Source organism: Anguilla rostrata, chromosome 6 (assembly GCF_018555375.3).
Source record: "Anguilla rostrata isolate EN2019 chromosome 6, ASM1855537v3, whole genome shotgun sequence".
Lineage (NCBI taxonomy): Eukaryota > Metazoa > Chordata > Actinopteri > Anguilliformes > Anguillidae > Anguilla > Anguilla rostrata.
This window is the reverse complement of record NC_057938.1, coordinates 41,961,209-42,032,123: the sequence shown is the minus strand read 5'-3', so window position 1 is coordinate 42,032,123 and position 70,915 is coordinate 41,961,209. Positions and strand designations below refer to the sequence as shown.

The following is a 70,915-nucleotide window of genomic DNA, read 5'->3' as shown; positions in this document are numbered from 1 at the left end:
AAGCGATTTCTGTGCGAATCTTTCCCCGGGCCCCTCCTAGCCCGCTCTCCCTCTTCGCTGTCCCAAATTCTGAGCGATCTGGGGCCTCGAAAACCGGCTGACATTTTGAAGGCCGTCAGACGAGGCTCTAATTCAGCGGGGAGTGCTGTTAGGCAGGTGCAAGCTGCAGGCGATGGAGGTGGTGATTAGGGAAGAGTGGGTCCTATGTGAGAAGAGGGCAACATCTGTGCCTATTAGGCTTCATACAAAGGCAGGGGGAGAGCAGTGGGGCTGGGGTGGGGTGGGGTGGGGGGGTGTCCTGTGTCTGCTCAGGATAGAAAAGGGCCTCACTAAACAACCAGGCTTGAATTGTGCACCCCTAATTTAAGCCTTTCAACGGCACATTTCTTTTTTAATTTAAAAAGAAGTGCCTATTGAAGGGTAGGAGGGTGGGAGGCAGGGAGGGAGAGGAAGAAAATGAGAAAAGTGGACTGGAAATTTGGCTGAAAGACATTTGCTTATTTGGCACACATTGCAAACCAAATATTCATTATTATAAGTCATTCCCCAATCCCTAGATCACCACTGCAAATGTAATAAAGAGGATGTTAATATTTTCTGAACACAATGTTGAAATTTACAACTACTGAATGTGACCCATCCACTGAATCGCACAAAAGCCTAGTAAAAACCAAATCATTTGAATATGGAATTGGCTTGGAACGATTTCTAATGAACAATGAAAGACAGACAGATATATACAGCTATACACAAATGTACAGAAGATACAATTTTTTTTACAAACTTGACAATAATTTATGTTACTGCCATGACCACATAGCATATGTGTTGAATATATTCCTTTTTCCTGAAGTAAAAACATGTTTCATCACATTGCACAAATCTGTCCAACTAGTAACTGTTGTACTAAAAAAGGAAACATTGAGGAAATCAAAGGGAAGAAGCACATGGATATTTATTACAAGGGAGATGAGATAATCCTTTGGAATACACAGACTTCAGTTGTCTTTTCTTTCAAATGTGATTTGCAAAAATTAATTCTATGGGGATGTTTGTTTTTAAAAAAATGGTGTTTCCAAAAAAATACACATGGAGTATTTAAACAGATGGCATTTCAATCAGGTCCTGCTTTCAAAAGACCACTTTGGCCTCCTATATCATTATATATTACACTTGCATTACACGCAGCAGGTTGGATTCGGTCTCAAAAAACCCCAACTGGCAATAGCCACTTCATTTCTGATTGACAGATGTAACCATACTTGCATTGATTCTGAGCTCCTAGATTTATATATTGCATAAATACTATGTCCTAGCACGTTAGCTAAGCATGCTATGCTCACCCTCAGTCTAATGTTATTTTAATGGCATATCCAGAATGGCTATTAAACTTAAAGTAAATAAAACAAATACATTAGTGTGGCACATGCTGAGGTAACATCCCAAATGGTATGGCTCTATAAAGCACTCTCAAAGCTCTGTTATCAAAGCATTGCTGTTCCATTATAGCAATGAGCCACTCAATTTCTGGTTTTGAATGGAAATTTCTATCAGCTAAGGGTAAAGCACTAAAACAGAATTAAAAAAAGAGGCACTTACCACCATGAGAGATTCTGTCTCGTATTCATAAAGACATACACTATGCATGCTGCTACCGTAAATGACAATAATACAATTTTAGGTAAATGGTTTACATACTGTAGGTCTCAATCCAAGGCCAAATGAAATGCTTTTTAATTGATTGAATCATATTTGAGGATTTTTCCCTCTGTTTTGTTTTTCAGTTAATTCCTTCATTCTCTCTATGACCTGGGGCTGCCACACAGCTGACAGGTGTTCAATACAGTGGGTCGATATTGATCATTAACATTGCACGCTGATCTGAAGACTATGCTTTAATCAATGGCCCAAAAATGTCGCACTCCCGCTTGACACTAAATCGAACAGCAATGCCATGATGGAAACCATGTAGAGGCCATTTTAATGATGGCTTATCTATCAAAGTATTGCTCTCTGACATTTGGATATTAATCATATGATCCATAGGAGATTTCATTAATTTAGTTTGTTTCTTGGAAGGGCATTTTTGCCACCATTTCAACAAAAGTCAAATATGCGGTCACATTGCAATCTATGGCTGTCAGTGAGGGTTACCGGCACTAATTGATGAATGGCCAGGACTTGATACCCTTTCTCATAAGTATATCCCAGAAAAGGAAGAGGAATGGGAGAATTCAGGAAACTGGTGAGACTGCAGTCAATGTCCCTCACACTCTGTTGTGGATCCAGAAAAATATGGGGCTCTGGGGTCGTGAATGTCAACAGAAAAACTTTACACGTTTTGCGATATTACACCAAGAAATATATTGCGTGATGGAGATATTGTTTGTGATTGTGTGTAATGTGAAGGGGTGTGCATGTAGGAGGGAAGTGCAGTAGGAATATAAAAAGCTAGAATAATGGAGCGGAAGCATGCTTAACATGTCTGCTAGAACGTACGTGCGATTTTGTGAAAACTAAGCTCACAACGTTAAATGGGAGAAATGTGAAACTTTACACTGACCATGTGTCTGTGACAGTTTTGAATTCCAGATGCAGTAACGGCCATCACAGTTCAGCAGTATGGCCGGAAATATTGATACAGATGGGCCTGTGTAGAACTTAGGTGGGCCAAAACTACTAAGGTGGGCATTTGCAATTGGGTGTGGAGGTTCAGCCAAGGTAAATGGGTGGGCCAGGATACTACTTTGGTGGCCGTGGGCTACTCTAGCACTCTGTGCCTACACGATTCTTACGGTTTCCAGACACAGTGACAGCTGTAGCTGTGAGAGTTTTGCTTATGCCCATAGGCCAGAAAGAACGTATAGCAGCAAATGGCGTTTGGCCCCTTTAACTAATAAACAAATGCAAAGGTCACCTTTGGCTTTACCTGTTTGCCAACAGTGAGGGAGAACAAAAAGGAGAGATGAGGGATGGCTGTTGCAGAGGTCTGTTTTGGAAGCGGAGATTAGAAGCCATAACTTGTGCAAAGACTAGATGTTTAGGATTAGCTTTATCATTTCCAAGGTGGCAGCGTGCACTCTTTTACTTTTGTTTGTTTACGTAGTATTTTTGTTACCCTCAACCAAAAACCTACATGTAACCTACAGGGAGTAAGCTCGAACAAGCTCATGCTCACCAAACCAAATCTGCGTGGAACTCCAGAGTTCTGGCGAGGATCCAAGATGCTGTTGCAGGTGCTGGATCCAGGGAAGCAATGGGTGAGTCACCCGTTTCCCGTGAATGCAAGTTGGAAGCAGTGCAGTGCATACTTATTTAGTATGCTTATTGAACATTTCTTGTCTTATGTTTTCGTGTTAAACACCCAAGACTTTCTGAACCGACCCAATAGTTTCCTGATACTAAAATAACACAGTGAAGTGGTCGTAACAAGAGAAATTACTGAAGTTTGGCGGAACCTTTCAAAAGAACAAGACTCACTTAAGCCACACTCTGCTTGTCAGTGTACAAGCACCAGGCTGGGGATTCTATTTCAATTCTGTGAATTCAGGAAATTAAATTAATTCACTTAATGACTGGGCCTTCTTCATTTCATACATTATATTTCATTTAATTGAATGGAATTGACCTCAACCTTTGAAAGCACAGGGTTTGAGCAAAAGGCTACCATCAGTGCTAAACTGAAGCTAAAATATAAAATCATATTTAGTTTAGGAATATCAGGAAGCATAAAAGATAGAAGTATACTTTACAGAAGCAAAACATGGCTGAAAAGAATTAAAATTTAACATTGGCAGTTTTAGAATCCCCAGATACAGGCATAGGATGGTGCAGTCAAACTGCTACTGAGCATATCAAGTGCCATATGATATATAAATTATGCGCATTTTCAAATGAAACATAAGAAAGTCCTCTCAATACTTTGGGAGGAAAACCACAGATAAATCAGTTCATTCAAAGAATGAGGGATGAGAACGGATCGATACTGACTGAGGACTGTCTCAAGTGTGTGCTATAGTACAAAATATCATGCAGATACTGCGTTTACGATATCTGACTCAGATCAAGTCATGTTCAGGCAGGGCAGTGTTGAAGTTCAGAGCTGTTTTGAAAAAAAAACATCAATATTCTGAAGACCGATTGGTCAATGTATCCATGAATTATTGCATAAGACTTTAACACTCTCGAGCTATGGATGTGGTTCAATTTGTGGAAAGCGGTTGTTGAAATACCGTCACATTTAGCTTGTGATCAAGGAATAGACACAGAAATACTCCTTAATGTTTAAAATTCCTGTAATTGGGGATATTGACTACAACACACAGTTCTGTGGCATTGTTGATGAATGTAAATTTTCTCTGTCCATCCTATTAGTATCAATTTGATTGTTTGACTTCCATTAAAGGTGAAAGAGATAGCTGGATTTTTAATTTGAAAAAAGGTCACCCATGACTAATTGTTTTATGATTTGATGAGAAAATTATATTGGCATTTTTCCTCACCAGGTAATTTTGACCTGGTGACTTGCAAATAGTATTGTATTGTATAATCCAACTGCCCCCCCACCTCAACCTCAGTGCCTCTCTACACTCCTCTATTTTCTTTTCCCTTTATTTTCTTATTTTCTGTCTTCTATGAACATGTGAAGTACAAATACAAATAAGGTCCCGGGTGCTTAAAGGCAGTGAAGACCATGACTGCAGACTGGGCCTCACCCATGGTCCTGGAGGGCATTGAGTCTGTTCACTGTTAATCAGTAACTAACTGAATACTTAAAGCAGTTGATTATGCAGTTAACACACCTCACCTGGTTCACTGGGTCTAAACTTGTCACTGATTTTAAGGCTTGAGTGTGGCCCTCCACGATGGCCAGTCCTGGTTTCGAAATTGTAGTTTCAAGCCTGGGTTGTGTCATTATCCTATGATGACAAGGAGTTTTCTTTGCATAGAAAGCGCAATACACACAATAACATGCATTTTGTTCATGTAGAAGCCTTGCAATTTAGCATAACAGACAATGTGGCATGCCATGTGCTGAAAAGATTAATTGCTTTCATTATGAGACCTGGAATCTGAAAGGCTGTCAATGAAGTGTAGAACCAGTTCTGACCTGTTTCTATGGTCAGCTCTGGTTTATATATTAAAAAAAGACATGAACATCCTATCGTATGGGTGGGTGAGTTTGTATGGATCACCAGGGATTGTGCAGATACAGTTTTGGATGAAAATGGCTTTTTAATGTCATGTCCTGCATCTCCACTGAATAGAATTGAGAACTGTAATAATATATAGGTTCAAGAGAATAAGTGTATCTGTAGGGATATAAATTAATGAAAAGCTAGTGAAGGCATTCTTGAGAGAGGCTTAGCAAATTAAACTTTAATAAACCCTTTAGCAAACAATTAGTCCATTGGATAATGTCTTTCCTTCCTTTGAATTAGTTATACATCACGAAATACCCAAGGAAAAGGCTTCTAGGGAACATATGGTAAAACTCAATAAAAAGGTGCAATAGCTCTCCCACTGAGGTCGTTATGGTGAAAGGTAGAGAGGGTCCTGATGCGCAAAGATTTGGTAACTGCTTTACTGCTAACATCACTGAGCATGTGTAGGGTCACACTTGATGCAGGGTGCCGCTCACTGGTCCATACATTTGACTGGAAATCAATGAGACACATTTTTAAAACTCCCCCGGTGGCTGTTTACGCTAAAGCAATCCCTGAGCTTAAGGTCACGTTTTTAAGAAAATCCAACTGAATTAATGGTCCGTCGCATTAGCTCCTTAAATTAAATATACTCCTCAACCAGTCTCACCTCATACTGAAAGAGCAGTGGCCTTTGAACCCTGATACGTGACCAAGACTAGACATGCTCTGAATACCGCCGGATTCATTTCAGCGGATTGCACACAGCAAATGTGTCATCTTTATCACCATGCAAGCCCCCTCCATAATAGTGTATCTATTACTGCAGCCCCTTGGATCAATGTGGATTTTTTTTTTTTTTTTTGCGCCTTCCCCTCCTCTCATCAATGCAGACATATTGGATATTGGGAAACCAAATTGCTCTGTCTGGATTCCCAAGTAAGCTCATGGGAAAGTTGATTTGCCGCAACATCCCCTTATTCCTCAGCTGCGCCCAGATGCGTGTGGACAGGCAGGACGGAGAGTTGGCGTCACTCACGCCACTGAGCTGTCCAGAGGGACAGCAGGGAAGGAAACAATCAGGCCCCTAAATCCGAGAGAATGCGGTAGGTTTGCATGGATTCAGGGGACACGTCGGAGGGCTAGCGGGACAGCTGGAGAAAGCAAATACAATCATAGCGTCGCTCCCACCCCACTTATCTACTGACATTACACCCATTTGTCAGTCTGTAAACAAAAACTGTCACCCCCATTACACCCCCACCTTCCCAGACCCCAATCAGAGGCGGCTAAAGGCACTTAAAACCATTCAGGCTAAAGGTCAAAGAGGACATGCATTAAAACACTGTATGTTGCCTAACTGAAGCTCGCTCGGTGTTCGGCATGGCTGAGTGCTCATCAATGGTTCAGAAGAGCTCCATTACGCAGCTTTACTTGGATTAATAGCTGAAGCCAGTCTGGGGGCGGGGGGGGTGTGCGAGATGAGGGTTGGCCAGAGGCCTTTCTGTGAGAGAAAGGGAATCCGCGGTAAAATGTTTACCCTGGAATGTGGTCTTTATTAAAGGGTAACTGCCACCAAAAATTTAATGCACTTTTCCTCTCCTCCACTATTGCACTGTCATATTAAAAACCTCTTCAATAACTAAAGAACCTGAGCTAATGAGAAATAATTCTGTGGTTTTTCTAAAATTCTGAAGGCTATCCAATCATCATACCAAGTCCAAATTGAATAAATTGACATGCAGTATTATGCATAAATCAAGTAAGCATTAATTTGTCATTTGAGAGGGTTGGAACTCCAGGCACTGGCATCAGAACATGATCAATTTAAGTAAATGTAGAGTGGTTACAACTATATTAAACAGTAGTCTAGCTGTTCTACTGTACTTGTATTACACTGCACCTCACTGTTTTGACTCGTGGTAAAACCTTAGATGATGTCACTAGCCGTGGTTAAACAGTATGGACCCTGAATATCATATGATATTGGGAGAACTTGGTGCTTGTCACTCATCACAAATGCCCCTTTGCGGTTCTGGCAGGGGGTGCATATGAAATAACAAAGGTTTTCCGATCATTTCGCCAGCAGTTTTACGTGATGCACTCAGGAACAATGAGCTGCGACAATCTCCCTATCAGGGGCACTATACCAAATGAAATTTGATTGATTAATTTATCGATTGACCGATTGATCGAACCGAGAAGCTCACTCCACTGTTCCCTCTCGTCCTGAATAACATCACTTATCTTGGACAAAAAAAGGAACCGTATGGATTTGTCTGCCTCATTAGATTAGGTCTCCCCTCACCCCAGGTGATGTGGAAAAACACCATTACTGTCTATGTACCTTCGGCTTTCTTCGGCTTCTCTTCCCCTCCATTCAAACTAAATAATGTTTGATTTTTCTGCCCTGGAAAATCGAGTTCATTGTGGAATTAACCTCGGTGGAGAGCAGGCTGAACCCGGAATCTGTAGTATTGATCTCCTCACGTGGATTTCCAGCTGGGGGTCACAGGAATCCTTTAGATTCCCTGCAAAAAAAAGGGTCAATAGTGTCAAAAGAGTTAATGAGGTCATTTTACTGGAAAACATTTTCATGATCTTTATATGCATGCCTCAGACAGATTCAGCCTTGGGACCATTTTCACACTTGGTGAACAGGACATTTAATTTATTCAGTTCATTAAAATAAGAAGTAAAAACATGAAAGCTTTTTCCATTAACGGTGGAGCCCTTAACCAGAAACCTCAACTGTGATAAGGTCAAAGTGTTGCAGGATTTCCACTAGTCCTGTCGGCCATTAAGGGAAGGGAATAAGTCATCTTTAACCTTTAAAGCACATGTTCCCTTGGGTGTATGTGCAAACAGGTCCCAGCGTGTATGTTAATGAGCCCACGGTGACAGGCAATGTCCCACAGTTGGTACAAGACTCATAGTGATATAAACACTAGGCCCTTGTCTAGTGTGTATGATAGACTGAGGTTCCATGGGTCTGCCATAGAGCTTTTCTGGTACTCAGACAGATATATATTTTGCTTTCCAAGTTTCAACCAGTAATAGAATGAGATTGCACTGGAAGATTTTTTTTTTTTTTTAATTGGCAACATAATTGGAAAATAAGTAGGCAAAGAATATCAAATAAGTTATTACCATTTGTAAAAAACGTTTGTACAAAGTATTCCTTTTTATTGTGTTTTTCAACACTCTGTGGTTATCCATTTAGAATAATATATAAAGAAAAAGGAAGTGAGTTGGGCATGTTGCCCACTGGCTACTAATACAATTATTTTGGTATAATGCCGGGAACATATGTCAGTTTTAATATATTTTTTTGCACAAACACGATTATTTCAATGTCATCAAAAAGTAAGCTAGTGATCCAGATGCGGAGAAACCAGTCAAAAAATATTTAATGTGAGTGATAAAATCAATGTGATGTGTATTGCCTCATCATAAAATGCTGAACATGTCCATATCACCACAATGCAGACTTCTTTGTTGCCATTGGCTAAGTGAAACCAATTCAACTGCCCCAAGCATGTGGTGCAAATTTGTTTTGAAATGTGAGTGAGATCCTCTGCATATTGAGTAAAGACTTCATATGTTAAGGCCAGAGGCAACAGATTTACTTTTCTTTGTAATCTTAGTACTTTAAGCAGTGGTGTGGTGGGTGTGAGTGGCAGGCACATCTCTGAAATTAGAATACACGTAGAAAGCTAGGTAGATACTTTTTGCATGCAAATGTATGGTGTGCATGTCTAGGTTTGAAAGTTCTCCTCTCCTCCCACCCCCCAGAAGAACCCATTTTCCCTTTTCAGTGCTGTGTCCAAAAACTGAAGTCCTATCCATTCTTTACCTGATCTATATAGCATTAATTGGGAAAACAATAGGGCATAAACCTGAACTAGTCAATCAGTAGTCATTTCAGATCAGTGAATTGATGAAAGGAGGACAGAAAGGTGAAATCTACTTCAGAGTATACCCAGGTATCCACCTATCCAAAACACACCCTCACCTTTATGAAATTACAAAATATTTTCAGGACATGTATTGCAGGTAATGATGTTTCTCCCCCTCTCCATCGCTACTGGAGCAGCTCCTGGATCCCTGGACAGGCTGGAGCTACAGGCAAGCATGCTGGCACCCCACACAAATGCTACTGGCCCTGCGGCACAGTCCCGTCCAATCAATCCACAGCACACTCAATTTTCCACGCTGACTACACCAGAACTGAATTGGAACACCAAACACAACAGTCTTACCACCAATACCACAATACTGCTGTGCACTAGAGGAGAAAACTCACAAATGGGCACCACATACTATTCCCAGACGCACAACAACAGAAGAATTAAGTGTGGATGTAGAGAGCCGGTCTGTGTGTCTATCGCAGTGCATCCTCACATCAAATGAGTCAAAACCCTAAGCAGTCTTCAGTTTCGTTCCCCAAAATGTTCACATGTTCCCACTTTGCTTCAGCTATGAAACCAAAGACAATACATAATTTTAATAAGAATTATTTGTTTGTAGCTATGTCATATCATATAGGCCAATGTGTGTGTGTGTGTGTTGGTTTACGATATAAACATCAGCATGTGGTGATATTACAAAATATATATTGCATGCCTGAGGTGGTTCGCCAGTCTGAGGCGAAAGCTGGTTGTCAGCAATCTCAGAGGTTCCATATATTCTTGCCATGTTTATATTTATATTTTGTACAAGAGAGTACCCAACGTTTGTATTCGAAAGCTACAGAAACAATGACAAGTCTGTTCTCCTGTGAACGATTTCAGCTAAAACATGCTACAGCTTATTGTGCAATTGGCATCAGTGCCAAGTTACTTGAACTAATTTATGGCCCAGCATCATTTAGCAGCAGTACTCTGGAATACGGCTTGCTTAATTTGGGTCAGCTAAGATAGCCAATATTGTTTATTGGCCTAATTTTGATATCAGTACTTTTAATGGCATGCCTAGTTTTAGCAAGTTATAATTACTTATAGACAGTGCTTTGTATGTGTGAGTAACTTGGCATTTTTGTACGTTTCTTTTTTTCAGATATGACGCTGACCAAACCATATTCAAGGGAATATTACGTGAAATTCAATGTAAATGGTTTGAAGTGTGGTCCCTCTGTTTAAAATAGATATATTTTTGTATAAAATACATGTGTTGACTATCTGCATGTATAGTTTTGTTTTAGGCGAGTACATCTGGGAGTTCAGTGCACATTAACTGTTTCCTCTTGAGCCATCTGCCATTTAAGTGTCTCGGTTTTCAGTGTTTGCCTTTGGGCTATGCTGTAGCAATAGATAGATGAAAATGTATTGAAAACTGGGGTATGTGTCGACCTGCTGACCCATCCATGTTCAAACTTGGCTTCCAGTCCTGTCCCGTCAGCTAACCGGGTGATTCAATTTATATGCAAAGTAGTTCAGCCCTATGACAGAACAAATTTTCCTTAAAGTTCATGGCCAAACTGCTCTTCATTTGGTGTGAATGACCCCTTCTGTGTTTAATTCTCAAACCTTTGGACAAGGGACAATTATTTCTCCACAGTGTTCACTGTAGCGGCATAGCTGATCCCAATTTGGACTTTTAGTAAAGTCAGCAAAATAAAAGCAACGGGCCTCATTCACGCAACATGTGTACGCTCACATTTGATTGTAAACTGTGTGTAAGAATGTTTCCAAGAAAATTTCAGCATTCACCTTTTTTTTCTTACCTGTATTTGTTCTTGGCTATTTCCATATGCTAATCACATGAACTGCATTGCATATAAAATGTACACACAGTCAAACATTCATCATCACATACACCGGGGATATGCACAGAAACAATGGTCTGCACACGTGTCATGAATCCCATATTGGTTTTTCGTAGGAACATTGCTAAGAACAAAAGCAAGAATAATTTTAGGGAAGTTTTGTGAATGAGGCCCAATGTCTTGAAGCCAATTACTTGTATTTGCACTTGTAGGAACCAACACGAATCTCAGCAAGTAGATGTCTTAATTGTATTGCAGAAATACCGCATTGCATTATGTTGTTGAATGAACAAGTACGAAAGTGACTAAAGATATGTTGGTGACCAAAACCATAACAGGCTATACAATGGCCTCCTGGATGGTTTTTAGAGTGTTCCTTCAACCGCTGCGTATAGTGCGAAGACCATACAGCTCAGCTGGAAAAAAAGGTGACATTCTTGGAGAGCACACATGCTAGTATGTGCTCTCCCACATTGATGGAGGATGTTGAAGTGATGACATGGGCCAGAAATTGGTCCAAAATTGCAGGCCCCATGCCAAAAAAGGACAGAGAATTATGATGGCTAATATTTCTATTTCCAAGAATAACAACAGTCACATGCGTATTTGTACAATAGTCATGTGTGATTTTCCTAAATGTGTTGGGTACAATGGCTACAATTCAGAAGATACTCTCTTGGTGTATTATGTGTCATCAGCACAAATGATTTTGGGTCTCTGGGTGAGCTACAATTGGAGTGTAGTCAACAGTCCTTTTTAAATGTCATGTGCTTATGTGAGCAGATGACACGAGGCTATTTGAATGTTCTTTTTTTTTGCAAGATGAAAAAAAGAAAACTGTCTCAATGTCTCCACTTGACAGGGGTGACCTTCCAAGTACACTACCTGTCTAAGAAAGCTAATTAACCATAAGCTTCTGTCACGTGTTCTCCTTTACGGCAGGACCTCACAGATCCACCATACTGAAATTAAATATCAGAATAAATATCACAGCCCTGATAGTTACATGAAATGAGTTTGTGGTGTGCGGAAAGCTAGGGTTTATCAAATACAATATCAACTGGTTCTGTATAAATAGCAGTGATATCCATCCATTCAACCATCTTTGGGGGGGTGTAGGGGTTGGACCCATCCAAGCATGCAATGGGCTAGAGGCTGGGATACAGAATATGCCCTGGACCAGTCACCAATCCATTGCAGAGCCCACACACCATTCACTTACACATTCATACCCATAAGCAATTTAGAGATTCCAAATACCCTACTGTATGTCTTTGGACTGTGGGCAGAAACTGACCTGCAAAGGCCTTTGGTTGGTGGTTGGGGTTCAAACTCAGTACATTCGTGCTGTGAGGCAAGAATTTCAATTTACTGCACCACCATACTGCCCTATAAGTTAAATATGGCAACAGTAATAAATAAAGAAACACTTTCACTGGCCTATATGTTTTGCTCATGATAATATAAAACTCTCTCTCTCACACACACACACACTATATATATATATATATATATATATATATATATATATATATATATATATATATATATATGTATTTATTTTGTGATCATTTGTCAATGACTAGTTGCCAATGACAGACAGGCTTTCCTGTTCTCATAACTGACCCCTGTTCCCTGCTTCCCTCATATATAGCTGGATTCATCGCAGAATGTGAGAGATGCTGACTCCGAAATCCTCCTGTTGTCACATAAGGTAGACTTCAGAACATCTGCTTTTGGGAATAATGCCTGCTTTATGCATTCCCTGCTTATGAAAAATTTAACTGACATTGCCATGCTCAAAAATTTCCACCCCTAACTTTCCTCCTGTAGCTAAGATAACAAATTGCCTCCCCAAACACATGGTTCTCATATTTATGAAATGAGTGGCTCTCTCATGTACAACACATGTCAGCAGACATGTATGCTCCGTAGACATTTGGCACCACAGATACTGAATCCATAGATTTGATATATTCCATTAAAAACAAGAGCCAAATGAGTTGTGAGTGTCATTGTTTGGATCAGATTGACATGTAATTTGTGTCTTATGGTAGAGTATATACACACTAAAAGCTGTTGCCAATCAAGAATTTCAAGTAGCAAGTCCCTGTGTACCAATCCATTCAGGAAACAATATTTAATAAGGTAGATCAACTAAGCAAAAATGTCCTGTCATTTTTATGCATGTTTGGCACAATGGTCTCCTTCTACTGGAAGAACAGGAACACTTTACCTGTTATAACCACACATGACAGCTTAATACTGTACATTCTAGGACATAAAAGTTAACATTGTCAAAATGTGTTCAGTGATAACACTGACATACATTTACATAATAGCATTCAGTGCATACATTAAACAAACAGTGGCAAATACAATAATGCAGCTCTTGGTTGTTCTGTGGGAGGTACTAGGATTCTCTTAACAAAAATACAAAACCTAATATTCACGAATGTGCACTATGTGCTGTTCACACTATGTGGTTGCATTGTTTCACTGTGAAGACTGTGAATTCATCATTGTCATTATGTCATTAAATCAAATTTACGCATTCTGAAATAACCATATACAAACATTCAGGATTCCTTTTTCCATTTGCTGAGTTAAAAAAAGAAATTAAATTCTGAAGTCAGGCTTTGGATCCTATTACACGCACAGGCTGTGTTTATCGTAATCATTCTATGCTGCTAGCCGTAAACCTATTTTCTCAAAATACATCCTCCCCGTGGAGTTACCAGTTGTATCATTATCCAGTCTTACGGGCATGGAAACCAGCTACTTGAACTGACCGTGAGTTTAGCATGGTGCACTAATCTCAAATCACTCAACCATAGAATATGAAGGGGGGCGGGGGGGGGTGGTGGAATTACCCCTGGAAAAAGGTACAGTATGTAAAATACATTCACAATCTCATCCAGACAACTGGGAGGCCTGATAATCATTGTTCTTGTCCTTATCTTCATTGTTTTTGTCGTCAGGGAAGACTAATCGTACCTGAGGGCTGTGGAATTGGTTCATAAGATAATAGATTTTTTGATCTATAATTTGACTAGAAAAGCAGATAGCACAACAATTTGAATACTTCACTTGCAGGGCCCACCATAATGATTTCAGCTTATATTACACTATGCCGATTAGGTTTCCATGGGGCACGAACACCCATTTTACCAAATTTCTCCTGTGAGGGTAATTGAAATTCAGTTTTGAAACTCCCCAGGGAAATATCAGCCATCACCTGAGCCATACATGCCAGGAGAAGACAATGACCCCCCTGCCCCAAACCCACTCCCCCTCCCCCAACCTCCCTCCTGCGAGGCTAAGCCGTTTCTGGCTTTATCAAATCATGCAGATTCATCAACACGCCCAATTAAGAAGAATGGTGTCATTACTGCCACTGGCAGTCCAGGCCAGTCAAAGGTCAAAAACCTTATTTGCTCATTGGGTTCTGTCAAAGACTGATTGTTGCCAACAGCATGCCCCTCAAATTGCTACCAGAATATTCCGAGTTAAAACAGCCAGCAGCACATTTGTGTGGAGGCACTTGTGATGCACTTGAACAGTAAATGCTTTGCAGTAAAGTCAATGGCAGGTAGAGCTACAAGACAGTAGACTAAATGGCCTTGTTGAGGACAGAGAAAGAAATAATTTTTTTGACAGGAACTACACCTGCTACAGGAGGAAAAGATGATATTTCACATGATGAAAACTGGAGACCAGTGTCAGTGTAAATAAAAACAAAATACATCTATCTGTGGGTAGGTATGGTGAAACAGTTATGGTTAAGGTTGGGTGTTCCATCAAAGACTCAAACCTTGCAATGCACAACATGTTGTACCAAAACAAACTTTAAAGAAATAAAAATGGACACAAGGTAACTGTATTTCCTTATTTTACTAGGCTAATGCAATTTGAGCATGCTCTGTTTCTAACAACGTTCTGTTAAATTAAAGGTAAAAAATCATTTTCTTTCTTTCTGTGAAGGATCCAATTAATCAAGTAAATGCACCAGCCTGTCAACGTACTGTATTTTACTCATAGACTATTTGTTCCTAGCACCCAGCAACTGCCTGTTTATTTTTTTTTTTGAAACCTCAAGAACTTGTAATCGTTGCTCTTTATTTCAATAATTCCCCACTGCTGCACATGACATTTATTCATTAATTCTTTTTAAAATTGTGATTTCCTACACTTTTTTCAGTTTTCTGTGATTTTCAACAACTTTTCTGTGACTGCTCCATGACTTCAGCCAATATTCTCTGTAAGAAACACCCAGTCTTAGTTATGGCAAAAGCAAAGAGGAACAGCTGTCAGACCTGCAGGATGATAATGGGGAGGGCTTGCAGATAAAAACAGTGTTTGAGTTTTGACTATAAACATACAAACTGCTGTTCTCTAAACAAGAAAAAAACATGCTTTACTTTCTCTCATTATCAGTGTCTAATGAGAGATAGATGAGACTAAAAGATCTCTTGAATATTATTTTAAAAAATCAATTCTTGGAAAATGGTTTGCCTGGTGTTTGTCATGTGTAACAGATGGCCCTCACAAGGTAGATTTATAAATGCTTCTTAGCTACGCAAAACACTTCGCCATAACAATCTTAGCATCCATATAATTGTAATAGGGCTTTAATTTTGCTTTCATTTGCATATAATATTTTATGATGGTGTTGTCTTGCTCTGCCTCCCCACTGCCCTCTTGTGGTTTCCTTGGAGCTCCAAATGGACGATTCTGTATACCTGTATACAGTATTGCAGACCCAACAGAACCTTTCCACCCCCACTGAGTTGTTGCACTCTCTAAAATGATTTTTCCCTCAGTTGTACCTGCAAGGAAATGTAGTCCAGGATGCTTTATAACAGTCACTTATTCAGACCAGCGGCACCTCTCAGAACTTGGAAGTGAAGCTTTGGAAACTCACTTCATTGCACCAACTGCCCGCGTTTAGACGCTTCATTTAAATCCAGTTCCCTCTTCGTTCATAAGAGCGATTCCAGGACCCGGATAAAATGGCACGTCATGAGGGTCAACGGACCTGTAATTTGAGTGTTTGATCTGATCGCGGGTCAAAGAGTACAAAGTGATGGATATGATCTCATTACAATAGGGAAGTGAGCGTTTAATTTCCTGCACATGTTCAATCTTTATTCATGTCAGGAACAGCAGGTAGTCAATTACATTAGGGCTTCATTCACTAGTTATGTAGGCCAAATGAGGAACACAAGGCCTGCACTGTCCACACTGATGACTAAAAATGCCTTCCTCTAAATAAAGTATGCAGTCCTTTACAAAACTAATGCAGAGACATTACATTAAAAATATTTATCAAAAGCTGAAAATTGCTACAGTTTTTGTTGATTCCATAGCAAATAAGTAAAAGCCATGTTTTCCATCTCTCTGTTTTTTTAGCACCCTGGGTAATTTAAGAATTTGGCTCCATCTTGATGTGACTCATTGAACTCTGCTCCAATCATATGATCAGATCAGATGTGGGAATCACAGCACTGTATTATATGCGCCAAATGGGCTTGGTCCATAGTGGCTAACTCTAGCTGTTATCTTTTAATGATGCACATGTGGATGTCATGCATACCCTATAACTGATTGCTAGATGAAGCTAGCAGCGAGAGTTCTGCCTTTGGCATATAATTACCATGCATCGCTGTGTAAGGCCAGACTCCACATTAACTTCCTACCTGCCTCTGGTTCTCCTCACGGTTTCCGCACATTGAGCATATCTGCTTTCAACATGTAGCTAAGGGCGGTGAGAGAGTTCCACGCGCAGTATATGCTAATTGTCACACCTCATCTGTATTAATTGAGGTAGTATGGGGGAGAAACTCAAGTTAATCCCAGGGGATTGTCATAATAGATTGCCTCTGGCGGTCTGGACTACATCTGCGATAAATTTGCAAAAGGATTGGCAGCTACACCTTTTCAATTCGCCTTTCCCCGGCAGTGAAGATTTGGTGTCATTCCATACTCTACAATGGCACAGCGTCAAAAATGTGAAGTTTTTGAAGTCCAGGTAAGTTTATGGAAGGAAGTGAGCTCCAACCTGACAGCTCTTTGTGCCTGTAGGAGGACTACTGTCACCACGCACACGCATGTGCACCAACGTACATCAGCCAAATCTGCGGCAGGCCCAGGGCAGGACGGCTGAGGCTTCTGAGGCTTGCTTCAAGGCCTCTGATATAGTGTGTCCCCCGCTCACATTCTCACTGACAACTGCCGATGTGCTATCGTATGTGCCGTGAAAATAATGCACATTATATCAGACACATTATATACACAACATGTTCTGTCTTTGTCGGTTCAAAACTGGTTGATTAATTCATGGGTCCTCATACAGGAGCATTTATTCATCTCATGGATTTGTCATTTTCTGGAACCAGCAACACAAGTTTTCCTCAATGTTTCCAATGTTCATAAACCGCCCCGTGACCTCTGCCCCCTGCCCCTTTTGTGACACATCTCACGACACCCTGGAGTAAATAAACAAGCCTTTTAAAACACAAAGTGTAATTGCTAGAATTATTATCCCTTTGGTAGGTAGGTAAGGTGTCCAATCGACATTAGATTGCACGATGGTGATTGACTAATTGTCCTTTGACTCTTGTTAAACATCTAGACTCGGGAAGCATATGCAGTCACAAGCATCTCTGCCTTTTATGGAACTTGTAAAATTTGGCAAAAACAGATGAAAACCAATAATAGTCCAAACAGCCCGAATGACCTCTGACCTTTCATTTACCGCATTTCATTGCCAATGCTATTACCTCTCTTCACAACAGACAAAAACATGAAAAAGGTCATGTTTTAATCAATAACGCATTTAAGGCAATAGCTCATCTCATGAGAACTTTGCAGGACTGGGGGTAGGGAGGAGTGATTTCAGTTCAACCTGATAATGAAGAGACCATAAAATGATTTTGTTGTTTTCTCAGATTAACAAATAACAGGAGAAAGGAGCCTACATGGAGAGCTGCTTCTAGAGGGTGACTGCATCTCTCTGAGCACATCCATTTGAGGAAAGGGGGCACGTAAATGCTCTGCAAAGCCATCATAAATATGCAATAGATAGGCTAATAGCTTGAACAAAAAAAAACCCTTCATTATATCTGCCTCCAGTGGGAGATTTTCCACAGAAAAGAAAACTGCACAATTTCCACAACACTCCAGGAAACATGATTTGATGCAGCGTTCCAGTAATTGAGAAACTCATCATGGGTTAAATGCAAATTATATTGCATGTGTGTGAGTCACTCATCTCAAACAGTATATGAAATGCTGATTATGACACACACACACGCACACTGTTGAAATGAGATGAACACTTCATGTTCACTTCCTGTACATTACATTTATATTTATTTGGCAGCTGCTTTTATCCAAAGCAACGTACAATTGTGTTCCTGTAGAGAACACTTAGATTTGATGTCCAGTTCCCCAAAGATGTTTTGGTTAAATTTTTAATTAGGAAGGTGAAGTCGAAATGTTATAAACGGATTGTATGGAGCATGTGATATTTTCACAGAAAAAGGTCAAAATGACAAAAAATTAAAACTAAAAATAAAAACTTTTAAAGTTTTAATTAAGGAGGCTGAGAATAAATGGCAAATGTACTGAACATCCATTAGGGAATGCACTTTCTATAGAGGTGAAAAACTATGCCAAAAAAACTGTCAACATTAGCAAAATGTTCACACAGTATGATAAACATAGCTAAAACAACATTACCGTTGAAGGCTTTCGGTGATCTTTGTGCATTTGCTTTCGTGACTTGGAGTATCGGAAAGCTTCAAGTGCAAGCTGAAATAAATGCTTTCTTGGTCAAGGTGAGAAAACATGGCCACCCAGGAAAAGTGATTGGTGCAATTTTACCATGATTAAAGCACGGTAACCACTGGAGCACCACCTGGTAGCCTGACACATGGCCTCCTGGGTGCTGATGTTGGGCAGCTGGCTCAGAGTTGAAGCCAAAGGTCAGGGATGAGACAAGGGCTTTGACTGGCCGACCGGGGTCAGGGTTCCAGCTTGCACAGCTGCCCAATAAGGCGCGCAGAAATAAAATATGCGGCGTCCAGACGTTAATTATTCATTTATTGACTCTGACCCCAGGTGTGCGCTTATTACACGGACACAATATCGCAAATTTAAGGGTACCTCCCGGGCAGCCGTGAGGTCTAGTTCAGATGAAATCAGAGCACTGTTTAGTATGTAAATTGCAGATTAAACACAGATGGATTCTCTTCTCTTTTTTGGTCCCCTCCCGTTCCCCTACCCAGAAGTGCGCGCCTCCGAGCGTTCGTGTTTCTCCGCGCTCCCCGGCCGCCTCCCCGGCAGGCTCGCGGAAAACGAAGGGGAGAGGGGCAGAAGAGCTCCACTCGTGGATGGAAAGCTCATCAGTCAGGCTGTCAGAGGTTGGGTGGGGGGGCAGGGGAGGGTGGATGTTCATCCAGGTCCGGTCGTCATGAGACGTAGCATTTTGCTGAAAAACCGCACCGAGCTTTGACCTTGCCCCTGGCCAGTGTCGTGCGTGCGAAGCCCAGATATGGGATTGCGCCTGTGTAAACAGTTCATTTCTGGCTCATTTTTGCCACCTCTCAGTTTTCCAGGGCTTTCTCCAGTAGTGTTTCTGTTGGGTCTGCCGTCAGAAATATTTACCTTTTCTTTCAGTGCTTTTTGTGTTGTGTCTATTCCTCAGCTTGTTTTTCTCTCTTATTTATAATTTAGCACTGAATGTGAAGTATGCTTTGTTGGGTGATATGAATTTTAGCATTCCTCTAAAAGTGATAATACAAGGTGAAAGACTAATCAGATTTGTCTGATTTGGGTAGAAGGGTAGCCACAAAGGATGTGTAGCAAGTGCTCAAATATGGATGGAAACTATGCAACTAGGGGACAGTTGATATTTCTACTGTGGGGATTTTTGTTTGACCTTGTTTTGTATTCTAGAGACATACAGAGAGACATGGAGACAGGCAGAACTTTGGCTTAGCTCAGCAACTAGTTGGTTAGATAACCTGTTCTTTTCAGCTGGCTGTCAGAATGCCACTATGACAACCTGGAGGTTCACTGCATGTCTGCAAACTTTAGAAAATGTCTGAACTGCATTTGTTATGTTCCCAAAGGTAACAGAATGTTAAGGAAGGAATGTAAAATACTTCTGAAATAACAGGATAACCTTTTTTTGTTGGGGGGGGGGGGGGGTGTATTCCAGAAATACACTTGATTCACAGTCCAGTTAATTCTTTTTTTTTAGCCCTCCAGGTGAGAGTTTAATTGGCTCTGCTAATTGCATAATGAAGCCAATTAAATATGCAAGCACTCAGGTGAAAATGAGAAGTACCACAGTGCACGGTGCCAGTCTGACTGACATTCCAAGCCAGGATGTCAGCACAGGTCTAATCCTGACTCTGCAGTCTGATAGCTCAGACAACTAATTTTGGTACAGTATGGGTATAGCTGAAAGAATACCCCCACCCACCTGTCAAAATAATATAGCTATATTCAATATAGAATTTTATCATATTATCATAACCTTTGACATACATCATGGGAAAATTAATTTAACTAATACTTCCAATCAATATAAATAATAATAGCCAATACAATTAAGTGTATTACTTTTATTGATGACCATCATAATTAAAATGACTTTACTTTTTTTCCATAAGGGGACACAATTAAGACAACAGTTTCCATTTTTTTTACCCTTACAAACTTCATTAGTTTGATTAAATTATCCTAAATGAATTTGAGGAAAAAAATATGAGTTTGCTTAGTCCGGGCTTTTGCACACTGCGAAAAAAAAAGAGCTGAATATATATTGAACAGAGGCCACTGTTAGTCAAATGAACAGAATTCACAAACACTATTTGTAATGGAGAGCTGGACAGTGATTGGAGGCCAGCAAGTTGGTGATATTTATGAACGTGAGTAGTTGAAGAGATAATGGATTGCCATATCCACACAGAATTAAATTTTCCTAAGTAATGGAATATTTTTGTGCATTAAGGACAAAACGCACAATTTAGATATTGCTAAAATGCCTTTGAACTGGGGTTTTTCAAAACAAATGTTTTCTGTACATCGCTGCTTTAAAGAAAACTTCATAAATAAGGCAATAGGAGTACTGGAAAATTCCCCAGAAACCTTGTGAGAATGTTGCGGTTCTGATATATTTCTGGCTCAAATATCGAACAGGGGTGTGTAAAAGAGGGAAACATATGTTGCAGTAAAAGAAGGGGGCAATAAAACTTCATCACAGCCATGAAATTAAACGCATCCCTCATGAATATATGGTTTGCCATTAAGCTAAATGGAAATCAATCCAATGTGATATTTGGAAGGAATAAACCACAGTAATTGCCTTTGAGGTAAAACTCTAATTTGTGAAGACACGGAAGGACAAGAAGAAAGGTGGGAGTCCGGAATCACAGAACATTAAACATGGCCTTTTTATCATAATTATGCCTTTACAAAATCTATGGATTAGTCATTGTTATTTACTACATAAATTATATGGTATCACAGCAAGGCTTAAAGCTGTAGATGACAACTGCATTACACTTGGCACATCAAGCAGGAAATTCTATATTCTGTCAAATATAAATTATTAATTAAACTATAATAATGCTTATAACTGTGAGCATGTTAAAAAGCTATGTAATTGATATTTCTAGTTCTGTAAAAGAACATAGACGAAAAAAGGAGTTGGCAGGCTAAGTCTATCCCATTTTGCTGGTGAAAAAAAAACTGTCAAAAAAGGAAGATAAAGCTCTGTTCTCTTTAGGAGAAAGCTCCATTGAGGGAGTGACAATACAGAGCAGGAGGTCTTCTGTTTCCCTGTCAGGGCTGATGCACTTAGGGCCCTGCAGGCTGCCAGAGAGGAGGGCCGAGGGGCTCGGTGTGTTTAGACACCTGTTTGCGTTCGGAATCCCCAAAATACCAGAGCGGTGGTGGCTGACCACCCACATGGATAATCATGGGATCTCGCTAAGTGCAGCCTCAGCCAATCACAGAGGGTCCTTCACCCCCTGTCATGGCTCAGGGGAGCTAGTCCACTCGGAATGAAGCGCTCCAGGGAGAGAGAATTTCTGAAAAAAAGAAAGATGTAAAAAAGAAGTTAAAAAAAGTTCCAGTTTTTCCAACTACAAACTTTTCCTTCTGTCTGAGGAACAATGATTGCTGAACATTTTCCGTGTTACTGTTATGGTTATTATTGTTATTGTTGTAATAAGTGATACACCATGTACAGGAAGCTTATTTCCTCAGTTCCTCCTACTTCCAAATTAATATTTAATATGCATTTGAACAAATTATTTTAAATCTGGAACAGGATCCTGACTGTGCCAGTGCTGACCATGGCCGTCAGTCCGATGAGGTAATGCGGCCGTCAGTCCGATGAGGTTATGCCTTTATTCACGAGAGTATCACCCAGGCAGGTTGCAGTCAGCAGGTTATCCCCTACCTCACTGTGCATTAGCGACAGCGCTCACAAGCCGTCTGCCTACTACACAGGAAGCAGCTTGGGTGGTGGACTACAGTGTGAAGAGAAGTGGCGACTGGCTGCACAATCATATTAGTTTGTGCTTTTATATTACATCGCATTGTGTTACATTCGTTTAGCAGGCGCTCTTGTCCAGAGTGACTCACAACGTAGCAGCTTTCTCACGTCTATGAAATACATTGCAGTGATGCAATACTTGGCTATTCTGAATGGGAAGAAAAATAAAATAAGGGAATCAAATTTGTTTTAAAAGTAATGAAATCAGTTCTTGGGGGGAAAATAAAGAGCATTCTATAACTCTCCATAATGTTTTTAATTGCTTTCTCAAGCTGGATGCCAGCTACGTATCCCGTTTTCCATCCAGTTTTAAATTGAGCATGTCAGTTCAGCCTAGTCACACCCACACCCTCATCATATAGGGCTGGCAGAGAGGAAACAGACCCAAGGGACACTGTTATGGGAAAATAATGGCGTCTGGTCTGTTTCATGTCTGACAGCCATGATCAGACCCTCCTGGATTGAGAAAGAGAGAGAGCGAGAGAGAGAGAGAGAGAGCAAGATTCTTTAAAGTGATTGGATTATCGTAATGAAATTCTGTCTAAGGGTTTACCAACATCTAGCTACTTAAATTCCAGATAATTTAATGTGCAGAGAATCTGCATCATAGGGCACCTCACGATGAGCAGTGCTATACAAAACAGGTCAGAGCAATCAAAAAAAAAGCCTATGAATGTTTGTCAGTCTGCAGAGATTGGTTGTCAGTCTGTGGTGAATATTTATCAGTCTGTGGTGAATGTTTGTCAGTCTGTGGTGAATGTTTGACAGTCTGCAGTGAATATTTGTTAGTTTGCGGTAAATGTTTGTCACTTGTTTTGGGGGGAAGGTTGTTGGTTATGGTGCAGTCTCTAGAGCCACTTCAGGGTCCAGTACCCAGCCTTTGCTCACTGGCCTGACCTCACCAGGGGTGACATCATCCAGGACCTTTCCCACGTGCCTCCGGCGCAGCATCACCAGCACTTAAGCCCCCGGCGACGCAGACGTTCTCTGACTCATGCCTTATCGACTGTTGGGGCTGCTTAGCGGAGGCTTCCGGGCAGCTGTTGAAAAAAATAAAAAAAGAACCTCTCCTGGATGATGTCACAGCCACTGCAGCGCTGCCTTGCGCCACAGCTCCAGTGTCACCGTAATGCAGGCTACGTGCTGCGGCACCACTGCTGTTTCTGAACCCATGAGCCATACGTATTCAGTCTATAGGTCAAAGGTCAATAGGGAACAGTGGTGGAAGAACTTGTAACCGCCAGTGAGCCAAGGGTTTGTGTCCTTTGTATAGTCACTCATCACCACCAGATCCCTTCTTCATATCCAAAAGAAATATAAAGGAGTGCTGGTGTTTCATGCTTTTTGAATTTGAGGTATTGTTGACTGTATTCAGTTCTTATTTGGAGCTCTGTGGTGGAACTGAAGGCTTTCAGGAATTAAAAACACAAGGAAGTATATAACTCCATATGCTAAATTAAATAAGTGTTTGGAATTTTGCATAATACCGAGCCAGATTTTATCATTTGAATATATCTACATATTTCCCTTTAAAAGCATTTGTCTGTGAGTTTATCTTCTCCTCATGCCCTCATTCCATAGGCCTGTAGTCATAATATGTTACAACTGATTCAGCAGTGAATGAATAACGCTCATCTAAGCTGACCAATAATGAGTCAGAGCTGCAGTCAGAGATTTGGTCAGCTTCTGAACTGCAAGACCCTTTTTTTTAGCATTTAAGTCGCTTTGGATAAGAGCATTTGCTAAATGCCAGTAAAGTCGAATTAAGGGTAATGCTTTGCATATCTGGCCCAATTTGTTTTCTAATTTGAGAATAACTGTCATTTTCATGTTTTTTCAAGGCTCATACAGTCATCTTTTTCTCCCCACATTTTTTCACTTAACCCCCCCCCCCCCTTCTGTGATACTCCTCCATTGTGTGCAACCCATATATGGTGCACAGTAAAATGTCCAGTGTTAATTATTCTACTCTTAACAGACAACATTTGGTCCCACAATCCACAGTGTTACTGTTAGAGTTTAAGTAGCACTGGACATTTTACTGTGCAGGAGGCCTAGCCTTAGCCTAGCCTGCTCACAGATAAGCGCCATAACTCCTCCGCGCTGGTAGAATCCCCCCTGAACGCAGCTCGATCCAGAGGTGAACCGACACTGTCCTTACATCGCCCGGCGAATTTACGGCCCGCGCCCCGCTCCCCTCCGCTCTAAATCCCCCGAGCGGTGCTGTCAGCGGGAAGATGAGGCCGAAAATTAGCGAACGTGACGCGCAAGCGCCGCTCCGGGACGCCGGCTCGCCTCCGCATAAAACTGTCATAAGCGCCGTCGCTCGGGAGCGTCGCTTCCGACCGACGCCAGCCCATTGGTCCGTTGGAAGGAGCGCGTTCTGCAGAGGCCTGTCTGTTCCAGCAGAGTGGCCGGGTCAAAGGCAGAACAGATCGTCTTCCGGCTGTCTGTGTACAGTAAATTTAGGGGCATTATCCTTTGTGGAAATGCAATATTATTTTTTTATTTAATTCAGAGGACACCTAGAGCATTATAGCGAACAGTGCTATGACTGCATTGAGGACAAGAGCAGAGCCCTTTCTGCATAACTGTATACTACTTATTGATGTAGCGACGTCCTTGTCTGGGGCACCTTACAGTGCTTATTTAAAAGGCATCCTACATGTTCTGTTTCCCGTGCAAAGTGGCGATGTCGAAGTGGAGCAATTTATATAAAAGACCTTGCGCAAGGATAGAACAGTGATGTGCCACACGGGACGTGACCCAGTCAAGTGCCAACTCCACGTGAACAATTTAAAATATATGCCAGCGCTGGGGATTCTTTAGCATTGACTTTATGGAACACAAAGTCATTGACCCGCCCCTGACAGATGAGGGAAAGGTACCACAAAGGAGAGATTCTGATTGGATGACCTGCTGACACTCAGAAGGATGGTGTCTCTTGATAAATCAGTCTCCCTAAAGAGAACCTTCCTTATGCTTCATTACAGGTGTGGGAAACTCTATACGAATGTGATTTGGAATGTAAATTATTATTAAGTTCATACTAAATTGCATGCTTTCCCATGTATGGTCTGCAACATTTGGGTTGGAAAGGCAGTAGAATATGTGTTTGTCACATAATAAGCGTTGTTAATAATGCACCTTAGAACAGCACGGCTTTTCTCGGGTGACACTAGCGTGTGGAACTGTTTAACCCCTCCACCCCCCTCCTCCCCGGCAAAACACAGAACTCTGGAAATCCCCATCTGCCTTGCCCCGACTGATGTAGGTCAGCTCCTCTGGCCTCTCATTCAGACAAATACAATTTTAAGTCGATTTCATTGAGCTGAAATAACTGCAAGTCTGCATTTGCTAATGAGCTCTTGACAGCTCAAACAAAAGAGGAATGGATTGCTGACCATTAGAAGACCTTGGCAATTATAGGTCTGACTAAAAGGAAAATATCCTTGGGACACATTTTGCACAATACAATTTACTATCATATGTTTTTCTGAAATAAATAAATAATTCAATTTTCTACAGTGTCCCTATATATAATCCCACTGAGACGAAAAAGTGTCTGTGAGTATGCTATGTATTAACACACCAGGTTTATAACTTAGTTTAGATTCATCTTTGGTGATCTTAGAAAAAAATATTAAGTAAAATAAGTCACACACAGAGTGACACTGAGTTCCACATATCTGCCTTCTGCTCCCCTGTTTTGGAGAGTGCCCATCAATATGGCCACTTCATATTGTGTGTTTATGCACGTTGTTGATTTGTTTCAATGTCAGATCTAACAATTCGTTGACATTTCAGCTAGGGTACAGCACAGTCTGAAAACGTGTGTGAGAACACATCTGATAGCTACAGCGCTGTCTGTAGGAAATACGTGTCTAATTTACATCATCTCAAATTTGATTTTGCTCAAGGAATGAATCCCAAACAGATGTGTAAATCAGCAACTCCGTGTAATTAATCTCCTTAAATGATACTTTTTCTCAAGTATGTTATGCTAATATGCCTTTCTGCATTAGGCAGAAAGCACCAAATAATAAATCAGAAAATTACAAAAAGAACCCAATCAGGACCTCTGACACCCAGAAATTAAAACCGCTGCAATTAACCAGCATACAATCCAAACTCGTGCTATATTCATGAGACAATTATGCAAAATATTCATGAAATAATCATTCAAAAAAGATTGTGATTAAATGTGGGGCTGCCACGTTGCGGACAATTTTATTTGATTTATTACTTTTACCCACGTTGGGTGTGAGACTCGTATCTTCCATACTGTATGTTGTACACAGGGCAGTTATGATTTTGTTAGAAAAGGGAAAAATGACGCACTGACATGACACACACTGACGTGAACCTAAAATCTAAAGAAATAGATCCAATTCAGAATGACTTTGTGCTGGTATGAAAGTACAAAAACTTCTGTAAAATAATTGCTAGAAATTTTACAAAAGTAGAAAGCTTCAATTTAAAGCAAATCAGATATCGTCTGTCTGAAATGTATGGTTCAATAAGTTGTGTTACTCTTTCTGTATAATGTTCCTGTGCCTTCTGACGCTTGCCTGAGGCAAACGGGCAATCTGTAGCCATTTTGAAAGCACTTTTCATTTTTCATCTTGCAGTTGAATGCACATCTGCAAACAGATAAAACTAAAGATCAGGGCTGATGTGTGACTGGTCTGAGCTTGACCAAACACAACAGGCTAATCGCCTGATTGGCTCTCCCTTTCATTGCATCACAATGGTTGGAACTGTGGTGACATTTGGAATACAAGAAACACCTTGACCTAACAGGAAAACAAAAGTTGTACTTGTACGAGTAGTTGGTATGTCCCTGACATCCTCTAGAACACAAGTATTCATAATGGAACACATGCCTTGATAACACAATAATTACCTTAAATATCTTCTGATTGAAAGTGAGCTCTCAAATGCGACACAATCAAACTCACTTTTGGACATTTTCATTTGAGCAATGTCATTCGTATTTTTTTACTTCTATATTTGCAGCTTAAAAGTTTATGAGTTGGTTTTCAGACACAGATTAAGCTTAGTCCTAGACTAAACTGAGTTTTGTATGGAGAACCTCCATTCAAAATTCAATTTAGTCTTGGTCTAGGCTTAACCTGTATCCATAAAACCGGCTCTTAGTGTAATATACTAATGTAAAGGGAGAATAGTTTTTTTCACAAAGTGAAAAAATGAAACAAAATAAAAGCTTTTTATTCTCAAATGGCAACAAGAAATGGAGAGGCAAGAGCCCAACAAAATCACAGGCCCAATATGTCTTAGTTGCACATTAGTGCATATGACAAAGGCAATCCCACAGTGCGCCGCCTTCGAAAAATAAAGCGCGCGGGAACAGATAAAGAGCGGTCCTTTTCATCAATGTCACATTCGCGTCCGTGATTTACGCAGGAAGTAAAATTCAAATCGGCGTAAAGGTCGTCATTCGGAAAGCGACACTCCCGGCAGCGCGTTTGATATACAGTGCATTAAAGCCCGCACGTGGAATAATCTAACCGTGACACGACAGGGCCGCCCGACCGAGCGCCGGCCACCTGCGCGCGGAGGGGCGATATACCACCGTGACAGAGCGCACCTTTCGTCTCCCATCAATCACGATGCTTTACCGCCGGTGTCGGCGGACCCCGGCACCCGCCGTAAATCACCGGGCCGCTCTTCCTGTTGCCAAGAACTTTTGAAGGAGAGTCGCCGAACATCGGCTGCCTCCGATCAGCCGAACAGGAAACAGAATGATCGTCTTTAAGGAAGAAGGATTCAATAGTAATAATAAAAACCCCGCCAAAAAAGGCCGGGAATGAAAGAGCTTTGATGGTAAGTCGTGTTGTGCCGGACGCCATTGTGTGTCTCTTGTTTCCACCCAGGGAGAGGCGTGCTATTAGTAACTGGTGGTTGTTGTTTACATTATAAAGCAGGGCCTTCCAAACTTTTTTTTTTTTGTGATGTGACCCCAAATGTATGCTCACAAATGTATACGACCCTGAACACTCCACCCTCACACACACCTTGTGTCCAACAACACCGTTTAGTCATGACTATATTGGTAATGTACCACAACCTCTCGTACAACGCTTTATTATAGTTTTGTCGTTGTGATGTTCAATATGTATTATAGTAGCCTACATTTGAATATTTTAAAGAGACAAAAAATGACCCCCATCTTCAAATCAGGTGACCGCACACAGTTTGAAAACTCCTGTTATAATGCAAACCAGGTATAGCCATCTAGAACTATAGCTTTGGAGATACAGTAACTCAATTTCACTTTATGTATTTTGAGAGAGAGAGTTCTTCTGAGGAATCAAAGTGAGTCAATAGAGTAAGTAAAGTGGCAACTGAGCCCTAGCCACTTTTTCTCGTTATACTCAAAACAATTTGGAAACTGCTATTTTCAGTTTGCTATATATATATACTATATTTTTCACACTTCTGTTGCAGTACAAGAGAAGAAAAGCTACATTCAAATGTTGGTTAACTGAATCCCAATGATCTGTAAACAACAAGTAAAGTGTTTTTAGCCTTTAATGTAGTTAGCAAAGTAATATATCTACAGTCTCACTCTTGAGAGGAACATGGCGTACAAAAAAGAAGTTCAAGTTGAGGGCTGGCACAAACATATTCCTGGGTTTCTGCATTGCCAGCTGGCAATTCTACTATCAGGCCACTCTCTGGTATACGCTCATGTAACTTCATTGTACTTGACAGTATGCATACACAAAGAAGTAATGAGGTAGCTGGCTAATGTATCTCAAGGGCTTCAACACTTAAACATTTCTCAATTTATCTTCCTGATCTAAATAAACGTACCCTTAAATCTGAGAACATTATACATAAGCCCCAAACTCATTGACCTCAAGTATAAGATATAACTCTCAAGCATTGAGAACCTACCTCATGTTCGAATTTCAGTGAAAGTGGAGATGTGAGATCATCAGCACCTTGAATGAATTTGGTAAATTTTAAAATGGGAAGTAGGTAAAATTTATTTTATTCAGTTGCAATTTGGATTGTACACATTAGAATTTAAAATTCATTTTCAGAACCAAATGAGGAAATGCTGTTGACAATAAATGCAGGCTTCACTCTGTGGCTTACATATAGGGCCATAAAGTAAATTAGTAGAGGTGACCTCACCAAGGGTAGACCCACTCCATGACTCTGTTAATAACTAAATTTGAAATGAACAAAGGTTACTTGTGAACTGCCAAATTCACTCATAAAACTGGACGGCTGTTTGATTTATGTTTTGAGGCAAACAGGGATGTGGAATTAATGGGTTGGTCCTTCGTTCCAAGCCAACACTCTGAGGTTTGCGAGTGTGCATGCATTTGTTTGCCTAGGTGTGAGTGATAAAGTTAAATACACGACATTGAATCTAAGCTGTAAAAATAAATATTTCAAATGTGGGAAAATTGCATGTAGTTACAGAATGACTGGGTCCAAGTTGACACAGAAGGAGAAAACATTCAGAAACAAAGTGGGAAAATGGTCTTTTGCTGAACTTCTTAATCTGTCTAAATTGCAATTCTGTCAGGTCATTGCAAACCTACAACTTTTACTGTCAGGTTAAAAAGAAAAAAACAGTTAAAATGAGGGGCAGACTCAAGGGGATAACCGCTGGAGTCTATATTTGACCTTGTGACCCTCACGATTGGGTGCAGTGCCCCAGCCTCCACCCCCCCCCCCAAAAAAAAAACTACCCCAAAATGAAGTGATGGACTTTAAATACTGGATTGTTCATCAGTAACTCATCTTTATCTCCATTTTTTCAGCTCCATTGTCATCACACAAATAGAAAACCCTTTCAAGAAATTCTCATTTTATTTGATTTCTTTCAAATATATTGAGCTTATCAAACAATATGATTTGACATGCTATTTCATGCATGCAACAATGTATTTATGTTATAACTTTTAAAAAATTCCCACTGGAGTTTTGTCAGTTGTGAGTAGACACATATCCTCCTGAGATTCAGAAAAAAGGGCATTTTTACATAATATGAGAGTCTTGGATGACAAAAAACTTGTTACAGTGAAAATATATATTTTTTAAAAGTATTTATTTTATTGTCCCTTGTAGTGTATGGTTCAGCAGAGTAGAATATATGGTTCTTGAGATTACTGTAAGAACTGAGACGGGGGACAAAAATGAATAGCTGGGTCTTATGAGGACAAACAAAGAACATTGAGTTTGGATTAATTTGTTTAGAATGACTTTGTTCAGAGAACACTTGCACTCACTCGAGTCTGGTAGATATGAAACTTTTTTTTCCCACTTACTGTAGTGGTGCTTTTTCCAGACTGCTTGAGATCACAGATATGCCATAAGAAGAAAAACCCGAACGTTCTGTTCTAACTTGCCAGCCAGCACATACCACGCTTGATTCAATGTGGTGTTTATATGATTTTACAATCACCTGCATGCACATGTACCTCGGGGCGGTGCTGGGGCCAATGTCAATGAGTCCAAAGCAATCCGGCGTGAAATATATAGTAACGCAATAAACAATGTCTGAAAACCAGCCACTTTAAATGATGAGCACGTGCGTTCTTGGAGCTAAGCTTTTGTACGGGGCCGAGGTGTGGCCCTGCATGCTACGTCCCGGCCTAAGTTACGGCTGTCTGCTTGTCTTGCACCGGGCTAACGCTGTAATGCAGTCGCGCCGAAAGCCCGGAGGAACGCGCGGCCGGGTCCCGCGGCAGACCATTCAGGGAGCCGGTGACAGCGTCTGAGCTTGATTAAAGATGACCTTGACTGGGCGGAGAGCTCTGAGAACAGCTAATCTACGCTGGGGGAAGAGTCACCTGAAAAAAAAAAAAGAAAAAAAACAGCGGGAGATGAATGAAGAGAAACTGCAGTGGAAAAGAAAAAGGAAATCAATGTGGCGGATCCATGACTTCGATTTTTATCACACAATGCTGTAGGAGAAGAAGACAATTGATCAAGCATCCCCTAGTTGTATTGGCATATCTAACAATATTAATTGAGAAGAAACGCCTAGCTGACGGGCTGATAGATCAGCCAATATCATTAAATTGAAATAAACGGGTGTGATGAAGAGAAAATTATACAGCCTCATACAGTTAACCTTGGCTTGTCCTTAATGTAAAAGTATAGGGAAAATAAACAATTGAGAATTCAATGGCCCTATAAGGATGACTCTTATGTCTGGACTAATAAACTTGATATATTCTCAACAAATGGATTAAACTTATCATATATCTTTAAAAGTGACCATTTTATGGTTTGGCACCAATGTGGTGTAATGAGCTGTACTTTTGGTTGGCGCTGCTGTTGCACCATATACAATGTTCCTATTTTCCCAGTAAACAACGGTATAAATTTAAAACTACATATGACATTAAGCTGTGTAAGAAAGCTGGATGTTCTCTGCTAAACAAATTATGATGCGCAAGAAAGCTGGGTGTTCTCTGCCAAACAAATAAATTCTCTTTAAATTAAGTTACATTTTTAGCGTGACAAAAGTTATGTGTGACAACATGTCTAAAGAAATGCAAAAAAAGATCATTTATTTGCCTGCCCTGTACACAAGGCTGCAGGGGTTCAACAGGCTTAGTTGTACCCCAGCACTCCCCTAGTTTCCTCCCTCTGCTCTCTGGCTTTGAACACAGTGCCCCCTAAGAAAAGCGATTAATCACAATTACTCCTCCTGCTGACAGACTGTCAGTTACTTGAACGTATTGTGGTATCTTTTCCTCTGTTTATTTCTTCAACTTTGAAGGTAATCGATGAGTCTGTCCATCATGTTTTTGAAAAATGCCCACAGAGACCTAATGCGATTATCTGCCAAGACTTTTCCAGTAAGTTTAACTTTGGACTCTTCCAGTTGGGGAAAAAAAGGGATGTCTGCAGACTTTTCAGAGTGCTTTAACTGTATTTGTGCAGAGCCAGCATTCCTCACCTCCCTCTACCCTGAAAGCGTGCTTGTAAAATTTAAATGCCACATGATTTCATCAGGAAAACAGTTTAAGGTGCACTCCAGGTAAGTACCAATGTGTTCTCTGCTTGAGTTCAGTCCCAGATCAGATCATTCCCTGACTGAATTTAGAGAAAAGCACACCAGGCCATTCTCTATTAGTGGTGTAATTATTTTGATTCAAACTGAAATCACAGCATGCATTGTGTACTGTATATATATATATATATATATTTAAGCACAGGACATTTTATTGGAAAATGATGAAAAGTTTGCTTCAGCCTGCAAATCTTTTGTTATTGCTCAAGATATCAGGAGAAAAAAAAAGAAAAAGAGTTGCTTTGGCACAGTTCAGCGAAACCCAGAGTTTGAAAACTCTATCCCCAACATTGATTCAGTAAAATAAGTTAGAAGAGTTTATTGCTTTCGGGTGTTGATGGCAGAGGAGGACTGGGAAAGATACAGCATTGAATGGATGGCCTGGCTACATTTTCCATATGATAGGGAGACACAGGAAGGGGCACAAGGGAGGGGTGACTCACCAGCAAGGGAAGGGAGGGATCGGAGCCACGTAGAATGACATTCTCTGAGGTCAAAGCCTGATTAAAGCAGAGCTCTCTGACACTCTGCACTCGGCATGCACCGTGTGTCCAGCTGATTTTGTTACGTTTGGCTAAAGGGATTTAGAACAGGTGAGGGATAACAGGGGACATAATGGGCTCTATTTTCTGGAATCGATGTTGCAGGGCCCATGGGCACAGTCAAAGGCATGGCGCATGGTTGCACTGGGCGTGGCTACTGAATGGTGCTATTTTTTGCTACTAGAGGCAAGGAGTGCTCAGCTGAATGCATGCGGCGCAGGTAGCAAATGGGCTGGATTATGATGACTATAGTATCAGAGGGTGTGTTGCAGCTGAATTCACTCATAGCCAATCAAATGACCTCTTTTCATTCTCTTTAAGAGATGCTAATTTCCGTGGTCTACTACTACTATTGATTTTGTATTGCTATTGATAAAAATGTATACTGTCACTCTAACAATGCATTTGTTTGACAAGGTAATGTCTAAAATCACGATCTACTCTTGTGCCAATGGTTAACCAGTTCACACTGGCCTATACCTAATAATATTGCATGCAATCACTGTCCGTAAATTTAAAAAGTAAATCCTACAATTAAATGTTTTGAGTGTGTTGAAGGATATTAGAATGAAACTAAGTCCACCATATACTGCTGTAGCTGATACAGAAACTAGTTTATTTGTGTAGTTAAAAGACGAAGTAGACAACCACTAACGAATACCTTACCTAGTGACATTACGCAATGATATTATACATTTTGAGTAATCAAGCATTCAAACGTGCATTTGGGGAAATGTATTTGTTATTAAACAAAAAATCACAAACACAAGTTAATCCATTTACCAAGGGTGTCTTTATTCATAAACACCATTATTGATAATAATAATAATGAGAACTGTGCAAAGCATAGCCTAGCCTACTATTTACAGTTTAGTAGCCTACAGTGAGTAATTTACATCTTTTCATGAGGAGAAAGAAGCTTCAATTTCCTTCCTTAAGTTACTTCAGAGTAATAAATGATTCTCGTTTTAACATTTGTTTGCAGCGAGATTTGAGTAATAAATATATATTTTGAAATAAGCCTCCGATAGTTCTATAATTCTATAATAGCATATTTTACTCCCAAAAAGGTGATACATGTCATAATCTTTGATGACAAGTAGGTCAAGTGGAGAATTAGCTATCAGATTTTCCAAAGGCACTGAAGTATTGATATGAGATTACAGCATTATAACTTGTTTCTGTCCCAATAGCTATGTTACGCCATCAAAAATTAACTAGCTAACTTGTACAATAAGAGTGAATGCCAGACCAACATGGTACAATATGAAGCCAACTCGAGCAAAATATAACAGATTGTCCAAAAGAAAAGTAGCCAATTCAGCTTTTAGTCAACACACGTCCTTCATTTGCCGTATATAAATCAATTACAGCAACTTTAATATTAGCCCTGATGCTGATACTTATTATGTACTTTTTCATTTCTTGAATCTACAGTTTAATTCATTATTAATCATAGTACAGTGTAAAAGTATGCACATTAGTAATATTGGAACGTTGTTGGTATTCAAATGCGGTTTATTAAAAATTCTATTTCTGTCCTCCCCTTATTCCACACCCACCAGCCACCACTGGTCTGTACTGAATTACTCTATGCTTCGTATATTCTTTGTTGCATTTAGAGCAGTGTTGAGCATAACACTCTAGCCATAGGACCTGAATTCCTTCTTGTACAGCAAATACTTTTCCCTAACATCAATAATCTTTAAATAAGTTCACCCATCTAATACACACACAAACAACTGCATGCATCACATATCATCACGTCTACCCATACTGTTTTTCATACACTATAACTCTCTGTGTTTAAAATGGAGACGTATTGTGCACATTACTGTGGGTGTGCTTTCTGGAAAACAAAAATGAGCAAGCACCTATAGCAGAGAATAGCTGTTGCTTGGCCCCAGAGAAAGGGGCGGGTCTGGAATCTGCCAGCTACTGAAGACACCACACACCTAACTCTTTCAGTACACAGACGTATTCAGAAGAATTACTGTATTTAACACTCAATCTTCCAATCCAAACCTCCAGCCACTGAGAAAGAGTTTGCTCACAGACTTTCTACTTTAATTGTAATAATCAAACCAAATTATGAGATAATTTAAATCATATTTGAATTAACCAAACTGTACATGTTGGTAACAGAATGAATGCAAGTACAATGAATGAAACCATCTTCTTATTATTCAGATAAATCAAACATTCAAAACTTAATCAAATGTAATCACTGTGGACACAATACAAAACTTGTAAGATTTCCAGTGTAATAATGTAAGCACTCTAAAAACATGTGGATTCTTATGAATTTTCAGAAGGGCTCATACTGTACTGTGTTGCCTGGCTCACACATCAATGGACCTGACCAATCTCTTGTTCACTGTAATATTTTTGAAGTCGTTTTTTTACATTTAAACCATACCTTCTTTAAAAGAACTATAAAATTGATTAAAAAAATATCAGTGATGTCATGGAAAAAAGTGGCATCTCACTTTATAAACAGCACAGCTCCAGGCTGAATGGTGAAGCTGCCTCGGCTGTTCTGGAGCCCAATATAAAAACACTGCCTCAAGCTAAGGACCTACCTGTACTAGTGCTGTTGTTCCAATGTAAAAAAAAAATGCAAACTTGTATTCCTTCCTTTCTTTTTTTTTTTACGATTGCCCTCAATTGTTCATGAGCTGCTAAGCTATGCCGCTCCCCAGTGGCTCCCACTGCATGGAATTAATCTGGCCCCGATGCGCCCCTTACACAGTCTATCAATCACCAGAGAGTACAGAAACTAATCATTTATTGATGAAACGGGCCAGCCCCGAACTACAAACAGCATTCGTCTTATTTATCAAAACGGCATCAAAAGGAGAGAATCCAAACATGCCTGAAAGGGGGGGGGGGGAAGAAAGGCCAGGGAATATCTTAAGTTTTTGGAAGAAAATAGGTGGTTGTTGATGAAAAACAGCTTGGGAGTGAGAGATTGAAGAAGAGAGAAGGTAGAAGTTAAGGGGGTGAGAGGGGGATATGAAGGATGAGAAACAGTCACGGTAGAAAACGTTGGGAAAGTTGTCGGAGGATGGCTCCTGTGAATGAATCGTTCCACTGAAGGGGGCTGTGTTTTCACAGGAGCAGCATGTCTGCTGTAGGCAGTGAGGTGAGATATTTCTCTTCCTTTGGAGGATGGAAAAACCAGACATTTATTTTCCTTTTTTTTCTCTCCATTGTGGTGATTTTTGATGACGAGAACAAGAGGCTAGCTTGGGGAAAGTTAACTAATCTCTTTGTGTCCTCCACAACTCTACACTTCAGGCAGAGGTTTTGCTAGTCCTGTAATGTAGGCCTCTGGGAAAAGCCGACTGTTTGTAAAGCTAGACTCTTTCATGCGAAAAAGAAAAGTTTTTAATATTTATTTGAATTCCGAGAACCCTCAGTGGTGAATTTTAGACTGAAGACATTCGGACCCTGAGCCAAAACTGGCGAATGATAATTATACACTTGGCGGTATTGAATTTGTCTCCATATAATAGAATTTCTTGTTCTATTGCCTGAGCTGCCAGATAATTTAAATTCATGGGTCTTTGTATACAACAAACCTTCTTTTAGCCTCTCATTTATTTAGACTTCAGCAAATCCCATGGACATTGTGAAGCAGTTTGGAAATCTTTGCTACGTTTCCCCGCCCTGTTTGAAATTCTCCCTACAAATGCGGACGCTCTGCAGAATAATAAAAAAAACAGAAAGCAACAACGTCGAACTGTCAAAATTTTTGCCAAGCAGAAATCATCATAATCACCACAAATGCGAACCCAATTTGGGAGAGTGCTGTTGCAAAAGATAAACAACCAAAACAAAGACCAGAGGCAGAGTTCTTACGGGCTGGAACTGAAAGTGCTGCTTTTGGACAAAGAGGCTGCAAGAGAATGAGGGTTCTCAGGGAAAAGTGAGAGGATGAGGAGGGCTTGGATCTTCAGCCACTGGAGTCACAGCTTAGAGGATCAGTGATCAGAGCCCTGTCCTTCATGACCCATGTTTTCCAGAATTGACCCCTGCAACAACAGCTTCTTCTGCCGCTCAGCCTTATAGCCTGGCCCACAAAGAAACAAACTGCCCATTTTCACGTCTCTCTACTAACAAACAGTGGTGAGGGCCACACACTTGATTCTGCTAATTCACCATGCTGGGCCTGGGAGCAAACATTTATTAGAGATATGACTATGCCTTTAGAATTTCCATAAGCAGAACAACCCTTTGTGGGAGCAATTATGGAACTGAGCTAGTAACAAAAACTTAGTAGGTTAAATGAGGCAATGGATTTGTATTATTGAAATAAACTTTTTAATTACTTCAGTAAATACCCAGCTACATGAATTATTTATGTGCCAATTGTGGTTATTCTTATTTTCTTTGCATAAGAGTATGTTAACACGACTATCTCTGTGCATTGTACTTAAGATGGGCTCGAGTAATAATTCTGTGAAAGACTGTCTGGTTCAGAGGGGATATATTTACATGTCAAGGTGCTTCACCCCAAAGAAACTACCACTACTAAATTGGAAATAATGGATGTTGGAAGTCAACAGATAAGACCGATATGTTCCACAAAGGGCAAGTCTATCATGAACAAGGGCCCGAATTAAGTTGATATTTATTCTTAACTTACAAATACAAGTGTTGCTGTTTGTCTTCACATGCAATGTCCGGTAAATTAACAAAGGTGATTGTGGAGCTCAAAAAAAGAAAAACTAAAATTCACAAATAGTTGTGAGTCAAAGTTAAGGACAGGTGCTGATTGAATCATGGCAAACATATGTGAATGTAAATAAAGCAGGGACAGGCAGTATTGCAGACACAAAGGCACAGTTGGGCAAACCAGGATGATTGTGAGGCAAGCAACACTGTGTGAAATCGAGGGTAAAATAGCCGTCACTGTCTCCTCCTTCTGGTCAAGACTGGAAATGGCAAACTGAGCTCAGTACTGCAGTACTAAAAAATAAATAAAAAAAAACTCAATTACTATACAGTGATGTAACCTATAACAGTCCAGGTAGGAGATAAGCTACAATATATAGGTGGGAAATCATTTTATTTTTAATACAGCAATTATAAAAAGGCTCAAAATAGAAACAGAATCCAAGCAAACTATCCTGAGCATTTTTATGTCACATTTCAGTTCCCAGCTCAATTAAATTGTCATCCATGAATAATAATGACTGTAATCTTGTCTAACATGAATAGAAAAACATGTAGCCCTAAATATTTATGGCAAGGATAAAATTCAGTTTTAAGAGGCCAGCAAAACAAAAGAATTTCTGTAAAGTGGCATTTTGTGAATTGCAGGTTTGGCTATAAAGTAGCACAAAATCTAATAAACATAATATACAGATTCATGATTGCTTTGAATGTCAATTGCCACCTACATCCTACCAAAATTATCCCTATTTGCCCATTAAATTATTTCACATTTCAACCGAGTTGATGAGGCGTGATCAATTAACTTGGAAAGTGACACCGGGGAGGGGGGTGGAGAGGGGGGGGGCAAGCTTTTCCTACTCAATAAATCACTGGCAAACGTAAAGCCATAATTTGTCATGGTTATAAACAGACGTCAGACATCTCGCGTTAACCTTTCCCTCAAACCAAAGAGCCGACTCTGCATTTTTTGCCGCCTCGAGCCACGTGCGCGCAGAAAGCGCGCGTTCGTCCACGCGGGTCTGCCGTGGACCGGAGACGGCGGCGTGACGTCGGACAAGCCCGAGTGAGAATCAGCCTCTGTAATTAATCACGGTACAGATGGGCCCATTGTGAGCGGAACGAAGGATGCTTGCGAGATGATGTCCCTCGTGCGTTTTTTTTTTTGGTCAAGGACACCCACGGCTGATTTCTGAAAGCGATCAACGCTTTGCGCTCGCGCGCACGTCTAATTGGTGGTTGAGATTCATTGTGCGTCGGAAACGACTGACAGATGAATTGAAAACAAAATCTGGAGAGCGGGTTTTGGCAGCTGTTCCAAAGCATTGAGAAGGACTGTGGTCTCACTAGTTTCGTAAGAGGAAACAAGGACATACTTGTGGATTAGCTAGAAACTAGTACATCTCCGTCTCGGACTCTGGAGAAATTGAATGGTGCCTACCTCTAATGCATTCTCAGAACTATACAATGCTGTCTCGATATGAAGAAATACACCTGTCTGAGTGCCCTGGGACTCTGGGTCCTTCCCAATCATTTGGCTCCTCGAGTACTAGAAAAACTTCACTGGCTACTGATGCACAACATGCACTTACACAATGACAAGCACTCACGCTCAGACCCAATATCAGTGATTAGATCTGATAAGGTTTGTCCTATGTTTCGAAATGAACCCAGTGCTCAGGTGAACCAAATCATGTCCTCACTGTATCGGTGGAGCCTTGAGACAAAGCTGAGTAGATTCTCTGCTCTTTAAAATGTCCACAGGTCTCCTCTTATACTCTGGGTCTGCTTTTGGCACATCCACAAAAGTGCCTGTAGACTGGCATATATCCTGTATGGGGATTCTATACAAGTAAGTTTGACACAGTTGAACAAATATGTTTTTTTTTACACATTAACAAATAGCAAATATTACCAGTCGCAATTTCAAAAACTCTGTGAAACTTTTTGTAGATAACAAAGCAGACAGGTACACGTGCTATGTCCTTGCGTTCAATCAAGCTTGTGTAATCCACGGTTTATTTCTCAGGTTGATACTTACACAGCAAGTCAACAGACAGAGAGCAGCCTGTTCCACAGACATTAAGAATAATTCGATGATGTTGACTTTTCAGTGGTCATTGGCTGTTACTGAGATAGGTGCAGTACTGGGGCGTCACAGTTTAGAGGTTAATTTCTGAGCGTCTGAGGAGGGGGCGGCTTTGGGGCGACCCCAGAGACGCAGCCTGCTGACCCCTCCATCAGGGGCGATTACCAAGCGGACGTGAGTGACCACTTCCGTCTGCTCCAGCGTCTCCTCAGAGAACAGGTGCATGTGATGGGCTTTCAGCTGAAAAAGAGATTACCCTTTTATTTTTTATATGAATATAGCTATGAAACGTAATTCTTCATGGTATCTACAGCATCTACCTAAAATGAAAATAGGGGAAGGTATCGTAGCACATGACTATTATTTGAATGCATAGCATAATGTAAATTTGCTACAGAAAAAGTTAAATAAAAAATTAGTAGTAGTAACAGTAGGTTACTTTAGAAGTGATAACATGGCCACAGTAACAGTCATGGTTTCATGTTTATTCATTTCTTGTTTTTTTATTATTGTAAAATCTTAACAATATGCAGTCGTCTATCAATACTTGTAATGCTTACCTGTAACCTTAGCATTAAGAGTGTTTTCGAGAATCAAGTCAAAATCATTACAATGGGTTTGCGCTGTATCATGGCCTTATTTCAGTCATCTCAGCAAATGTAATGGGTTGCATTGCATTATGTTAAGTCACTTGGGCGGATGACTTTACTCTCTGCTTTGGCGGATGACCAGCATAGCACACGTTTCATTTTACAGTATCTTTCCCATAATTACATTACATGAGGAAGACGTGAGGTGGGAAGATCTCCCCAACTGGCAGCCATTTTAAAATGTCCTGATGAAACATCAGCTCAGCTGCCAAGTGCTGATTTAATTCATACATTCAATTTATGCTTTTTAGTATCTCATTTTCATATGCATTCAAATGCAGTAGATCTTCTGACACGTACGGATGTTTCTCATGAATATCTCAACATTGCAGAGTCAGAACCAGAAATCAGTTCTGTCACACAAAACCCAATACAAATATATTGCCTAGTTTGAATTGATTTATTTATATTCTGTGAGCCGAAGGGAAGGCCATTGTAGGAGAGGTCCGTGTCATTGTATGAGAGCTGAGTCAGAGGTCTGGTGAAGGCAGACAGTATGTTTTGAAAATGGATCGATGAATATGAAACAATTGAAATAAATATTTCAAATATATTCAAATATGTCACGGCTTTTTTATTTTTTTTTTGAGGAAATATTCCATTATTTTCAATGACACTCATCCAAGGACAGGAGAGATTTTTACTGTACCTTCTGGGGAGGCAGAAGAATCTTCCACTTCCCTCTCTCATCACTGGCCCACCTTGCGCTTAAGTATTGTTCTTCTTCCTCTGCAGTCAAACTGCATGCTTCAATTTTACAGGAATCTGGAAAGTTCCCTGCATGGATCACAGTGATATGTGATTTTCACACCCCAATAAGACCTTGCTCTCAATCTCAAACACAGATAGGGTATTGATAAGCTCGTAGCAGGATTTAATGGGATCCTTTATCACAAGTGGGTTTGAAAGCAAACTGGAGTATTCTGAAATCCTAGAGGATGAGAGAACATTAACTTGGTTCATCTCTATTCGTCTTACCTTTGAAGTGGTTGGTGTCTATCTCAATGTTGCAGATAACCCCCGGGTGGCCCAGTCTGAAAACTGCCCATTCACTGCCCGGCACCTGAAGTATGCCCTTCTCGTCTGTCTGCGAAGGGATCAATACGGTGACTCAGTGTGAGCTGCCATCGCTGGAGCAGAATTAGAATGCTGGAACAGGATACGGGTCATTTTACCTCCAGCACTTTGGGCCTGTCCAGCCGCCTGGCTGTCTCCCACCCGTCGCCCATGTTAGGTGCCCTCCCCAGTCCTGCAGAGAAAATGCTCAGTAATGATACGGAAACACAGTGGAGACATTGGGAATGAACAAAACGCAAAGGCTAAAAGGACTTTTCTGATGTGAAAAGCGAAACCCAGGAAAAGAAATCGCAGGATGTACCGAGCAATTACAGAGCTATCTGCCCGATAGCTACCTATCATGTTGCGTGGGTGCCCGTAGTGAGCGTCGCTGTATCCCTGGCAGACCCCACCATTGACCAGAGCAACCAGATCCACGAGGTCTGAGCTGGGGTCTGCGGACCAGTCTTTCTGCCCGATGCCATAGACCCGTAGGCGAGCAATCCCTCCATCTGCAGGAAAATGTCCCAGCCAATCAACTCGCGCCACAATGACATTTAACATCACATTGCGCAACCAATTAGCTTATATGATGAAGACCAGTACACACTCTTAAATGATAAGCACTGCTCGCTCTTTCCAATAACATCAACAACAGCAATGATAATAATAATAATTTTGAAGTGAAAAAAATTACATTTTCAGTAATAATATCTTCATAAAGATGTTTAAAACATTAAAATAAACCATCAGAATAATTAAATAAGCATTTATTTATATGAACCCAAATTTTCAGCAATAGCCAGCAAAATACTTAACTGTGCATTAAATTCAATGGGGGTATGGTTAGAAGGATACAGGTATCAGTAGTAACATAGGGTGGTAATATTTAGGCATGTGTTAGTGATGGGCATTAAGGTCATGTTAGAATTTTACAAGTCTCAGTGCTGACAGTTAACTTGGTAAATGTTAGAGAGAAGGTGGTATTAGTGGGATGTATATCTTAGCACTTAAGTTAAGGAATAGTATGTGGAGTGCTGCACATTCTTAGTGGATTATGTGCAGTTGTTTGCTAATCAGAATTGAGGGATGTGATGTTGCTACCTGGGTACATATTGAGGCGAATGTGAGTTACCCTGTGAGCGAAGGTAACAGGGAAGTAGTTGTGACAGGAGTCTGGATAGCCAGGCTTTAGCTCTGTCACTGGAACTAACTCCGCCCAGGTCTCTGAGTGCAGCTGTCAACCCAAAAACATGCTATATTTGCACAAATGTTTAACTCCGGGCAAACACACTCCCACTCATGCACACACACTCACACACATACACACAAGTATGCACACACTCACTCACACATGCACGCACACACACATTCATGCACACTCACATGGGCATACATACATTCACGCACACACACACACACACACACGTGCACACACACGTGCACACACATACACATAAGACTGCAGGGCCACAGTGTCAGCTGGTTTTTGGTACATAAGCAACATTTTGCGAGTTGCTTATATAAGTCATTGATCGCGTAGAGAGTACACACACCTTATTTCTGCAGCATAAATTGGCTGCTGATTGATAATGAAACCAAAAATCAGCAGACACTGCTTATAATTTTATTATATTTGTAAACTGTTATAGTTAGCTTGTTCATAACAAATGACTAATACAGGTAAAGAAAGCGTAAAAAGACAATGTTATGTCAGTCAGAGTTAACTGTTGTGTGCAGACTAGTTCAAATCCACTTTGGATTTCTGTCACATAGCTAGGCATTATCGTAGGTAACGTTTTGTAGCTGTTAATGCAGTAAATATACCTGTAGTTCTTGATTTTACAGATTATTCTATGACCATCAATCATAATTACAAGTTTAATTTGAGAGTATGATTTTGTTTGAAAACTGATTGTTAGAAAAGGACACAGTAAAATCTAAATTTTACAGTTTAGCAGGGAGGAGAAAGAGGAAGGCATTATTGCATATTCAGATACCTCTGCAACAGCCTCAAACTCCGTTTCTGTAGCTGCCTTGCCCATGCGGTCTCCTTCCTGTACCAGGGAAGGGATCTCATCTGCTGAGAGAACAGATCCGCTTCAGTAAACGTCTGCATCACCTCTCAATAAAAAATGCAGTGCATTGTGGGTGAGAAATAACTCACAGGCTGGTTTCAGAGTAATGTCATTCCCAGGGGGGAATCACTCATGAACTTTATGTCACAGTGTCGGTCCCTTTGTTAAATCATTACATGCAGGATGGCAACCAGTTAAATCTGCTTGGTCAGCTCGCAAAGTTACGAGATAAAGGACGACACAGCACATTTCAAAAATACCTTTCAAGCGCATAGAGAAATATTCATGGCCGCTTATGGCAGCAAGCACCGTTTTACTAAAACCCTTACTAATAGGAACCCGTGTATTGTATGTATGGAGCAAGATTACCTCATTAACTATGACGGATAATGACAGCTGTCATTAGGAGGATTAAGATGAGAGCATGCGAATGAAACTAATTTACACTTCGGCAGTGGCGGCAGTTTGAACGACCGCACGAATGACTCCCGCCACCTGTTCTGAGGCACGCCGCCTGAATGGAGACGGAGGGGGCGTAGTTCCCCGTGAAGAAGGAGGTGTCGACGTCGACCCCGTGTATAACGCCTGGTACTCCCAGCTGAACGATGCACCAGTCATGGCCTGCAAGTGTATCAATACAGGCATTCTATTTCAATATGATTCCAAACACAGCTGCCGTATTTTAGTTACTAGAACATTCCTTGAGTTAGGGTAAATTATCCCAGCTAATTAATTCATCCAGTTTCCTCTATTTCCCTTATATGTCATTTCAATTTCAAAGTGTGGATGGTTTTTACAGTAATGGCAATTTTATTATTATTAAAATTAGCTATGTTCAACAAACTTGTCATTTCTGTGCTTGCATTCATAAATGTTCATCATAAATATATTGATGTTTATTCCAGTGCTTTTTTTATGACTAAATTATAACAATCAGAGGATGTTACCTTACAATGATTTCAGCATGCCAGGGATTTTTTCAGTGACTTTGTCAAAACTGGTTGTAAATAATATGTTATGAGGGGAATGTCCCTGTCATAATATTACCTTACACCCAAAGAAAAATATTCACCAGAATGTTCCCCAATATTAGTTCAAAGTTTAGTTCTGGGAGCCTTGACATTTGAGTCTTTGGTTCCAATTCCAGGTTTTCTAGCTTCTGTCAGATTGCAGTACATTTACCGTGTGCCTGAACCTTAGCAAATCAGTACTGTATGTGGATAGACTACCCTGGACAGTATAAGGCTATGGTGCAACCATACGATGTACCTGGAATTCGTTTTCGCCTGGTCTCCCATCCATCCATCCATTTGCCGTACTCCGTGAAGGCAGTGGCAATGAACTCTGCAGGCTCCCTCTGTGAAGCAGGCGACAGCTGTGCTCAGACCCAGAGTGTAACTAAACCCAGCACCATCTGGTGTGTCGACTCATCAAACATTCACGGTGCAAAAAATAAAGTAAAATGCATACTGGACCTTCAAGAGATTTTGTGCTGGGGCAAACCATTCATCTGTGGCGAAAATCACCTTGATTGAAAGAAGCAAATACATTAGATACACTATAATGAAGTTAGGGCTCATAAAAAAATCATGTTTTTAACAATTCATGGTGTTTGTTTTATTATAAATGTCTCAATATGCTCAGATGAAGGTAAATGACGAATGGCTTATTTTTGTTTGACTTCAGGATATTTGAAAGATTATGGTGTGAAGGACTTTCTCCAAGTATCAAAGCATCAATGTTTCTGTTCTTTTGTGCACAAAAACAGCTTGAGTGACATTTCTCGGTGAAGTGCACAGAATGAATAAGAGAAAGATCAGGTACTTTCGCTCCTCAGTGAAGTCCTGTTCGCCGCATCCGCAATGTCACTATTCACCTTTCCTCCGGCCATCTCGCAGGCCAGGTCGTTGAACTGCAGGAAGTCAGGCTCGCTTGTGACCGTCTTTAACGTTTGGTCTGCCGCCATTTTCTCTCCGATGGAATGGCAGCGGATGACAAAGTGACAGAAGATTCCCTGGAATCAGAGAAAGAAAGTGCTCTACTTTCCAAACCAAACCATTTCCCAAGCTGACATAACCTCAAAGACAGTCTTCTGAGTAACTTCAGAAAGTTTCAGCTACGTCAGAATAACAGCCTGGAAACCGTAATAAACGACTCACCGATGTCTTGAAATGAAGACGACGCGAGGGTCTGGTATCTGCAGCCAGCTCAGGCCTGTGGTTCGCCCGGGCACGCGGCTGCTTCCTGCTCCGACTAAAACAACTGACTGAATTTGAACTCCAGAACAGGAACGTTCACTTTGCGCTGTCAGTCATTGACAGACAGGTCACGTTTCCCAGCTGCTGTGACGTCTGCTCTCTGGCGTCAGACCCAGGGCGGGCCTGACTTTGCGTAGCTTCAAGTCGTGCTTCTCTCGGTGAAGCTGAAATCATGCCTGGCTTTACATGGTTTTCTCAATTTTAAACATAAATATCATATTTATACTATGCTGCTCCTTTCTTTCCTTGAGTACAGCGGTGTGCCTGCATAGCTGTTAAAAATCATGACGTGTGGGGAACAGTGATATTGAAAAAGTGAAAACTTGTTTTCTGCCATTTCAATCAATGTCCAAGTGCAAGCAAGTTATTTGACACTATGATCCACAAAAGATCTTGAAATGGATTGCCCATTTCACAGATCGTGCGACTTCAACACACAAATACGATAGGATTATGATATTTATGAAACAACCGCGGAATCATTATGCACATAACTTGCTGGGAAGTGTCAAGGCTAACTCGAGGATGATAAGACTGTTGGTTGTAGCTACACTGCAGAAGTACGTGCAAACTGTTGACTCAGTGCTGTTTGCTTTCAGTGGATCCTGAAGCCTTGACTTATTGAAACACAGAACAGAGGGCAGAGTGTATTCTGTTAACATGTGTCTTCTTACATATACCCACTATACAAAGGAAAACATCACTTTTGCTAACAGGGCACATTTTAAGGGACAGGCATCTGAATATACATTTTTAAAAGCTTGCAATGGGCAGTAAGCATAGTACTGAGCGTTTATCTATCTGGGGAATTGGGGGGGGGGGGGGGTTTATTAATACATTCTTATATTGGTAAATTACACCTTTGGATATTTATTCTACTCTGATATTGTTGAAAGCATTTGTGCTTGTATCTTATGTGTATGCATTGTACCCTGTGTTCTCTTGAAATATCCAGTCCAAAATGAAACTTCAAAAAGTACAGAAAATAGCCACAAGAGGGCAGAAAACACTGAACAATGACTCTGCTGTAAAGAATAAAAGCAGGGGAAAGCATTATACAGACCATCAATAAAATCACAGAGTTCCATGCTGCTGAAGAATTAATCTATTTTATGCCATCGTTTTTCTGAGAAGTTATTTGGAAATAGAATTACACCTAAATTATTATTCTAGAAAAGGATTTTCTTTCACATGTACATATATTATTTTTTTAATCTAATCTTTTGAAGGGTTAAAAATATATATATTGTGTCATATTGAAAACATATAATCATGCTTTTGAATTAACTTCACACAAGAATAAGAAAATAGACAAAAAAGGCATAATGTTTTATCATGATTTATTAGCAATTTCTCAAACAGTCGCCACTAGGGTTCGCCACTTCTTCACACAAATCTGTTAAAACTCGCAGAAGGCCAATTCAATCAGTAGCATGATACGAGGGTTATTCAACATTCAACAAACCAATATCAATAGGATTAAACACTCTTACATTCTTATGTGAAATTATTCAATGCTATGAGCAAGCCAGATGTATCAGAAATGCAAGGCGAACACTAATGAACACTACACGAAAGCTCGTGAGCTGTTTAATACATGAAGAAGCTGGTGATGAAGCCGGTATCTGAGCGTCCTGCTAGCCCTGACTGGCGCACTCCGCCTGGGTCAGAGCCTGACTCAGCGGGGCCGTGAGGGCGGGGTGGGTCAGCTGACAGGCGTAGGAGCGGCCGGAGCGCCACCGGTCGGCCGTCAGCGTCAGCAGGCTGCTGGCGGAGTAGGTCCCGTCGGACCGCCGCTGGGCCTCGCCGGTCCGGACATCGCCGCCCGCGACGGCGCCGCCGTCCTCCGTCCAGGTCACGGTCAGCGAGTCCGGGTGGAAGCCCTGGGCCAGGCACACCAGGGTGGCCCCGCCCTTGGACAGCTCCGTCTGGGATGGGGGCAGCAGGGTCAGTGCGGGGGGAGACGAGGCGCGAGCTGAGGGGGGTGAAATGGTCACAGGAGAGGGCGCGTGAAACAGAGGTCTTCATACATCAGTGATATTCAAATCATTTCACGCACTGCATGCGTCTGTCAGCAACAGAAGCACGAGCGAGAGAACACGGATGAAAAACATAAAACTTTTCATTACATTACATTACATTACAGGCATTTAGCAGATGCTCTTATCCAGAGCGACGTACAACAAGTGCATTGGTTCACGATGTAGAGGTGCAAAAGAAACACTAGAGTGAAGGATTGTAACAAGTATAAACGGGTATCAAAAGTCCTCCATATAATTTCCTTTAAGCAAAATCAATCCTTTGTTTGAGAAAGAAATAATAACATTAATAGTAATGTCTGAGAAGAGAAACAAGAGCAGTATCCACAGCATTACTAACTTTAAACATAATAGTTACATGGACACAGATTTTATTTAGTAATTTATTTCTCTTATTATTTTAATTTTTTAAATTTTTTTATGTTTTCCTTGATTTATTAGTATTTTTTTAACATGCTATTCCCACTTTTATTTTCAGAAAGCCTGGGTTATTGCAGTGCCTTCAGTGCATTATTTAACAATGATGTTGTCCCATCGGTTAAACACAATTAAGGGATGTCACAAGATGACTGTAGCTGTTAAACATTTAGTATTTGCTTTCACTCATATATGTCATCCTATATATAACTGTTAAGTTGGAATTTGTAGGTGAAATGCAGATAAAGTATATGACAATATGGACAAATTTGAAGATAGCAAGATGCATTTGAAACTCAAATCTAGTCCCATTAACATCAAAGCACTCTACTATTTCAATTCAGTGTTACACTGAATTATGCATATTGGATACTAGATTATACTAAATACTAAAGACCATGAAAAGCATGAAGTCTTTTTAATTCATTATGAGGCAGGCAACAGGGAAACAGCAGCATTTTACAATTACAGTTCTAAAATGGTTAGCATTGTAACTGTAATATTAATATATTTCCAATATCCATGCACTGAGGATAATAATCCCTTTTACTTGACTTGCATAAAACGAATATGTACGTTTCTCTGTATCATTTCAATTGTTAGGCAATACTAGAATAATAATAATACTTTTATATAACATAAATGCATTATCATTTGTAACAGCATATGTTCACTGATTTGGGTTGTTTCACTGTAAAATATCTTACTCACCGATATTCAACATTGTGCCCCCTCCAAAGGTGTTGTCTCACAGTGATACACACCCTGACAAAAACCTCCGTGAACTACTAGAGAACTCCTGTCACCACCTATTGCTACGCATGTCACTTTAAATATCCTCATTAATGAATGACATTGCAGTCTGAAATAGTTAACAAAAACATGCCATTTACAGGGCGGTAAAAAAAAGACTTAAGTGAATAGGTGCCCCATTTTTAAATCCATTACATTTGTATTATCAGTCTCCTGCTATTAATAATATGTAATTTCACTGACATTTTCTGTGAATTTGTCACTGATTCCCTCTAATATTATCCATTATGGAGCCATTATTATTTACAAATGAAAGATTATTTGTGGGAGTAATATTCACTCACTCAGAATGTTCAGCTTAGTTCCTCCTCCGAAGGTACTGTCTCACAGTGATGCAGCTCAGTACAAAAACCCACCCTTGTGAAGAGCTCTTCCAGTGATCCGTTGTGAAAAGGAAAATCAGCTGTAGGAACCTCAGGAATAGAGTAAATCCAGTCGATGTGTTGCAAGAATCCATGCTTGTTTCAGATGGTATTGCAGTCAATGACAAGGCTTCGTTTCATTCCCATTGAAAGTCTTGAGTGAATTTTTGTACGACTGGCTCAGCAAAGTGTATCACTGTGGTCTGCGCCACAGTCAGCACAGGCACAGTAGTACACAGCTTCATCCTCAGCAGTCACCTTATCGATGTGCAGATAGATGTTGTCGGTCTTGGAATATGTGAACCTGCTCTCCAATCCAGTTGCTCGAGTTGAACCGAAAATCAAGAACCTAGGGCTGCTTCCTGGCTTCTTTTGATACCAAGACATGTGCCAATTGCTTTTGCTGGAAATGCAGGATATTTTTACATTTGAGCCAGGGGACACAGAAAGAGACTTCTCCTGGGTCAGGATCAAAACGGCTTCCAAACCTGGGAATTTAAAATGAACACACATTTTCGACTGTCAGTGTCACAAATAATACAAACAATTATTAACGGTTGCGTGCACCTGCATTCAAAGAAACAGAATACTCCAGGTTGAGTACACCAATGTGGCTATCAGAGTCTTTTTTTTAACCCTAAGAGAGCCATTCATAAAGAGCCACAGAAAACGACTAAAATTCTATCTACCTGCAATGTGCGGGTGCAAAACCTGGGTCTAGCTATCGCAGTGTTGGCGAAGGCTTACCAGAGACAGCCAGCATCAGGACGGTGAGTGGAACTGTGAAGGTCATGGTGACTGATGACCAGTGCGGCAGGACTAGCACTGAGGGTTACTTTCTGCAGTAATGCTGTGAGACTCGCACTACTGCTCCTTTAAACCACCCAAGTCAAGTGTCCACCCCACCACATGCAAATATATCAGAGAACTTCCCCATTCGAACTGACAGGAAGTAGGTTGATTTTCACTTTTGGGCTTTCTGTAGCTTCATGGGATGACTAGCGTGGCGTATATAGGCCTACGGAAATCCAGAAAAGCCTGGAGAACATAAGCAAACAAAAATAATATTGATAATAATTCATGCAGGTTAATCACTTTTTAGTGATGCTGATTTTTTTTTTGCTTCATCTTTATTTATGACCACAGATTGGATTTGCATCACATTCTATAGTCATTTAAGGACCTCAAAAAGCATTTTTAAAACTCACCAAAGTTTTTTTTTTTTAAATGCATTTAATGCATTTTGTCTGCCATTTTAGGCTAATGCAATGTGGGAATCTGAACCACAAAAACAAATATGAGCCCCTGGCACATGCATGTAGCGACTAGCTCCCTGTTAAGGACACAGATTAAGAACCTACAACCATCAGGTAGCATATGTAATGACCGTATCTAGTGCAAGATGTCAGTTTTCACACAAAGGCATTAAATAATTATATGCATCAATATTTGGTTGCACTGTAGATAACAGGAGAACATAGTTACATACATACATACAGCATTGCAGACGCTCTATCCAGAGACGTACACAAAGTGTATAACCATAAGAACAGTATGACAAACCTAGAGAGAAGTACCGTCAGTCAGGAAACGCATAGTTCACTGGACCTGAGGTAACTGATACACTAACACGAGAACGGCAACAGCATTATGAAAATACAAGCATGTTAGACATGCACCTAAGTCCTACGAACAGCTGCCTAGTCAACCTAGTTACGTCATTACGGGTAGAGGGATGGAAGGTGCAGCCGAAAGGTGATTTCAGTCGTCGTTGAATGGTCAGGTCTCAGTGTTGACTCCACAGGGAGGTCATTCCACATCGTGGGCCAGACAGACAGGAGACGTGTTCTGGAAGTGCAGGTCGAAGAGGGAGGTGCTAGGCGTCCTGAGGTAGCAGAACGGAGGGATCTGGCTGGCATGTAGGGTTTGAATATCTTGTGGAGGTACGCTGGGGCTGATCCCTTGACTGTCTGGTATGCTAGGACAAATGTTTTAATAGTTCAAATTTGATAGTACTGTACAGTGCAATCATTTAGCAGACGCTCTTATTCAGAGCGACTTACACAACTTTTACATCCATTCATACAGCTGGATATATACTGAAGCAATGACATGCCAATGATGGTGTAAGCAGGTAACAGTGAATCATAGTAATCAAATCACAATAAAGAGTCAGTAGGGAAAAATGGTTAGTCAGTGGGTGAAGATGGCTTTATTTGTCATGTGCATATACATGCACATACAGTGAAATTCATTCTCTGCATTTAACCCATCCTAATTACTTAGGAGCAGTGGGCAGCCACAGTGCAGTGCCCGGGGACCAACTCCAGTTCCGAGGCCAGTGCCTTGGTCAAGGGCAACGGCAGGAGTACACCCAGGGGCAATTTAGACTCTCCAATTCACCTAACCTGCATGTCTTTGGACTGTGGGAGGAAACCGGAGTACCCAGAGTAAGCCCACGCAGAAAGGCCCGGGCAGAGAAAAGGGGGGGGGGGGGGTCCAGCATGCAGGTGCCAGGTGCAGGGGCTTTGAGAAAACCTGTCTGCGCGCGGGAGGGAGCAGGTTTCAGTTCTTCTTTCTGCGCTGATCTCTGTGCAACCGCTCTCTCAGTCTGACTGATTCAGCCCAGGGGATCTCCCCCACCCTGTGGTTATGCCAAAAATACGCCAACCCCAGTGAGCACATGAAAATGAAGAGGAATCAATGTCCTGCACTGTTAATGCAGACACTCGCAGACCCTTGCTATAGAAACATGGCCAGTTTCCTCTTAAAAATCATACACGTTATAATACAACATCTTTTGTAAGTGTACTGCATCTATTTCCATTGTTCTTTAGAAGAGATGTTCATCCAAGGTTCTGATTCACTGCTGTTACTATAGATCTTATAGCACTTTTAGATAGAAGAGTAGTGTTAAAGGGACATCTGTGTTGTTTTATATGATCTTAGTTTTAGTGTACACTCACCGGCCACTTCATTAGGTCTACCTGTTCAACTGCAAACTGCACCCGTTAACAAAAATATCTAATCAGCCAATTACGTGGCAGCAACTCAATGCATTTAGGCATGTAGACATGGTCAAGATGATCTGCTGAAGTTCATACCAAGCATCAGAATGGGGAATAAAGGTGATTTAAGTGGCTTTGAATGTGGCATGGTTGTTGGTGCCAGACGGGCTGGTTTGACTATTTCAGAAACTGCTGATCTACTGGGATTTTCACGCACAACCATCTCTCGGGTTTACAGAGAATGGTCCGAAAAAGAGAAAATATCCAATGAGCGGCAGTTCTCTGGGCGAAAATGCCTTGTTGATGGCAGAGGTCAGAGGAGAATGGTCAGACTGGTTCGAGCTGATAGAAAGGCAACAGCAACTCAAATAACCACTTGTTACAACTGAGGTATGCAGAAGAGCATCTCTGAATGCACACCACGTCAAACCTTGAAGCAGATGGGCTACAGCAGCAGAAGACCACACTGGGTGCCACTCCTGTCACCTAATGAAGTGGCCGGTGAGTGCATGTTCTTGATTGACTGGGACAATATTTGTGTACGATGAAGGGTATTTTAGATATTTAGAGTAGTTTCTCACAACCTGCTAGCATTAGAGTGGCAGATATAGGACATTCAAGTGTTTGTGGTTTAAAGCAGGAAAATACACATCAAGTAACTCCAAAGATAATTGTCCATCAACATTCCTACAGACAGCGCATATGTATTTTACCAGATGATTCTTTAAAAAAAAATTAAATGGAATTGTATTTAATCTTTTTCAGTTGGAGCTATGGCACATGCAACCTGGGACCACTGCACTCAAGAAAAAAGTACAGGAATATTGAAATATAACATCACTGTATAACCTGCTTTGGAGTTAGTTGAACAGTTAGTTGACATTATATCCCTGCACATTAAATCACTACAAAGGTTTTCCTGGTTAAAGAACGGTTACATAAATAATATTTTTTTTAAATGTATACTTTTTCAAAATTAAAATAAAAAGAGAAGATTTATATCATCTCCTCTTTCATTACAGAAGCATCACAGAAGTGGCAGAGGAGTATTTAGCCTTTGCAAGATCAGCGCTTTAAATCACTTCAAAGTTTCAGTGCTAAAATAAAATTTGGGACAAGCTCAAACTTCACTAGATTATGGAAATAAGACATGCTGCAAGGAACAGGCATAGTTGAATCAACAAGGTCACTGTGCATTAGCCAGCTGCAAGGCTCTTGGCTCCGGTGCTTCTCAGGTGAAGGACAATACTATGGATCTCAGAAGGAAAAGGTCTGGAGAAAATGACTGCCTTGTTTTGCACTATTAAATAGCTCATATTGCATCCATTTGCCACCTTTTCCTTCTGCAAGGTCCTACAATAAACCACATTCACTTTAACCAGCCAGTCCTCTTTGTCTCTTACCACTCAACACCTAGCAGTTTTAAGGTCCTAACATACGCATAGAACTCAGGATATCTGCAGCTCGTGGTCACTTGCCTAGACACCGCAAGATATACAATTGTACGAAGACTACACAAGCCAAAGGCATGTCCATGTCTACCAAGATAGATAGCGATCCATATAGAGCCACACTATTGTGAGAATGCAGTCTCCTCCTTCTATAGATAGGCTAACTGTTAGAAAGGTTAAAATACTATTTTGTGTCAGATAACTGAGATATCATTAAATTAATTCTGTTCCAGTAGCACCGAGTAAGACTACACACATTCCTCCGCCACTCAGATGCTTCTGATGGGAGTATCTGAGGGTATTCTTACAATAGAGGAAAAACAACTTATGTGCGCAAGATGAAACACCCTCACACACAAAAACTGAAAGGGAAAGAGCAAATGTTCATTTCAACATGTCCCCAGGGAAAATGTAAAATGCATCTTCTCCTTTATGACACTCTATGTCATTGATACATGTCCATAATCAAGATGTGCTTGCCCAAATTGATAAAGCAAATAACAGGAGCAATGAAAGATCCTTCTGCAGCCCATTTCTTTCAGGCTTGCTTCTCCTAGGAATATGCAAATATAGAAAGTAGAGCTTTAAATGCATGCTATGCAGGATCCTTTCCTTGTAAATACTACAAAATAACCATGTGAAGGCATCCATGTAGCACTGGCGTATCTTTGCACCTTTACCTGGATTTGTTATTCTAAAATGTGTTTGGGACATTTCTGCATGGCACTCTTCTTTGTGTGGGGAGGGTGAGTGTGGCTACAGAGTCTGTGGTTTGCAAAGCAAAAAGACAAGCCGACAGGCCTCGTTCAAGAACACGAGTTCACCTTGGAATTGCTTTTCCATGGTGGCGGCAACTGAAGTTTTTAAATGAAAGAAGTAATGATTAAACCATTATTAAGTTTGGCATAATGGAGTCAGTTAACCTATAGCCTATGTTTAACATAACGGAATTAAGCTATGAACATATAGCTATCCTGCTATCTTATTAGCTTACTATATTGCGCAGTGAGACGGACACTTCTTGGTGAACACAAGACCACAGCGAGGCAAAAAATCCTGCATAGAATGCCTTTAAGAGGGGATTTATGGATCCATCTTTAAAACATTTGCAGCCAGGGGTATAAATGGAGTGTGACAAAAGACCACCAATTGTTTCTATTCAGTGTAGGTATTTAATATCACAGATGTGTCTCTACCTTGGATTTACATGTCATTACCTATACAATACATATTTTTAATTTTAAATAAAAAAACATTAAAATTAATTGTAGAATTTCACTGTGAAATGCTGGCGAGATCAACGCACAAGTTTTAAAATGTAATATTTTGGAGGATCTTTTGAAGTGTCCTGCTCCTAGTTGACTGAGAGCACAGCCAAGGTTAAGACTCAACCCTGCAACTGTAGGGCCCAGCCAAACCTTGTGCAAAGTTCCTTTACCAAATTAACCATTAGGAAGCCCATGTGATGCAGCAGTGTGCTTGAGACAGAGCTACTAGACTTCATTAAAAAAATATATTTATATTTTCTAAATATAGAAAATACATATACCATTATTCACTTTTATATTCTAGACTGCCAAATGGTCCAAGGCTCACTCCTAATAATTATTCTACATTACTATTTTTTTTTTTTTTTTAAACTTTGTCTTTAAAATTCCAACATTTTCTTACCCCTCTTCATAGACTTCATAGGGGCGGAGCATTGGCTAAAGAACTACAGAATGAAAATAAATCTAAAAGACAAGGTTTGTATAGGCAGTGAGGATAACTACGGAGGCCAAACACAAACTTGAAAATAAATGTAAAGACTAAAACCAAATACTGCCATCTAGTGGCAACAGAAATTTACCCATTGCATATCATTCCACAGCAGTGCCCAACTAATGTCCCCAGGCGGCAGCATCAGCAGTTTTTTGCAGTTTATCCCCACCCCCACCCCAATAAGCTATCAGTTAAGGTCTTGAGGACAAGGTGTGGATTATTTAATCAATCAGTTGCTTAAAGGAACCACTGGTTCCAAGAACATCCCAAAAACCAGCAGACACTGCAGCCCTCCAGGATTGGAGTTTGACACTCGTGTTCTACAGTGTAATAATTCCAAGTACAATGGAACATTTTCATCATTATTAGGATGACACTTTAAAGTAATTCCTAAGCATATTTTGGTACCATCTGCAGCATCACTTCCACTGAACTGCCTGATTTTAGGGTCACACTTAAACACGACCCGAAAATGAACTTTACAACTCATTACTAAATCCTTAGTTCTTCCCTGATTAGCCAGCTATGTACTGAAAACGGTTTAAATGCCTTTAAAATGCCAACATCATTCTCGTCCACTGAAAGGGCAGCAAGAATTTAGTTTCACACACGATGGGGCATTTGTGAATGTGCTCTTAAGAGTATATAAAACCAACCTGGCTTTGGCTAAAGCTAAGCTACATGCAACACTGGCAGACACATTGAACACGGCCTCTTGGAACACAGGTGTTCTGCAAGGAGATGACAGGCCTTTTCATAATTAAATAGAAGCATGTGGATGGAGAGCAATACAGCTATTTTGGTAACCCTGATAACCCTTAAACTGGTGAGCTAAAGGCCCAGTCTCAATGCCCTGAGGTGACATCCTTCCAGACTTCATACTACTGATCTATTGACTGACTAGTTAAAGGATACCATTTTATAATACTGCCTGCAAAAAAAAAATTGAAACCATACAACTGCAATGCCTGAGACTGATTTGCCAATACCACCTTTACAAATGAGTACAACTGGACTTGATTCTTCAATTAACTAAGAAGCTAGAGGCTAGACAAACCAGAAACTCAAAAAACCACAAGAAATGAATTTGAATGAAACTGTATTCTTCTCCCGGTAGGTGGATCTCTGACATGAACTTTTGAACACATACTCAAGACTGGGTGTGTTGCAATCTATGCAAAAAACGAACATTTTACAGAACAACAAAAACTGTAAATGACAGTAAACAAATTTATTGTGTCATTTTCACTTTACAGTTGGAATTCCGGGAATTCAAATACAACATCTTTGCCTGTGAGCTTCTTGTAGACACCGGAGAAGGTCTCGACCTAAAAGACAATCAACCAATCAATCAAAGCCATTGCTGTGAACCAAAATTTCTACCATCACAATTCAAAACAAGCAAAATTATGTAATAGAACTGATAACTTTCGAACAAGAACAGCTAATTGACAAGCAAATGTGAGGAGATTTGAAATATGTGCACTGCATGGTTTACCTCCCCAGTAACGGCCCGAAGGCTCTGGGAAGATGTAGGAATATACAGGACGCTGTCCGCACCAGCCCGAGGGCCGGGGACAGGCTTGCTCTCCAACGTCGTGGAACGGGACTGTACGTCACGGCACCGAAGTGCTGCGCTCCCATACGCCACACGGACAGAGCCACACGAGAGCAACCTCGCAGGATGTCCACGTCGGGGGAGGTAAGACACACACAAAAGTTTGAACTGAAAACTCACTTTGTGTTCAACATTGTTTTGTTGCGCCTTGTCGAGGTGGACCTTGATGAGCCTACTGCTGTCCAGTTTCACACGGATCCTCTTGCCAACGATTTCGCTGGGGAAGACCAGGTCTTCAAGGATAGCGTCGTGCACAGCAGTCAGTGTGCGACTGGGGGGAAAAAACCCAATTGCAATTTCAGTATAATTCAACATGTACTCCGAACATCTACATTAACATTATAGAGTTCCACTACATCCATTCATAATTCAGTGCTGCATTTGGATTAATTTGATTGGCCCCTCACTACAATGGAATTGCTGTGAGTAGACCAACATAAAACCAATGCAACCAAACACGTTTGCCATTTTCACTGCATTCAAAACTACCTTGACAGACATTACTCAATGAATACATTAGACACTTCTTTCTTAAAGGACGAATGTGCACTGCATGGTTTACCTCCCCAGTAACGGCCCGAAGGCTCTGGGAAGATGTAGGAATATACAGGACGCTGTCCGCGCCAGCCCGAGGGCCGGGGACAGGCTTGCTCTCCAACGTCGTGGAACGGGACTGTACGTCACGGCACCGAAGTGCTGCGCTCCCATACGCCACACGGACAGAGCCACGCGAGGGCAAGCTCACGGGATGTCCGCGTTGGATCAAAGTACAACATGCTAACTTGATACAAAATGACTAAAGAAAACTGCAGAGCATATGCAAACCAACAATGTGGTCTTTACTCACTATTAAATTATAACAGTTAGAGGGAGTTTCTGATTCAAACAGTTAAACCACTTGACCTGCTGTGGTCCAAGACAAACATTTCAAACCACTTTTGCCAGTTCCACAACATGGGTGGACATAAACCAATCAACACAGAACCTCACCTCCTGGGACGTTTCTGCTTGTTCTTCGTGCGGCTTTTCCTTGTGGGTTTGGGCAGAATCCTCCTCTGTGGAAACAGGCGTTCACAGTGCAATAAATCCCAACCTTGCCTTCGCAACCTGGCAACCCATCGTCCATGAATTACTTGAATTTACAACCCCCTCCACCTCAGCTAAAATGGTGGGCATAGCCTGCCATGCATCACCCAGGAGGGCTCTATACATTAGTGGGTGGGAAGAGCTCGGATTCTCTCCGTCACTGTAAAGCACTTTGATAATGACATAAAAGCTGCTGCATAAATGCAATACGTCAATGAACTATAATTTCTCATAAGAACTCCCAGTGTGCTTTCAAGGACAAATTCGGTCTGTCTTGTGTAATTTAGTCATTTGGCAGATGCTTTTAAACAAAAGCAATTTATGAAAGTGCATATAACGTGGTAGGCTGAAAGCATAATGTGCACTGCATGGTTTACCTCCCCAGTAACGGCCCGAAGGCTCTGGGAAGATGTAGGAATATACAGGACGCTGTCCGCGCCAGCCCGAGGGCCGGGGACAGGCTTGCTCTCCAACGTCGTGGAACGGGACTGTACGTCACGGCACCGAAGTGCTGCGCTCCCATACGCCACACGGACAGAGCCACACGAGAGCAACCTCGCAGGATGTCCACGTTGGATTTAAACCGCTTCAGCGAAACAACAACCGCTTCTAAGTAGTTGCTGCAATTATATTGACAGAAAGTAACCCAGAACCAATTCAGTTTTTTAAACATAGAGAAGGGAAATGAAGAACTCTTAACCCAACAAAAACAGCAACCTGGCACTTAAATGCCAAGAGAAGCCTGGACACTCCACACACAGATGAGACCGAGGTCCTGGAATCAGGGAAGCCAGTACAGTATCCTGACCTTACCTGTGCAATGAAGACCACATGCTTGCCACTGAATTTCTTCTCCAACTCTCGGACAAGCCGGACCTGGATCTTTTGGAAGGACTTCAGCTGGGGCACAGGCACGAAGATGATGATGGCTTTTCTGTTCCCAGCGACCTCAATTTCCTGAGAAAGACAAGGCAGCTTTTGACTAAAAACATTTTAAACAACTGGTCAGACAGCCATCTAAAGGGGTAGCAAAGCCTCAGAACTTGAGGACTTTTCAGACAAACATGTGCACTGCATGGTTTACCTCCCCAGTAACGGCCCGAAGGCTCTGGGAAGATGTAGGAATATACAGGACGCTGCCCGCGCCAGCCCGAGGGCCGGGGACAGGCTTGCTCTCCAACGTCGTGGAACGGGACTGTACGTCACGGCACCGAAGTGCTGCGCTCCCATACGCCACACGGACAGAGCCACACAAGAGCAACCTCGCAGGATGTCCACGTTGGGGGTCATGCCGACCATCTTTGCGTTCATTTTGCATAAAAATTATTAACCATCTTGAGTACACCCGCAATCCCAGCAAACAGTCATTTTAATACAGTACTCAATTACAAATACACACTCATAAGAAAAATGTCAAAAAGCTTAGAAGTAATGATCTCTCCTCTAGGGGCCACGTTTATCTTACTGACCTTAGCCGCAGTGATATTCAGCTCCCTCAGCTGAGCCTTCAAGTCAGAGTTCATCTCCAACTCAAGGAGGGCCTAGAACATAAGACATCCTTCACTTAAAGAATCACTAAATACAATATCTACATGAGCCATATAGAGACGCCAAATGCTATAATACATGACAGTCTGTGGTCATTACCCTTGCCAACAAGATACAAAAGAGGAAAAGTTCACTTACCTGGGAAATGCCAGATTCGAATTCATCAGGCTTTTCGCCGTTGGGCTTCACGATTTTGGCGCTGGTACTGAACATGGCCAATGTCTGAATAATGGGAACAAGAAGTTGAAACAATCAGCTCTAATGGATTGAAAGTCATATTGAATCAGGCCGATAAAAATCTCTAGCAACGTCGCCTAACTTGCACTTCGTGTCAATTGCTGTTTAGTTAAGTGAATAATGCACCAAAAAAGATAAATCACGTGGCAAATCTTACACAAGCAATACCATATCACACATACAACAATGCAGCCTTATTCAGGCGCTGAAAACTATTTAATATAAACGACATAAACATGCGTCCAATTACCAATTAATCCAACAGGTTCCAGCACCGTGGCTACACAACTATGTTAGGTTAACGTCGCTTTACTACGTTACTAGCTAGCATTCCGCTCGTCCTGTCACTTGAGCTACTTACTCCCAAATCGCGAAATCCTCAAGATACCGCATACAATGTGTAACAATTTTCGAATCAAACCAAACACATTTCTGCTCTTCAGGAAAAACTCGAACACACTGCATTTCCAAACATTAGCTTGTTCGCACCCGTACACACATGGGCCTGATAATGGCTTTCGCTATATCCTTGCTACAGATCACCCATGTCCGCAACCATATAAATGCCTTCAACAGAGGTACGAGAGCCATCCATTCTCTAAAAGATGAACATCTAATGTATCTACAACTCTTCCACAAGTATGTGGGTAAAAATCTTAAATATAATGCATATTTCCAGCATTTTTGATGAAAAAGGCTGTAGCTATAACAAGCCCTACAACCAACCTCAGTCAACGTCGGCCTGGGAAGAGGCCGGAATATCGCGAGAGATTGGCAAAAGCGCGTTCTGATGAAGGATCATGGGAAATGTCAAACCCGGAAAAGGTTATATGAATCACGCCAGTTAGCTTCCAGCCACCAGAGAGCGCTCATGTTGACATTCTGTTACAAAAAGCGAAACAAGGAACTTGTTTTCATATGAGTCTCTTTAAAATTCCATGCTAACATACTCGTTTGCTAGCACCCACAGAAGACGGTCTACAATCAAAAGCTGATTTTATGCAGTTTGTGCAGCTGTACCACGCAGATACGTGTGAGAATAGATGGATAATTTATTTCAGTAAAATGCTAGCTAGTTAATATCGGTGGTGGGCTTGACTTGAATCCTTGAAATTGGAAGGGTTATCAAGTATAAACTAGTTAGCAAACAGTATTTTTCTCGTGTTTTGTTAACAACTAGATAGCTAGTTACATGAGTTGTGTTATTAAAATGTCTAAAGTTGCTTCGAATTCAATGATAAGCGGGTAGCCGTTTACACCTTGTTGCGGTGATGTTAAAATTGACCAGTCTTTACAGCATCGCACGCAGGGCTGTCTGCATTGGTACCGGAGAGATGGCCAAAGGGAAATTCTTCTACGCCGTGAGAAAAGGTGTCAAGCCCGGTGTTTACAGTACCTGGTAGGTTTTAAGATGTCTAGTTTGTTATCGCCCTGCAGATAAAATAATCCAGTCTTAACTCGGACATTAATTAATTAATTAATTACATTACGCTCCAGGGATGAATGCAAAAGCCAAGTTGACAAGTTCCCTTCTGCAAGTTACAAGAAGTTTGCTTCGGAGGAAGACGCCTGGGGTTTTGTACGGAGCCAGCCAGGGGCGATACCATCGGCTTCTGCTGCAGGTCCCGGAGTCACTAATGAAGATTTTCTAACGATTATGAAAAGGAGGGAAATTAGCCCCATTTAGCACTTTAGCAACCGCAGAACAATTTCGATGATCCTTTCCACATCACAGTACGAATGCATGTTGCGGTCATTATGACTTGAGTAACTGCTATCTGAGAAATTAATTTACTCCTGTTTTCATAACATAGAAGGTCTATAATCACTCCTTTGAGAGGTCAGTGCATGTGGTCAGTCCAACATGTTGAAATACTGCTGTGAAGAGCACTGTAATGTATAAACACGTGGCACCATATCCTTTCTCTTGTAGTAGCAGAAATGTGAGTGTGTTGATCGGGTACTGTAAAAACCTGCTAGTGTGTTAATGATGTGATTGGTTTTTCCAGGAAATGGTGACTCCTTGCCAGAGGCCCCTAAAATTGCGCCTGAAGCTATTTCTGCAGTTCCGATTGGAGCCAAGCGGCCCCATGGGGAGCCAGATGAAGTGGACCATGGCAAGCGATTCAAATGCACAGAGGGAGAGTTGCAGAAGGTCTGCTCAGCACCACCCAGCAGTGATGGCTTTACCTACATGGGTAAAGGGCCTAAAATGAAGTCTGATACAACAGCCTTACAGTCTATGAATGTTCAGGCTCTCATGATTACAGGCTTTAGCCTCGGCCTCCTCTATGCCATTTACTGGCTGTGACAAAATTATGAAAATGCCCAACAGGCTTCGTCTCATTAGAGAAGTCTCCTCAGGATCTATGGGTTAGAACAGGTCTGCTAAACCATGTGCTGCCTGGGGATCTACCGTCCTCTAGGCCTTCATTTCAGTCTTAATTTTGCATAACTGATTCAACTAATTAGCAGCTCAATGACATTTCTAGCTGTTGAATGAGGTGTACTCTGTATGGGTTGCAGTGAAAAACTACTGGACGGTAGATCTCCAGGAACAGGGTTGAGCAGCTCTGGGTTTTAGAACAGTGATAACCAAACCTATTTCTGGAGATCTACCATCCTGTAGGTTTTCACTCCAAACCTAATAAATCACACCTTAAGGATAAGGATCGACATTGAACTGCTAATTAGTAGTCACTTGTGCCATAATTTGGGTTGAAATGAAGACCTACAGGATGGTAGATCTCCAGGAAGAGGGTCGGTTGCCACCGTGCCAGCTGGAGACGCACCAGGCGCACGCAGGCTACCGGTTGTCTTCTGCTGCGCCCATCTCGGCGTGTTGGCAGCGTTGGTCAACTTAAGTGGGGATAAAAAAAGAACAGACAGAAAAATCCCATATAAATAGTGTGTCATGTTTGCTTTGCAGGCGAAGCTGTGGTGGTGTACACGGACGGTTGCTGTTCCGGTAACGGGAAGCACGGCGCCCGTGCTGGCATCGGAGTTTACTGGGGACCAGATCACCCGATGTACGTGGATTTAGCTGCCAGTCATCATTGCTCAGTGGTGGTCGATGTTTACGTATTTGTCCTTGGGGGAATAAGTGCGTCCATTCTGCATCTTGGGCTACAATACATTTATATTGCATGCTAAGTAAATATGTATTATTATATATCGCTTCTTAGTAGTGAGTGTTACCTCTTGCCCATTTCTACAAGTAGATTGGAGCTCATGATTGGTGGTCCCAAACCCTGTCCATTTATGACACGCCCACTGAATTGGACTGTTTTGCTGCAGTAATAAGGCCACTTGTTTAATTAATTAATGGGCTCATTAAATTGTATTTGTATGAAAAAACTGTTTTATCCTTACTTTACTGACACTGGTAAATTTGATAAATTGCTGCAGAATAGCATGCAGTTTTATTCTGAAACTTCATGAGCTAACCATTTCTGCTTTTCAATACAGGAATGTTTGTGATAGGCTGCACGGAAGACAAACCAACCAGAGAGCAGAATTGCAGGTGAGCCTTTTCTTTTTTTTTTGGATCCTATGCACTCATTGATTTACTACATTTACTTGTATTTGAATGGAAATAAGTTTCTTCTTCCTTCTCATTTCCATTTTTTACTTCTGATACAGGCTGCATGTAAAGCTCTGGAACAAGCCAGAGATAAAAACATTAAGAAGCTTGTGCTCTACACAGATAGCAAGTTTACAATCAATGGTTTGTGCTTTTCTTATTAAAATTCTTAACAATTTCAACTGAGGCCTTTGTTCAAGATTCATACATCAGTTGTGTGTCTGAATGTAAAATTCCTTCGCAAATTACATTTTATTAGATTTTCTGTGCTGTTCATCCATCCACACATGAACGTATGCATTAAAATACTGCATGTGCGGTTGTGTCTCAGACGTAATACCACAGATATATTTTACGTAGTCCTTGAGGACAGTTTCTGAAATTATTGTCCTTACAAAGGGATCACAAGTTGGGTGAAGAACTGGAAAGCTAACGGCTGGAGACTGAAGTCTGGTGGGGCGGTCATCAACAGAGAGGATTTTGAAAAACTTGATAATTTAAATCAAGACTTGGATGTCGTATGGGTGAGTGATCTTTGTATTTATTTATTTATTTTTTACATGGTACAATGCGTAATAATGGAACAGCACTCTGAGAGGGTCCAAACTTTCAGCGCTGAGGAAGGGAGCCTCTTTAATGGTCTGTTTTTGAGTTTGAGTCGTCGTCTGTCTGAAAGCATTTCAGACACACGCACGCGCACACACACACACACACACACACCATATTCACGAGTAATCCCCGTCAGCGTTGAAGGAAAGCGCTAGAATAACTTGCAGATCCGTGAGAGCCGCTCTGCGCATTAACAGCTTTGAGGAATGGCAGAACGTTATCGACCGTCACTCACTTTCTTCCGGTCTACCTCTGTCTCTCGCCCGCCCCCACCCCTCCCCCACCTCATCGCCTCCAGCTTCACATCCCCGGCCACGCCGGTTATAAAGGGAACGAGGAGGCGGACCGGCTGTCGAGAGAGGGAGCGTCAAAGCCATTAAACTAGCCCGGAGGAAATGGATGTGCTCCCACGCCTGCCGCGCTGACGCGATGACCTAAAATAAGGCGGTCGTTATCCGCCCGTCGTCAAAGAGGGAAAGGCGCAGCAGCCTCTGTTGCTTCTGGTAATTTGCATATAAACAAAAGTGGAGCGTCAGTGGTTTCTACGCATACTGTAGCAAGCTCGCAACTGCGGGAAACCAGGGTTAGAACTGATCTGCGAGGCGCTTCCATCCTACGTTTTGTCTTTGGGTTCTTCACAAAATGTGAATGACCCTCCACTCCACCCTGTTCAGAAGTGGAGTAAAATGCTGATTTACCTGTTTAGCCTGGTTTTGCTTTCATCTTTGCTCGTCACCAGGAATTTTTTCGGAGTTTACTTTGGCCTTATACCAAACCTATTATGCATTATTATGCATTCATGGTGTGGTGGAAGGGTGGGTCTGAACGGTGTCTAAGAGTGCCTGTGTTTTTTAATTGTTAATTGTATAAAGTTTAGAGGTTGATCAGTTTGTTTTAAAATGTTGTGAATCCTAACATTGGTGGTTAGCTAAAGGGTGAAGCACTTACGAGCCCTTTTTGCGGTATTGTTTTCTTTGTTTGCTATTAAAATGGAATATTAAACTTCCGAGTGGTTGTGTGCATTTTACAATTTAGTGAGATAATTGGTTCCAACTGTGAAGAAGCAAGATACACATATGTGTCATAATGTATGTAACCTATGCACCCCCTGGCATGTTCAAATAGGTGCTCATGTTTAAGTGTTGTATTTTCTACCTACCTCATATTTTTCCATATGATCTTATCAATATTCACTTTTAATAGATCGCTAGTTGGTTAATCCATAGTCCTTCGTCCATACCTGTGACAGACTGTTCCAAATGAAGGTCTGGGTGGACTTAACAGTGAAGGGAAGCAGTGGCACATGCTTCAGTGACAGCTTGCGCTCATATGTCTTTGCCCACAGGAAGCCAGGGTATCACAGCAAAGGGGCGGTCCTACAAATGCATCTAGGCTTTTCTAATTGAGAGAACAGAATCTGGAATAACATTTGTTTAGGGACAAAATAAAACTGATCTCTTAAATAATGGATTTCACCGCTGCTCACTGCTTTGAAAGACCTGGGAGGCTCTTACTGAACCCTGTCCACTTCCCGTGCACAGAAGCTAGGGTTTTGCAGTCCCTTTCTGTTATACATAATCAGAGCATTTTATGTAAAAAAATAAACTATATCTGCGAATCAAGGAGGAGGCATTCTAAATTCTACTCTTCTGTGTGCTTAGGTAGCAGTTATAATGAAAAGGCGACATGGGGGTATTTCACACTCTGATTAGACCTCATGTAGGACAGAATCACACCTTTGTGGCCAATTGGCTTCTTGTTTAGTGGTAGACCAGGGCTAATCAGGCTCTGTGAAATAGTCCCTGTGTAGTTCTGTGTTACCGTGTTCCAGATAAAGTGGGTCTCTTGTACACCAAGTTTGTTCAGAAACCAGAAAGGCCTGTGCCCTTTCCCTCAGGTACGTAGCATCTGTCTCACTGCTCTGAACTCAGTCGTGAACTTCCTGAGAATGATGGGTAATGTAATCTAGAGGGGCTCGAATGAACAATGTGTGCATTTTCCGGAACGCGCAGGCTGCGGCTCTCGAATCTCCAACGCTCATCATCGCTGATTGCCCCCGCTCTCAGACCAAGGCCGTACTCGATGTGAAGATCTGAGACCCGGCTGATGGTTCGGGAAGTACTCGTGCTGTTCTGAGAGTTCACTTCCCGATTTATATAAGGCAATGGGAATAAGTCAGAGGATGCAACCTTGTTATGTTCTGTACAGCTGGTCGTCAGAGCTAACCGGGTTGAGATCCTACTGAAGCAGCCATTTTAAGTGGTGAGTATGTACTTTGTTGATTGGGCTGACCAGATGTCTTCTTTTTCCTCCACTTATTCTTTTTGGGACCGAAAATATCCCTTCAGGCAACGTTTTCTAAATTCCTAAAAATGAGTGGCTAGGCTTTGCCTGTTCCACAGACCATATAAACAAACAGCCTAGTATTACGTTCATAATTCCCACCTGCTCCCATCCTCTTTATTTAAAATCTAAATATATGGTCACCCTAGTTTGACACCTACCCCATCAATAATGTGTTTGCTTTCTAATTAATGTACATTCACCCACATCAGTCACTAATTGAAGCTGATAGAAACACAAACTGCAGATAGTGCTGGGTTATGATGAAAAATTGACTCACACAAAGTGGTATATAAGCAATTATATACAATATCATATAGATCTTATACTTTCAATAGCGTATACATCTCATTGTATGCCGTTTCCCTGTTGGAATGTAAGCTAGAGGAGATGTGCTTTAGGGGATTGAAGGACCTCTGGGCCCGCATGGTCAGTCTGCCTCGGGAATGCTGCTTGTCACACTGCTTGTCACACTCCTGGACCTACACAGATGGTTTGATATCTGGCAAAATGCACGACATCCGGTATTCTCTGAATTGCAAACAACTGTTATGATGTGTGTAAATGTCAAGGTTGCATTGGTTTCTATGCCACTTTTCCCTTTACACAGTAAAGGACCAAGTCATCAGGTGGGACTACATCACTGGTTATATGACAGTTAAAGGTAACAATGCTTTGCTTACCACACGCTCCTGTTGCCATGAAACTGCCAGTGAAATGACATTACGTGTAACAAACTGGAACCTATATCTATCAATGACACTAAATTGATAAATGTAAACCAAACCACATCCTGCCCTTAACAAGCACATTCCCTGTCTACTGTTTCTAAAGCGACATTATGTCAGAAAATTCCCCAGAATAACATTTTTACGAACAAAGCAACAAAAAAAAGAAATAAAATAAAACATTTTATTTTGTTGTTAATAACCAAACAAATCTCTTCAAAGACAGGGATCACAGCAAAATTATTGGCAGAGAGAAAAAAGAAACTGGCCACAGGAAATCTCACCTACTGTTTTCTCTTTTTCTAACCGAGCCTTACAACAGATAGCTTTCAGTTTACTGGAAAACACAATTGACTGATATGTAAAATAATTAACACAAAATAAATAAAAGCAAATTTATTTATTTATTTATTTATTTATTTATTTATTTAAGGTACAGCTCTGGTAAACTGCTAATTTTTTTCTACCCTAGTAATATAAACACAGTTATTGCCAAGAAAATTTCATCACTGATTTGCTTTAGCAATAGGCGTTCAGACATTTATTGATCTAACAACACATCGGTAACTCTACCACCCTGATTCATTTTAACAGGAATGACCAACATTGGATGTACTGTGAAAGTCAATGACTTGTCACTTATGAACCACCCAAGGCTGCATGACATGACAAAATAAAAGTGTGATAACTGAGATTTCCGTGCACATGTTTCTATAGTTCTAGAGCAGAAGATGGTCTTGGGATTGTAGAGAAGGTTTGGATTATGTCATGGGTTTACTTTACAAAAGAACATTAAAATAGAAATCTCAGCAGAGGAGAAAATTTCATCAATACAAATCATTGTTTTAGAGCAGTTTATACCTTATGCTATTAAATATATCCAAATATTGGAGAAACAATCAAATTGTTTTTTCCAGGGTCACAAAAACCAGTCTCTTATCTTTGTTAACGTTTTTATTTATTTATTTATTTATTTATTTTTGTAGTGTTGTTATTTATTGTGCTTGGATGAATGCCATTTATGAATGCCCAAATATTTTTTTTTTTATGTTTTCATTGCCCATTTAAACATATGTTTTTTTTTTGGTATGGAAGTTTTATTATCTGCAAAAAGTGTGCAAAACCCTTTGTTCTCTGAAACATGAATGGAGAACAATCGATCATAACACATCAATGAAAAAGCGGCAGCATTTTCAGCCTTTTTCCTTATCAGTATCTCTTGTAAACATGATAACTTGCAGCACTGTTATTGTGAATGAATTGGCTATTCACTTGCACTCTCCTTTGAGTCGTTGTGATAAAATCCCCCAATTGTTCAAAGTAATAATAGTGCCTGCTGGACCCAGAAGCAAAAAACATTGTTAAAAAGCAATCAAATATCTGTCCATTATTAATCATGTTGGTATTAACATGATGAATCCCACATAGTTTCCACTAGCCATGTGTAAAAACAGATTTCATGATCTAGGAGAATGACCAGGAGCTCTGTCATGACTAACAACTGTCATGTTGTGCATAATGGCATATTTTGTGAAATGATTTTTTTTTTTTTTTTTGCAACAAGCATGATGACATCCACTGAGGAGGAACCAAACTGGGATTCATCAATGGGAGTCCACCTGGGGTATGGCTGAGACTGTCTGTTGCGTCAACAAGTAACAACGGAACATCTACCGAAGGCTATGAATAGAAGAAAAAGTCAATGCGTGCTTTTATATTCTCCTGTATAGTGTTTTGTGAAGCTTTAACATGAGTAATTCCTGATAGATTTATTTGCCCGGATAGCCTTGAAAACTCAATAGGCTGATTGCGCTGTCTGAAAAAAAAATAATAATAATGAAAGAAACAGACATGAAGGGAAAAATAAAATGAATTACTGGAGGAAAAGGGCAACTCTGACAAAAGGGACAGGATGTGACACGCATGCTGCAGGATCCACGCTCTTTTCAGAGCACATCTGAGCGGGGCCTCTAATTGGCTTGAGACCTCGGCATCTCGGCATGTGACACACGGTGCGCAGCGCGCGGCACATGCAACTGGCAGAGCAGAATTCCTGGAAACTGCCAATGTTTTCCACAAGCACAAGTACTTTTAATGAGAGACAGAGAGAGAGAGAGAGAGAGAGAAAGAGAGTGTGAGAGAGAGTGAGAGAGAGAAAAAGAGAGAGTGAGTGAGAGGGAGAGAGAGAGAATATAACAGTCATAATGGCAGTTTCACCCTGTTACAGGAAGAAGGCCCTTTATTGAGTATGCTTGTATGTGCACATGTGAGAGTCTTTTCTTGGTGGGGTGAAGGCAGGGTGCTGACTGAGTGGATTCATCTTAGCATTTGAACGCTACGTCCCATTAAAGTCCTAGCCTGACTTACACTACATGTGTAAAAAGGCTGTATTTCGATAACCCAATATGTGTGCAGATGCCCTCAAATTAAAGTTGACAGTCTGCACCTCATGCTCATTGTTTCATTTCAAATCCAATGTGCTGAAGTCCTGAGCCAAAACAACAAAAAGTGTGTCACTGTCCAAATAATTAAGGACTGCATTGCATTTATGTCATTTATGTTTTTTTTTTTAAATGTATAATTATGAGAGCCCCACCCACTCATCGGCAATGGGTTGGCTGGCAAGGCGGCCACCCCCCACCCCCCCACCCCCCCCGTGCCCTTGACTTTGGACCGTGGGCAGCCTGCCAATCAGGCCCCGGCGCCGCCCTCCGGTTCGGAGCGCTCCGGTTACGGGGAGAAAGGGGACAAGGTGAAGAACAAATGAACCCATTAAAACCAACAGCTGCTTCTCGGTCCGCGCGCGGGCTCAGTCGGGCATCCCATCAGTATTAATGACAAGGTCAGTCCGAGCCCGGGCCAGATCCGCCGCCGAGCCATTTATCAGCTCCCATCCCTTTAATCAGGCGCCGGGGCCTCGGCCAAGCGTGAGACATCGTTACGGCAGCGGAACCTCCTCTCCTCCGCGCCGCTCCGATGATCGTGTGCTTTGGTGGGGGAGGGTTTTTTACTGAGCCGGCTGCTGGGAACGAACGAACGAACGGTCCTGCCTTTTAATGCCCTGGGTTTCCTGGCTTGTTTTAAAAATACAGACACCCGTACGACGAACACGTTTTCCACACGCCACAAGCACTGGATAGAGACGATGGAACTGCAATGAACGTGTTTTATACGGTCGACATACCGATATTCACAGATTTTTGTTGGTCATGCATTCCTTGAAAGTTGATAATTGGGACACAATTGTACCACATACTGTGTCATTTGCAGGTTATGTTCTTCAACGCATTTTTGGGAAATCTAGCCTAGTGGAGTGCATGATAACAAGCAATAACAAATCCATGCAGAAATGCACAAACACTGAAATGAACATATAGAGATGTTTATGTACCAAAATAGGTTAC

At 41.1% G+C, this 70,915-nt stretch overlaps 4 protein-coding genes and 4 non-coding genes across 11 annotated transcripts; 1 reads left to right on the top strand and 7 right to left on the bottom strand.

The window, feature by feature from the left end:
* Positions 1-39,756: 39,756 nt before the first annotated feature.
* Positions 39,757-46,250, bottom strand: allc (allantoicase). 2 transcript variants are annotated; one of them, XM_064339786.1, is made up of 12 exons: positions 45,810-46,250; positions 45,527-45,664; positions 45,126-45,176; positions 44,920-45,007; positions 44,146-44,271; positions 43,573-43,655; positions 42,677-42,809; positions 41,929-42,084; positions 41,692-41,765; positions 41,495-41,603; positions 41,166-41,293; positions 39,757-40,106 (listed from the first exon to the last, which is right to left on the bottom strand). In XM_064339786.1, exons 2-12 carry the CDS (start codon positions 45,614-45,616, stop codon positions 39,933-39,935), a joined length of 1,212 nt encoding a protein of 403 aa, XP_064195856.1. In that variant the 5' UTR covers positions 45,617-45,664; positions 45,810-46,250; the 3' UTR covers positions 39,757-39,932. The 2 variants fall into 2 exon arrangements, with proteins under 2 accessions (XP_064195856.1, XP_064195857.1); XM_064339787.1 differs by having other exon boundaries at positions 43,573-43,652; positions 45,810-46,248.
* Positions 46,251-47,231: 981 nt separating this feature from the next.
* On the bottom strand, positions 47,232-50,433 carry LOC135257245 (immunoglobulin lambda-1 light chain-like). The gene is made up of 4 exons (XM_064339788.1): positions 50,287-50,433; positions 49,745-50,027; positions 49,076-49,113; positions 47,232-47,883 (listed from the first exon to the last, which is right to left on the bottom strand). The coding sequence occupies exons 1-4, from the start codon at positions 50,330-50,332 to the stop codon at positions 47,546-47,548; spliced, it is 705 nt and encodes a 234-aa protein (XP_064195858.1). The 5' UTR covers positions 50,333-50,433; the 3' UTR covers positions 47,232-47,545.
* Positions 50,434-56,975: 6,542 nt separating this feature from the next.
* On the bottom strand, positions 56,976-61,055 carry rps7 (ribosomal protein S7). Its single transcript, XM_064339785.1, has 7 exons — positions 60,975-61,055; positions 60,150-60,233; positions 59,933-60,004; positions 59,277-59,420; positions 58,368-58,432; positions 57,498-57,648; positions 56,976-57,087 (listed from the first exon to the last, which is right to left on the bottom strand). Exons 2-7 carry the CDS (start codon positions 60,222-60,224, stop codon positions 57,010-57,012), a joined length of 585 nt encoding a protein of 194 aa, XP_064195855.1. The 5' UTR covers positions 60,225-60,233; positions 60,975-61,055; the 3' UTR covers positions 56,976-57,009.
* LOC135258392 (small nucleolar RNA SNORA73 family) lies at positions 57,236-57,456 on the bottom strand. The gene has a single exon (XR_010330983.1). It is a non-coding gene; the product is annotated as a small nucleolar RNA SNORA73 family (small nucleolar RNA).
* Positions 57,918-58,138, bottom strand: LOC135258395 (small nucleolar RNA SNORA73 family). The gene has a single exon (XR_010330986.1). It is a non-coding gene; the product is annotated as a small nucleolar RNA SNORA73 family (small nucleolar RNA).
* On the bottom strand, positions 58,819-59,039 carry LOC135258393 (small nucleolar RNA SNORA73 family). Its single transcript, XR_010330984.1, has one exon. It is a non-coding gene; the product is annotated as a small nucleolar RNA SNORA73 family (small nucleolar RNA).
* On the bottom strand, positions 59,526-59,746 carry LOC135258394 (small nucleolar RNA SNORA73 family). The gene has a single exon (XR_010330985.1). It is a non-coding gene; the product is annotated as a small nucleolar RNA SNORA73 family (small nucleolar RNA).
* An 85-nt stretch (positions 61,056-61,140) lies between the features above and the next one.
* Positions 61,141-65,439, top strand: rnaseh1 (ribonuclease H1). 3 transcript variants are annotated; one of them, XM_064339783.1, is made up of 9 exons: positions 61,141-61,281; positions 61,546-61,647; positions 61,746-61,870; positions 62,258-62,446; positions 63,178-63,277; positions 63,717-63,771; positions 63,891-63,975; positions 64,231-64,355; positions 64,739-65,439. In XM_064339783.1, the coding sequence occupies exons 2-9, from the start codon at positions 61,583-61,585 to the stop codon at positions 64,823-64,825; spliced, it is 831 nt and encodes a 276-aa protein (XP_064195853.1). In that variant the 5' UTR covers positions 61,141-61,281; positions 61,546-61,582; the 3' UTR covers positions 64,826-65,439. The 3 variants fall into 3 exon arrangements, with proteins under 3 accessions (XP_064195853.1, XP_064195854.1, XP_064195852.1); XM_064339784.1 differs by having other exon boundaries at positions 61,146-61,281; positions 61,537-61,647; XM_064339782.1 differs by having other exon boundaries at positions 61,161-61,647.
* Positions 65,440-70,915: the final 5,476 nt, after the last annotated feature.

What these genes read in the sequence shown, in the direction of transcription:
- allc (XM_064339786.1), bottom strand. Translation starts at nt 45,616, where the DNA reads ATGGCGGCAGACCAAACGTTAAAGACGGTCACAAGCGAGCCTGACTTC. An exon ending in CAGGCGAAAACGAATTCCAG is followed by an intron (nt 44,272 to 44,919) that starts GTACATCGTATG and finishes ATACACTTGCAG; the next exon opens with GCCATGACTGGTGCATCGTT. An exon ending in GCACCCACGCAACATGATAG is followed by an intron (nt 41,766 to 41,928) that starts GTAGCTATCGGG and finishes TTTTCTCTGCAG; the next exon opens with GACTGGGGAGGGCACCTAAC.
- LOC135257245 (XM_064339788.1), bottom strand. Translation starts at nt 50,332, where the DNA reads ATGACCTTCACAGTTCCACTCACCGTCCTGATGCTGGCTGTCTCTG. An exon ending in CCTGATGCTGGCTGTCTCTG is followed by an intron (nt 50,028 to 50,286) that starts GTAAGCCTTCGC and finishes TTAAATTCCCAG; the next exon opens with GTTTGGAAGCCGTTTTGATC. An exon ending in GCCTGTGCTGACTGTGGCGC is followed by an intron (nt 49,114 to 49,744) that starts AGACCACAGTGA and finishes TGTATCACTGTG; the next exon opens with AGACAACACCTTTGGAGGGG.
- rps7 (XM_064339785.1), bottom strand. Translation starts at nt 60,224, where the DNA reads ATGTTCAGTACCAGCGCCAAAATCGTGAAGCCCAACGGCGAAAAGCCT. An exon ending in ATGTGGTCTTCATTGCACAG is followed by an intron (nt 58,433 to 59,276) that starts GTAAGGTCAGGA and finishes CTGTTTCCACAG; the next exon opens with AGGAGGATTCTGCCCAAACC. An exon ending in AAAACAATGTTGAACACAAA is followed by an intron (nt 57,088 to 57,497) that starts GTGAGTTTTCAG and finishes ATTGTCTTTTAG; the next exon opens with GTCGAGACCTTCTCCGGTGT.
- rnaseh1 (XM_064339782.1), top strand. Translation starts at nt 61,520, where the DNA reads ATGTTAAAATTGACCAGTCTTTACAGCATCGCACGCAGGGCTGTCTGC. An exon ending in ACCATCGGCTTCTGCTGCAG is followed by an intron (nt 61,871 to 62,257) that starts GTCCCGGAGTCA and finishes TGGTTTTTCCAG; the next exon opens with GAAATGGTGACTCCTTGCCA. An exon ending in TAGCAAGTTTACAATCAATG is followed by an intron (nt 63,976 to 64,230) that starts GTTTGTGCTTTT and finishes GTCCTTACAAAG; the next exon opens with GGATCACAAGTTGGGTGAAG.